Source organism: Ascaphus truei, unplaced genomic scaffold, assembly GCF_040206685.1.
Source record: "Ascaphus truei isolate aAscTru1 unplaced genomic scaffold, aAscTru1.hap1 HAP1_SCAFFOLD_1086, whole genome shotgun sequence".
Classification (NCBI taxonomy): Eukaryota; Metazoa; Chordata; class Amphibia; order Anura; family Ascaphidae; genus Ascaphus; species Ascaphus truei.
Window position 1 is genome coordinate 53829 of NW_027453952.1, and position 63843 is coordinate 117671.

The window sequence follows — 63843 nt, forward strand, 5'->3', positions numbered from 1 at the left end:
ATCGCACTGTAACCGCTGTTCTGCTGGTTTATCGCACTGTAACCCGCTGTTCTGCTGGTTTATCGCACTGTAACCCGCTGTTCTGCAGGTTTATCGCACTGTAACCGCTGTTCTGCTGGTTTATCGCACTGTAACCCGCTGTTCTGCTGGTTTATCGCACTGTAACCGCTGTTCTGCTGGTTTATCGCACTGTAACCGCTGTTCTGCTGGTTTATCGCACTGTAACCGCTGTTCTGCTGGTTTATCGCACTGTAACCCGCTGTTCTGCAGGTTTATCGCACTGTAACCGCTGTTCTGCTGGTTTATCGCACTGTAACCCGCTGTTCTGCTGGTTTATCGCACTGTAACCCGCTGTTCTGCTGGTTTATCGCACTGTAACCCGCTGTTCTGCAGGTTTATCGCACTGTAACCCGCTGTTCTGCTGGTTTATCGCACTGTAACCCGCTGTTCTGCTGGTTTATCGCACTGTAACCCGCTGTTCTGCTGGTTTATCGCACTGTAACCCGCTGTTCTGCAGGTTTATCGCACTGTAACCGCTGTTCTGCTGGTTTATTCGCACTGTAACCCGCTGTTCTGCAGGTTTATCGCACTGTAACCGCTGTTCTGCAGGTTTATCGCACTGTAACCCGCTGTTCTGCAGGTTTATCGCACTGTAACCCGCTGTTCTGCTGGTTTATCGCACTGTAACCCGCTGTTCTGCTGGTTTATCGCACTGTAACCCGCTGTTCTGCAGGTTTATCGCACTGTAACCCGCTGTTCTGCTGGTTTATCGCACTGTAACCCGCTGTTCTGCTGGTTTATCGCACTGTAACCCGCTGTTCTGCAGGTTTATCGCACTGTAACCCGCTGTTCTGCAGGTTTATCGCACTGTAACCGCTGTTCTGCTGGTTTATCGCACTGTAACCCGCTGTTCTGCTGGTTTATCGCACTGTAACCCGCTGTTCTGCTGGTTTATCGCACTGTAACCCGCTGTTCTGCAGGTTTATCGCACTGTAACCCGCTGTTCTGCAGGTTTATCGCACTGTAACCCGCTGTTCTGCTGGTTTATCGCACTGTAACCGCTGTTCTGCTGGTTTATCGCACTGTAACCGCTGTTCTGCTGGTTTATCGCACTGTAACCGCTGTTCTGCTGGTTTATCGCACTGTAACCCGCTGTTCTGCAGGTTTATCGCACTGTAACCGCTGTTCTGCTGGTTTATCGCACTGTAACCCGCTGTTCTGCTGGTTTATCGCACTGTAACCGCTGTTCTGCTGGTTTATCGCACTGTAACCGCTGTTCTGCTGGTTTATCGCACTGTAACCGCTGTTCTGCTGGTTTATCGCACTGTAACCCGCTGTTCTGCAGGTTTATCGCACTGTAACCGCTGTTCTGCTGGTTTATCGCACTGTAACCGCTGTTCTGCTGGTTTATCGCACTGTAACCCGCTGTTCTGCTGGTTTATCGCACTGTAACCGCTGTTCTGCTGGTTTATCGCACTGTAACCCGCTGTTCTGCAGGTTTATCGCACTGTAACCGCTGTTCTGCAGGTTTATCGCACTGTAACCGCTGTTCTGCTGGTTTATCGCACTGTAACCCGCTGTTCTGCTGGTTTATCGCACTGTAACCGCTGTTCTGCTGGTTTATCGCACTGTAACCGCTGTTCTGCAGGTTTATCGCACTGTAACCGCTGTTCTGCTGGTTTATCGCACTGTAACCCGCTGTTCTGCTGGTTTATCGCACTGTAACCCGCTGTTCTGCAGGTTTATCGCACTGTAACCGCTGTTCTGCAGGTTTATCGCACTGTAACCGCTGTTCTGCTGGTTTATCGCACTGTAACCGCTGTTCTGCGGGTTTATCGCACTGTAACCCGCTGTTCTGCTGGTTTATCGCACTGTAACCGCTGTTCTGCAGGTTTATCGCACTGTAACCCGCTGTTCTGCTGGTTTATCGCACTGTAACCGCTGTTCTGCTGGTTTATCGCACTGTAACCCGCTGTTCTGCTGGTTTATCGCACTGTAACCCGCTGTTCTGCTGGTTTATCGCACTGTAACCCGCTGTTCTGCTGGTTTGTCGCACTGTAACCCGCTGTTCTGCAGGTTTATCGCACTGTAACCGCTGTTCTGCTGGTTTATCGCACTGTAACCCGCTGTTCTGCTGGTTTATCGCACTGTAACCGCTGTTCTGCTGGTTTATCGCACTGTAACCGCTGTTCTGCTGGTTTATCGCACTGTAACCCGCTGTTCTGCAGGTTTATCGCACTGTAACCGCTGTTCTGCTGGTTTATCACACTGTAACCCGCTGTTCTGCTGGTTTATCGCACTGTAACCGCTGTTCTGCTGGTTTATCGCACTGTAACCCGCTGTTCTGCTGGTTTATCGCACTGTAACCGCTGTTCTGCTGGTTTATCGCACTGTAACCGCTGTTCTGCAGGTTTATCGCACTGTAACCCGCTGTTCTGCAGGTTTATCGCACTGTAACCCGCTGTTCTGCTGGTTTATCGCACTGTAACCGCTGTTCTGCTGGTTTATCGCACTGTAACCCGCTGTTCTGCTGGTTTATCGCACTGTAACCCGCTGTTCTGCTGGTTTATCGCACTGTAACCCGCTGTTCTGCTGGTTTATCGCACTGTAACCCGCTGTTCTGCTGGTTTATCGCACTGTAACCCGCTGTTCTGCTGGTTTATCGCACTGTAACCGCTGTTCTGCTGGTTTATCGCACTGTAACCCGCTGTTCTGCTGGTTTATCGCACTGTAACCGCTGTTCTGCAGGTTTATCGCACTGTAACCCGCTGTTCTGCTGGTTTATCGCACTGTAACCCGCTGTTCTGCTGGTTTATCGCACTGTAACCCGCTGTTCTGCTGGTTTATCGCACTGTAACCCGCTGTTCTGCTGGTTTATCGCACTGTAACCCGCTGTTCTGCTGGTTTATCGCACTGTAACCCGCTGTTCTGCTGGTTTATCGCACTGTAACCGCTGTTCTGCTGGTTTATCGCACTGTAACCCGCTGTTCTGCTGGTTTATCGCACTGTAACCGCTGTTCTGCTGGTTTATCGCACTGTAACCGCTGTTCTGCTGGTTTATCGCACTGTAACCGCTGTTCTGCAGGTTTATCGCACTGTAACCGCTGTTCTGCTGGTTTATCGCACTGTAACCGCTGTTCTGCGGGTTTATCGCACTGTAACCCGCTGTTCTGCTGGTTTATCGCACTGTAACCGCTGTTCTGCTGGTTTATCGCACTGTAACCCGCTGTTCTGCTGGTTTATCGCACTGTAACCGCTGTTCTGCTGGTTTATCGCACTGTAACCGCTGTTCTGCTGGTTTATCGCACTGTAACCCGCTGTTCTGCAGGTTTATCGCACTGTAACCGCTGTTCTGCAGGTTTATCGCACTGTAACCGCTGTTCTGCAGGTTTATCGCACTGTAACCGCTGTTCTGCTGGTTTATCGCACTGTAACCCGCTGTTCTGCTGGTTTATCGCACTGTAACCGCTGTTCTGCTGGTTTATCGCACTGTAACCGCTGTTCTGCTGGTTTATCGCACTGTAACCGCTGTTCTGCTGGTTTATCGCACTGTAACCCGCTGTTCTGCTGGTTTATCGCACTGTAACCGCTGTTCTGCTGGTTTATCGCACTGTAACCCGCTGTTCTGCTGGTTTATCGCACTGTAACCCGCTGTTCTGCTGGTTTATCGCACTGTAACCCGCTGTTCTGCTGGTTTATCGCACTGTAACCCGCTGTTCTGCAGGTTTATCGCACTGTAACCGCTGTTCTGCAGGTTTATCGCACTGTAACCCGCTGTTCTGCTGGTTTATCGCACTGTAACCGCTGTTCTGCTGGTTTATCGCACTGTAACCCGCTGTTCTGCTGGTTTATCGCACTGTAACCCGCTGTTCTGCTGGTTTATCGCACTGTAACCCGCTGTTCTGCTGGTTTATCGCACTGTAACCCGCTGTTCTGCTGGTTTATCGCACTGTAACCGCTGTTCTGCTGGTTTATCGCACTGTAACCGCTGTTCTGCTGGTTTATCGCACTGTAACCGCTGTTCTGCTGGTTTATCGCACTGTAACCGCTGTTCTGCTGGTTTATCGCACTGTAACCCGCTGTTCTGCTGGTTTATCGCACTGTAACCGCTGTTCTGCTGGTTTATCGCACTGTAACCGCTGTTCTGCTGGTTTATCGCACTGTAACCGCTGTTCTGCTGGTTTATCGCACTGTAACCGCTGTTCTGCTGGTTTATCGCACTGTAACCCGCTGTTCTGCAGGTTTATCGCACTGTAACCCGCTGTTCTGCAGGTTTATCGCACTGTAACCCGCTGTTCTGCAGGTTTATCGCACTGTAACCCGCTGTTCTGCTGGTTTATCGCACTGTAACCCGCTGTTCTGCTGGTTTATCGCACTGTAACCGCTGTTCTGCTGGTTTATCGCACTGTAACCGCTGTTCTGCTGGTTTATCGCACTGTAACCCGCTGTTCTGCTGGTTTATCGCACTGTAACCGCTGTTCTGCTGGTTTTTCCCTCAGGTTCTGGGAATAAAAGTTGAGCCGAAGGTCAGTGAGGAGCGTCACAGCGCCCACAGTGCTCTGCTTACCCGCCCACAGCGCTCTGCTTACCCGCCCACAGCGTTCTGCTTACCCGCCCACAGCGCTCTGCTTACCCGCCCACAGCGTTCTGCTTACCAGCCCACAGCGCTCTGCTTACCCACCCACAGCGCTCTGCTTACCCGCCCACAGCGTTCTGCTTACCCACCCACAGTGCTCTGCTTACCCGCCCACAGCGCTCTGCTTACCCGCCCACAGCGTTCTGCTTACCCGCCCACAGCGCTCTGCTTACCCTCCCACAGCGTTCTGCTTACCCGCCCACAGCGTTCTGCTTACCCGCCGATAGCGTTCTGCTTACCCGCCCACAGCGCTCTGCTTACCCACCCACAGTGCTCTGCTTCTCTGCTGCTCATCTGGTACTAACCCTACCTCTGTATTGTGCAGACGTGCGGGTTATAAAGGGATATACTAACCCTACCTCTGTATTGTGCAGACGTGCGGGTTATAAAGGGATATACTAACCCTACCTCTGTATTGTGCAGACGTGCGGGTTATAAAGGGATATACTAACCCTACCTCTGTATTGTGCAGACGTGCGGGTTATAAAGGGATATACTAACCCTACCTCTGTTGGAATTCACAATGCGCATTAAGGAAAATTCAGGTGACTGTCTGACCACTGAAGTGGGAGGAATACATTGTATTAACCCTTTAAGACTCGGGGGTACGACTTTGCCTGCGGTCCGTACCCGTATTTACTGGTCCGAGTCCGCACGATGTAATATGGGGTTTCTAACGCTACGTGCGCGGGGCGTTACTAACCCCTAATACTCTGCGTGCTGCCACTAACCCCACGTCTGTGACACGCTGCGTGGGACATTACTAACCCCTAATACTCTCTGCGTGCTGCCACTAACCCCACGTCTGTGACACGCTGCGTGGGGCGTTACTAACCCCTAATACTCTGCGTGCTGCCACTAACCCCACGTCTGTGACACGCTGCGTGGGGCGTTACTAACCCCTAATACTCTCTGCGTGCTGCCACTAACCCCACGTCTGTGACACGCTGCGTGGGACATTACTAACCCCTAATACTCTGCGTGCTGCCACTAACCCCACGTCTGTGACACGCTGCGCGGGGCGTTACTAACCCCTAATACTCTCTGCGTGCTGCCACTAACCCCACGTCTGTGACACGCTGCGTGGGGCATTACTAACCCCTAATACTCTGCGTGCTGCCACTAACCCCACGTCTGTGACACGCTGCGTGGGTCATTACTAACCCCTAATACTCTGCGTGCTGCCACTAACCCCACGTCTGTGACACGCTGCGTGGTGCATTACTAACCCCTAATACTCTGCGTGCTGCCACTAACCCCACGTCTGTGACACGCTGCGTGGGGCATTACTAACCCCTAATACTCTGCGTGCTGCCACTAACCACACGTCTGTGACACGCTGCGTGGGGCATTACTAACCCCTAATACTCTCTGCGTGCTGCCACTAACCCCACGTCTGTGACACGCTGCGTGGGACATTACTAACCCCTAATACTCTCTGCGTGCTGCCACTAACCCCACGTCTGTGACACGCTGCGTGGGTCATTACTAACCCCTAATACTCTCTGTGTGCTGCCACTAACCCCACGTCTGTGACACGCTGCGTGGGGCGTTACTAACCCCTAATACTCTGCGTGCTGCCACTAACCCCACGTCTGTGACACGCTGCGCGGGGCATTACTAACCCCTAATACTCTCTGCGTGCTGCCACTAACCCCACGTCTGTGACACGCTGCGTGGGGCATTACTAACCCCTAATACTCTGCGTGCTGCCACTAACCCCACGTCTGTGACACGCTGCGTGGGGCGTTACTAACCCCTAATACTCTGCGTGCTGCCACTAACCCCACGTCTGTGACACGCTGCGTGGGGCATTACTAACCCCTAATACTCTCTGCGTGCTGCCACTAACCCCACGTCTGTGACACGCTGCGTGGGACGTTACTTACCCCTAATACTCTGCGTGCTGCCACTAACCCCACGTCTGTGACACGCTGCGTGGGGCATTACTAACCCCTAATACTCTGCGTGCTGCCACTAACCCCACGTCTGTGACACGCTGCGTGGGGCATTACTAACCCCTAATACTCTGTGTGCTGCCACTAACCCCACGTCTGTGACACGCTGTGTGGGGCATTACTAACCCCTAATACTCTGCGTGCTGCCACTAACCCCACGTCTGTGACACGCTGCGTGGGGCATTACTAACCCCTAATACTCTGCGTGCTGCCACTAACCCCACGTCTGTGACACGCTGCGTGGGGCATTACTAACCCCTAATACTCTGCGTGCTGCCACTAACCCCACGTCTGTGACACGCTGCGTGGGGCATTACTAACCCCTAATACTCTGCGTGCTGCCACTAACCCCACGTCTGTGACACGCTGCGTGGGGTGTTACTAACCCCTAATACTCTCTGCGTGCTGCCACTAACCCCACGTCTGTGACACGCTGCGTGGGGCATTACTAACCCCTAATACTCTGCGTTCTGCCACTAACCCCACGTCTGTGACACGCTGCGTGGGGCGTTACTAACCCCTAATACTCTCTGCGTGCTGCCACTAACCCCACGTCTGTGACACGCTGCGTGGGGCGTTACTAACCCCTAATACTCTCTGCGTGCTGCCACTAACCCCACGTCTGTGACACGCTGCGTGGGGCGTTACTAACCCCTAATACTCTGCGTGCTGCCACTAACCCCACGTCTGTGACACGCTGCGTGGGGCATTACTAACCCCTAATACTCTCTGCGTGCTGCCACTAACCCCACGTCTGTGACACGCTGCGTGGGACGTTACTAACCCCTAATACTCTGCGTGCTGCCACTAACCCCACGTCTGTGACACGCTGCGTGGGGCGTTACTAACCCCTAATACTCTCTGCGTGCTGCCACTAACCCCACGTCTGTGACACGCTGCGTGGGGCATTACTAACCCCTAATACTCTCTGCGTGCTGCCACTAACCCCACGTCTGTGACACGCTGCGTGGGGCGTTACTAACCCCTAATACTCTCTGCGTGCTGCCACTAACCCCACGTCTGTGACACGCTGCGTGGGGCATTACTAACCCCTAATACTCTCTGCGTGCTGCCACTAACCCCACGTCTGTGACACGCTGCGTGGGGCGTTACTAACCCCTAATACTCTCTGCGTGCTGCCACTAACCCCACGTCTGTGACACGCTGCGTGGGGCATTACTAACCCCTAATACTCTCTGCGTGCTGCCACTAACCCCACGTCTGTGACACACTGCGTGGGGCGTTACTAACCCCTAATACTCTCTGCGTGCTGCCACTAACCCCACGTCTGTGACACGCTGCGTGGGGCATTACTAACCCATAATACTCTCTGCGTGCTGCCACTAACCCCACGTCTGTGACACGCTGCGTGGGACATTACTAACCCCTAATACTCTCTGCGTGCTGCCACTAACCCCACGTCTGTGACACGCTGCGTGGGGCATTACTAACCCCTAATACTCTGCGTGCTGCCACTAACCCCACGTCTGTGACACGCTGCGTGGGGCGTTACTAACCCCTAATACTCTCTGCGTGCTGCCACTAACCCCACGTCTGTGACACGCTGCGTGGGGCGTTACTAACCCCTAATACTCTGCGTGCTGCCACTAACCCCACGTCTGTGACACGCTGCGTGGGGCATTACTAACCCCTAATACTCTGCGTGCTGCCACTAACCCCACGTCTGTGACACGCTGCGTGGGGCGTTACTAACCCCTAATACTCTGCGTGCTGCCACTAACCCCACGTCTGTGACACGCTGCGTGGGGCGTTACTAACCCCTAATACTCTCTGCGTGCTGCCACTAACCCCACGTCTGTGACACGCTGCGTGGGGCATTACTAACCCCTAATACTCTGCGTGCTGCCACTAACCCCACGTCTGTGACACGCTGCGTGGGGCGTTACTAACCCCTAATACTCTCTGCGTGCTGCCACTAACCCCACGTCTGTGACACGCTGCGTGGGGCATTACTAACCCCTAATACTCTCTGTGTGCTGCCACTAATCCCACGTCTGTGACACGCAACGTGGGGCATTACTAACCCCTAATACTCTCTGCGTGCTGCCACTAACCCCACGTCTGTGACACGCAACGTGGGGCATTACTAACCCCTAATACTCTCTGCGTGCTGCCACTAACCCCACGTCTGTGACACGCTGCGTGGGGCGTTACTAACCCCTAATACTCTCTGCGTGCTGCCACTAATCCCACGTCTGTGACACGCTGCGTGGGGCGTTACTAACCCCTAATACTCTGCGTGCTGCCACTAATCCCACGTCTGTGACACGCTGCGTGGGACATTACTAACCCCTAATACTCTCTGCGTGCTGCCACTAACCCCGCGGCTATCTGCTGCTGTGACACGTCTGTGACACGCTGCGTGAGACCCAGCACGTGGTACGTACAGAAGACTTGGACCCGGGGGGGAAACTCTGATCCTCCCCCATTCACGTGGCTGCAGAACATGTGGTTAGTGGATGCTGACGCGGGGGTTTATCGGGGTTCCGGGGGCGAGGGGGTATATATAATAATGGTCCCATAACGCCATTTTGCGGATTGAAACGGCGCGTTATCCCGGCGACGCCCACCAAGTGCGGCGGCACTTCCTGTGCGTGGGAAGCGCTGAGAAACTCACACGTGGAATGCGATTCAGCGACTCCCAGGTCAGACCGGTACTGGTCCTCGTGCTATTCAGCGGCTCCCAGGTCGGACCGGTACCGGTCCTCGTGCGATTCAGCGACTCTCTCCCAGGTCGGACTGGTACCGGTCCTCGTGCGATTCAGCGACTCTCTCCCAGGTCGGACCGGTACCGGTCCTCGTGCGATTCAGCGACTCCCAGGTCGGACCGGTACCGGTCCTCGTGCGAATCAGCGACTCTCTCCCAGGTCGGACCGGTACCGGTCCTCGTGCGATTCAGCGACTCTCTCCCAGGTCGGACCGGTACCGTTCCTCGTGCGATTCAGCGACTCTCTCCCAGGTCGGACCGGTACCGGTCCTCGTGCGATTCAGCGACTCTCTCCCAGGTCGGACCGGTACCGGTCCTCGTGCGATTCAGCGACTCTCTCCCAGGTCGGACCGGTACCGGTCCTCGTGCGATTTAGCGTCGCTCTCCCAGGTCGGACCGGTACCGGTCCTTGTGCAATTTAGCGACTCTCTCCCAGGTCCGACCGGTACCGGTCCTCGTGCGATTCAGCGGCTCTCTCCCAGGTCGATATGTGTGATATCCGGGCCGTGTTATATTGGTGGTGTGATATCCAGGCCGTGTTATATAGGTGGTGTGATATCCAGGCCGTGTTATATAGGGTGTGTGATATCCAGGCCGTGTTATATAGGGGGTGTGATATATAGGGTGTGTGATATCGGGGCCCTGTTATATAGGGTGTGTGATATCCATGCTGTGTTATATAGGGTGTGTGATCCTTGAAAAAGCGCCATAGTAGGCGTGAAACGCGTGGGAGAGTTTGTGCTGCCTGTTCTTTGTTTGTTATGTCGTCCGATATAATCGCATTTTAACCTCTTTGCTGGTGAGTTCCGACCTTTTTTCCTGGAGCGGATGGACAACCGATCCTTCCCCTTCTCTGCTGTGTTATATAGGGGGTGTGATACCCGGGCCGTGTTATATAGGGGGTGTGATATCCGGGCCGAGTTATATAGGGGGTGTGATATCCGGGCTGTGTTATATAGGGTGTGTGATATCCGGGCCGTGTTATATAGGGTGTGTGATATCCGGGCTGTGTTATATAGGAGGTGTGTGATATCCGGGCCGTGTTATATAGGGTGTGTGATATCCGGGCCGTGTTATATAGGGTGTGTGATATCTGGGCCGTGTTATATAGGGTGTGTGATATCCGGGCTGTGTTATATAAGAGGTGTGTGATATCCGGGCCGTGTTATATAGGGTGTGTGATATCCGGGCCGTGTTATATAGGGGGTGTGATATCTGGGCCGTGTTATATAGGGTGTGTGATATCCGGGCTGTGTTATATAGGGGGTGTGATATCCGGGCCGTGTTGTATAGGGTGTGTGATATTTGGGCCGAGTTATTTAGGGGGTGTGATATCCGGGCTGTGTTATATAGGGGGTGTGATATCCGAGCCGTGTTATATAGGGGGTGTGATGTCCGGGCTTCTGATGTTGTGATACGGAGACTGTGATTCCCTAGACTCACCACTAGGGGGCAGGAGAGATCCTCAAGGGCCGCGTTCCAGGAATGGTGTTAGGTTCTATGGAAGACATCCCAAGCCCCAAATCCCCCCCCCCCCCCACCTGGGGAAGGAGAGATTGGGGGGGACGGGGGGGGAGTCTGCCCTGGGGGACCCAACTAAGACACGTAATGCGGGAGAGTTGGCCCTGAAACCTCTGGGTTTGACACAGGAGAAGAGGGGAAAGCTCAGCCAGGAGACGCCTGCCAAGGCTGCTCGGGGGGAGGGGGGGAGAAGTGTGTAAGACCAGCAGCGGAGGGCCGCGGTGAGGACATGATGTGCCCTTACATCATCCCCCCCCCCCCCGGCTCAATCATCTCTCTCCATACAGTGGGCCTGGGGGTCTCTGTGAGTGACTGCCCCCCCATCTCTGTGAGTGACTGCCCCCCCATCTCTGTTTGTGACTGCCCCCCATCTCTGTGAGTGACTGCCCCCCATCTCTGTGAGTGACTGCCCCCCATCTCTGTGAGTGACTGCCCCCCCATCTCTGTGAGTGACTGCCCCCCATCTCTGTGAGTGACTGCCCCCCCATCTCTGTGAGTGACTGCCCCCCCATCTCTGTGAGTGACTGCCCCCCATCTCTGTGAGTGACTGCCCCCCCATCTCTGTGAGTGACTGCCCCCCCATCTCTGTGAGTGACTGCCCCCCATCTCTGTGAGTGACTGCCCCCCATCTCTGTGAGTGACTGCCCCCCATCTCTGTGAGTGACTGCCCCCCCATCTCTGTGAGTGACTGCCCCCCATCTCTGTGAGTGACTGCCCCCCATCTCCCATCGTAGTGAGTACAGTAACAGACAGTCACACAGCGGCTGGGGGCGCTGTCGCGGTGTGTGTTGGGAGTATATTAGTAGTGAGTACAGTAACAGACAGGCTCGGGGTCACACAGCAGCTGGGGGCGCTGTCGCGGTGTGTGTTGGGGGTATATTAGTAGTGAGTACAGTAACAGACAGGCTCGGGGTCACACAGCAGCTGGGGGCGCTGTCGCGGTGTGTGTTGGGGGTATATTAGTACTGAGTACAGTAACAGACAGGCTCGGGGTCACACAGCAGCTGGGGGCGCTGTCGCGGTGTGTGTTGGGGGTATATTAGTAGTGAGTACAGTAACAGACAGGCTCGGGGTCACACAGCGGCTGGGGGCGCTGTCGCGGTGTGTGTTGGGGGTATATTAGTAGTGAGTACAGTAACAGACAGGCTCGGGGTCACACAGCAGCTGGGGGCGCTGTCGCGGTGTGTGTTGGGGGTATATTAGTAGTGAGTACAGTAACAGACAGGCTCGGGGTCACACAGCAGCTGGGGGCGCTGTCGCGGTGTGTGTTGGGGGTATATTAGTAGTGAGTACAGTAACAGACAGGCTCGGGGTCACACAGCAGCTGGGGGCGCTGTCGCGGTGTGTGTTGGGGGTATATTAGTAGTGAGTACAGTAACAGACAGGCTCGGGGTCACACAGCGGCTGGGGGCGCTGTCGCGGTGTGTGTTGGGGGTATATTAGTAGTGAGTACAGTAACAGACAGGCTCGGGGTCACACAGCAGCTGGGGGCGCTGTCGCGGTGTGTGTTGGGGGTATATTAGTAGTGAGTACAGTAACAGACAGGCTCGGGGTCACACAGCAGCTGGGGGCGCTGTCGCGGTGTGTGTTGGGGGTATATTAGTAGTGAGTACAGTAACAGACAGGCTCGGGGTCACACAGCGGCTGGGGGCGCTGTCGCGGTGTGTGTTGGGGGTATATTAGTAGTGAGTACAGTAACAGACAGGCTCGGGGTCACACAGCAGCTGGGGGCGCTGTCGCGGTGTGTGTTGGGGGTATATTAGTAGTGAGTACAGTAACAGACAGGCTCGGGGTCACACAGCAGCTGGGGGCGCTGTCGCGGTGTGTGTTGGGGGTATATTAGTAGTGAGTACAGTAACAGACAGGCTCGGGGTCACACAGCAGCTGGGGGCGCTGTCGCGGTGTGTGTTGGGGGTATATTAGTAGTGAGTACAGTAACAGACAGGCTCGGGGTCACACAGCGGCTGGGGGCGCTGTCGCGGTGTGTGTTGGGGGTATATTAGTAGTGAGTACAGTAACAGACAGGCTCGGGGTCACACAGCGGCTGGGGGCGCTGTCGCGGTGTGTGTTGGGGGTATATTAGTAGTGAGTACAGTAACAGACAGGCTCGGGGTCACACAGCAGCTGGGGGCGCTGTCGCGGTGTGTGTTGGGGGTATATTAGTAGTGAGTACAGTAACAGACAGGCTCGGGGTCACACAGCGGCTGGGGGCGCTGTCGCGGTGTGTGTTGGGAGTATATTAGTAGTGAGTACAGTAACAGACAGGCTCGGGGTCACACAGCAGCTGGGGGCGCTGTCGCGGTGTGTGTTGGGGGTATATTAGTAGTGAGTACAGTAACAGACAGGCTCGGGGTCACACAGCAGCTGGGGGCGCTGTCGCGGTGTGTGTTGGGGGTATATTAGTACTGAGTACAGTAACAGACAGGCTCGGGGTCACACAGCAGCTGGGGGCGCTGTCGCGGTGTGTGTTGGGGGTATATTAGTAGTGAGTACAGTAACAGACAGGCTCGGGGTCACACAGCGGCTGGGGGCGCTGTCGCGGTGTGTGTTGGGGGTATATTAGTAGTGAGTACAGTAACAGACAGGCTCGGGGTCACACAGCAGCTGGGGGCGCTGTCGCGGTGTGTGTTGGGGGTATATTAGTAGTGAGTACAGTAACAGACAGGCTCGGGGTCACACAGCAGCTGGGGGCGCTGTCGCGGTGTGTGTTGGGGGTATATTAGTAGTGAGTACAGTAACAGACAGGCTCGGGGTCACACAGCAGCTGGGGGCGCTGTCGCGGTGTGTGTTGGGGGTATATTAGTAGTGAGTACAGTAACAGACAGGCTCGGGGTCACACAGCGGCTGGGGGCGCTGTCGCGGTGTGTGTTGGGGGTATATTAGTAGTGAGTACAGTAACAGACAGGCTCGGGGTCACACAGCAGCTGGGGGCGCTGTCGCGGTGTGTGTTGGGGGTATATTAGTAGTGAGTACAGTAACAGACAGGCTCGGGGTCACACAGCAGCTGGGGGCGCTGTCGCGGTGTGTGTTGGGGGTATATTAGTAGTGAGTACAGTAACAGACAGGCTCGGGGTCACACAGCAGCTGGGGGCGCTGTCGCGGTGTGTGTTGGGGGTATATTAGTAGTGAGTACAGTAACAGACAGGCTCGGGGTCACACAGCGGCTGGGGGCGCTGTCGCGGTGTGTGTTGGGGGTATATTAGTAGTGAGTACAGTAACAGACAGGCTCGGGGTCACACAGCGGCTGGGGGCGCTGTCGCGGTGTGTGTTGGGGGTATATTAGTAGTGAGTACAGTAACAGACAGGCTCGGGGTCACACAGCAGCTGGGGGCGCTGTCGCGGTGTGTGTTGGGGGTATATTAGTAGTGAGTACAGTAACAGACAGGCTCGGGGTCACACAGCAGCTGGGGGCGCTGTCGCGGTGTGTGTTGGGGGTATATTAGTAGTGAGTACAGTAACAGACAGGCTCGGGGTCACACAGCGGCTGGGGGCGCTGTCGCGGTGTGTGTTGGGGGTATATTAGTAGTGAGTACAGTAACAGACAGGCTCGGGGTCACACAGCAGCTGGGGGCGCTGTCGCGGTGTGTGTTGGGGGTATATTAGTAGTGAGTACAGTAACAGACAGGCTCGGGGTCACACAGCAGCTGGGGGCGCTGTCGCGGTGTGTGTTGGGGGTATATTAGTAGTGAGTACAGTAACAGACAGGCTCGGGGTCACACAGCAGCTGGGGGCGCTGTCGCGGTGTGTGTTGGGGGTATATTAGTAGTGAGTACAGTAACAGACAGGCTCGGGGTCACACAGCGGCTGGGGGCGCTGTCGCGGTGTGTGTTGGGGGTATATTAGTAGTGAGTACAGTAACAGACAGGCTCGGGGTCACACAGCGGCTGGGGGCGCTGTCGCGGTGTGTGTTGGGGGTATATTAGTAGTGAGTACAGTAACAGACAGGCTCGGGGTCACACAGCAGCTGGGGGCGCTGTCGCGGTGTGTGTTGGGGGTATATTAGTAGTGAGTACAGTAACAGACAGGCTCGGGGTCACACAGCAGCTGGGGGCGCTGTCGCGGTGTGTGTTGGGGGTATATTAGTAGTGAGTACAGTAACAGACAGGCTCGGGGTCACACAGCGGCTGGGGGCGCTGTCGCGGTGTGTGTTGGGGGTATATTAGTACTGAGTACAGTAACAGACAGGCTCGGGGTCACACAGCAGCTGGGGGCGCTGTCGCGATGTGTGTTGGGGGTATATTAGTAGTGAGTACAGTAACAGACAGGCTCGGGGTCACACAGCAGCTGGGGGCGCTGTCGCGGTGTGTGTTGGGAGTATATTAGTAGTGAGTACAGTAACAGACAGGCTCGGGGTCACACAGCAGCTGGGGGCGCTGTCGCGGTGTGTGTTGGGGGTATATTAGTAGTGAGTACAGTAACAGACAGGCTCGGGGTCACACAGCGGCTGGGGGCGCTGTCGCGGTGTGTGTTGGGGGTATATTAGTAGTGAGTACAGTAACAGACAGGCTCGGGGTCACACAGCAGCTGGGGGCGCTGTCGCGGTGTGTGTTGGGGGTATATTAGTAGTGAGTACAGTAACAGACAGGCTCGGGGTCACACAGCAGCTGGGGGCGCTGTCGCGGTGTGTGTTGGGGGTATATTAGTAGTGAGTACAGTAACAGACAGGCTCGGGGTCACACAGCAGCTGGGGGCGCTGTCGCGGTGTGTGTTGGGGGTATATTAGTAGTGAGTACAGTAACAGACAGGCTCGGGGTCACACAGCGGCTGGGGGCGCTGTCGCGGTGTGTGTTGGGAGTATATTAGTAGTGAGTACAGTAACAGACAGGCTCGGGGTCACACAGCAGCTGGGGGCGCTGTCGCGGTGTGTGTTGGGGGTATATTAGTACTGAGTACAGTAACACACAGGCTCGGGGTCACACAGCAGCTGGGGGCGCTGTCGCGGTGTGTGTTGGGGGTATATTAGTAGTGAGTACAGTAACAGACAGGCTCGGGGTCACACAGCGGCTGGGGGCGCTGTCGCGGTGTGTGTTGGGGGTATATTAGTAGTGAGTACAGTAACAGACAGGCTCGGGGTCACACAGCGGCTGGGGGCGCTGTCGCGGTGTGTGTTGGGGTATATTAGTAGTGAGTACAGTAACACAGGCTCGGGGTCACACAGCGGCTGGGGGCGCTGTCGCGGTGTGTGTTGGGGGTATATTAGTAGTGAGTACAGTAACAGACAGGCTCGGGGTCACACAGCAGCTGGGGGCGCTGTCGCGGTGTGTGTTGGGAGTATATTAGTAGTGAGTACAGTAACAGACAGGCTCGGGGTCACACAGCAGCTGGGGGCGCTGTCGCGGTGTGTGTTGGGGGTATATTAGTAGTGAGTACAGTAACAGACAGGCTCGGGGTCACACAGCAGTTGGGGGCGCTGTCGCGGTGTGTGTTGGGGGTATATTAGTAGTGAGTACAGTAACAGACAGGCTCGGGGTCACACAGCGGCTGGGGGCGCTGTCGCGGTGTGTGTTGGGGGTATATTAGTAGTGAGTACAGTAACAGACAGGCTCGGGGTCACACAGCAGCTGGGGGCGCTGTCGCGGTGTGTGTTGGGAGTATATTAGTAGTGAGTACAGTAACAGACAGGCTCGGGGTCACACAGCAGCTGGGGGCGCTGTCGCGGTGTGTGTTGGGGTATATTAGTAGTGAGTACAGTAACACAGGCTCGGGGTCACACAGCGGCTGGGGGCGCTGTCGCGGTGTGTGTTGGGAGTATATTAGTAGTGAGTACAGTAACAGACAGGCTCGGGGTCACACAGCAGCTGGGGGCGCTGTCGCGGTGTGTGTTGGGGGTATATTAGTTGTGAGTACAGTAACAGACAGGCTCGGGGTCACACAGCGGCTGGGGGCGCTGTCGCGGTGTGTGTTGGGAGTATATTAGTAGTGAGTACAGTAACAGACAGGCTCGGGGTCACACAGCAGCTGGGGGCGCTGTCGCGGTGTGTGTTGGGGGTATATTAGTAGTGAGTACAGTAACAGACAGGCTCGGGGTCACACAGCAGCTGGGGGCGCTGTCGCGGTGTGTGTTGGGGGTATATTAGTAGTGAGTACAGTAACACAGGCTCGGGGTCACACAGCAGCTGGGGGCGCTGTCGCGGTGTGTGTTGGGGTATATTAGTAGTGAGTACAGTAACAGACAGGCTCGGGGTCACACAGCAGCTGGGGGCGCTGTCGCGGTGTGTGTTGGGGTATATTAGTAGTGAGTACAGTAACAGACAGGCTCGGGGTCACACAGCAGCTGGGGGCGCTGTCGCGGTGTGTGTTGGGGTATATTAGTAGTGAGTACAGTAACAGACAGGCTCGGGGTCACACAGCAGCTGGGGGCGCTGTCGCGGTGTGTGTTGGGGGTATATTAGTAGTGAGTACAGTAACAGACAGGCTCGGGGTCACACAGCAGCTGGGGGCGCTGTCGCGGTGTGTGTTGGGGTATATTAGTAGTGAGTACAGTAACAGACAGGCTCGGGGTCACACAGCAGCTGGGGGCGCTGTCGCGGTGTGTGTTGGGGGTATATTAGTAGTGAGTACAGTAACACAGGCTCGGGGTCACACAGCAGCTGGGGGCGCTGTCGCGGTGTGTGTTGGGGGTATATTAGTAGTGAGTACAGTAACAGACAGGCTCTGGGTCACACAGCAGCTGGGGGCGCTGTCGCGGTGTGTGTTGGGAGTATATTAGTAGTGAGTACAGTAACAGACAGGCTCGGGGTCACACAGCAGCTGGGGGCGCTGTCGCGGTGTGTGTTGGGGGTATATTAGTAGTGAGTACAGTAACAGACAGGCTCGGGGTCACACAGCAGCTGGGGGCGCTGTCGCGGTGTGTGTTGGGGGTATATTAGTAGTGAGTACAGTAACAGACAGGCTCTGGGGTCACACAGCAGCTGGGGGCGCTGTCGCGGTGTGTGTTGGGGGTATATTAGTAGTGAGTACAGTAACAGACAGGCTCGGGGTCACACAGCAGCTGGGGGCGCTGTCGCGGTGTGTGTTGGGGGTATATTAGTAGTGAGTACAGTAACACAGGCTCGGGGTCACACAGCAGCTGGGGGCGCTGTCGCGGTGTGTGTTGGGGGTATATTAGTAGTGAGTACAGTAACAGACAGGCTCTGGGTCACACAGCAGCTGGGGGCGCTGTCGCGGTGTGTGTTGGGAGTATATTAGTAGTGAGTACAGTAACAGACAGGCTCGGGGTCACACAGCGGCTGGGGGCGCTGTCGCGGTGTGTGTTGGGGGTATATTAGTAGTGAGTACAGTAACAGACAGGCTCGGGGTCACACAGCAGCTGGGGGCGCTGTCGCGGTGTGTGTTGGGGGTATATTAGTAGTGAGTACAGTAACACAGGCTCGGGGTCACACAGCAGCTGGGGGCGCTGTCGCGGTGTGTGTTGGGGGTATATTAGTAGTGAGTACAGTAACAGACAGGCTCGGGGTCACACAGCAGCTGGGGGCGCTGTCGCGGTGTGTGTTGGGGGTATATTAGTAGTGAGTACAGTAACAGACAGGCTCGGGGTCACACAGCAGCTGGGGGCGCTGTCGCGGTGTGTGTTGGGGGTATATTAGTAGTGAGTACAGTAACAGACAGGCTCGGGGTCACACAGCAGCTGGGGGCGCTGTCGCGGTGTGTGTTGGGGGTATATTAGTAGTGAGTACAGTAACAGACAGGCTCGGGGTCACACAGCAGCTGGGGGCGCTGTCGCGGTGTGTGCTGGGAGTATATTAGTAGTGAGTACAGTAACAGACAGGCTCGGGGTCACACAGCGGCTGGGGGCGCTGTCGCGGTGTGTGTTGGGGGTATATTAGTAGTGAGTACAGTAACAGACAGGCTCGGGGTCACACAGCAGCTGGGGGCGCTGTCGCGGTGTGTGTTGGGAGTATATTAGTAGTGAGTACAGTAACAGACAGGCTCGGGGTCACACAGCGGCTGGGGGCGCTGTCGCGGTGTGTGTTGGGGGTATATTAGTAGTGAGTACAGTAACAGACAGGCTCGGGGTCACACAGCAGCTGGGGGCGCTGTCGCGGTGTGTGTTGGGGGTATATTAGTAGTGAGTACAGTAACAGACAGGCTCGGGGTCACACAGCAGCTGGGGGCGCTGTCGCGGTGTGTGTTGGGAGTATATTAGTAGTGAGTACAGTAACAGACAGGCTCGGGGTCACACAGCGGCTGGGGGCGCTGTCGCGGTGTGTGTTGGGGGTATATTAGTAGTGAGTACAGTAACACAGGCTCGGGGTCACACAGCGGCTGGGGGCGCTGTCGCGGTGTGTGTTGGGGGTATATTAGTAGTGAGTACAGTAACAGACAGGCTCGGGGTCACACAGCAGCTGGGGGCGCTGTCGCGGTGTGTGTTGGGGGTATATTAGTAGTGAGTACAGTAACAGACAGGCTCGGGATCACACAGCAGCTGGGGGCGCTGTCGCGGTGTGTGTTGGGGGTATATTAGTAGTGAGTACAGTAACAGACAGGCTCGGGGTCACACAGCGGCTGGGGGCGCTGTCGCGGTGTGTGTTGGGGGTATATTAGTAGTGAGTACAGTAACAGACAGGCTCGGGGTCACACAGCAGCTGGGGGCGCTGTCGCGGTGTGTGTTGGGGGTATATTAGTAGTGAGTACAGTAACACAGGCTCGGGGTCACACAGCAGCTGGGGGCGCTGTCGCGGTGTGTGTTGGGGGTATATTAGTAGTGAGTACAGTAACAGACAGGCTCGGGGTCACACAGCAGCTGGGGGCGCTGTCGCGGTGTGTGTTGGGGGTATATTAGTAGTGAGTACAGTAACAGACAGGCTCGGGGTCACACAGCAGCTGGGGGCGCTGTCGCGGTGTGTGTTGGGGGTATATTAGTAGTGAGTACAGTAACAGACAGGCTCGGGGTCACACAGCAGCTGGGGGCGCTGTCGCGGTGTGTGTTGGGGGTATATTAGTAGTGAGTACAGTAACAGACAGGCTCGGGGTCACACAGCAGCTGGGGGCGCTGTCGCGGTGTGTGCTGGGAGTATATTAGTAGTGAGTACAGTAACAGACAGGCTCGGGGTCACACAGCGGCTGGGGGCGCTGTCGCGGTGTGTGTTGGGGGTATATTAGTAGTGAGTACAGTAACAGACAGGCTCGGGGTCACACAGCAGCTGGGGGCGCTGTCGCGGTGTGTGTTGGGAGTATATTAGTAGTGAGTACAGTAACAGACAGGCTCGGGGTCACACAGCGGCTGGGGGCGCTGTCGCGGTGTTTGTTGGGGGTATATTAGTAGTGAGTACAGTAACAGACAGGCTCGGGGTCACACAGCAGCTGGGGGCGCTGTCGCGGTGTGTGTTGGGGGTATATTAGTAGTGAGTACAGTAACAGACAGGCTCGGGGTCACACAGCAGCTGGGGGCGCTGTCGCGGTGTGTGTTGGGAGTATATTAGTAGTGAGTACAGTAACAGACAGGCTCGGGGTCACACAGCGGCTGGGGGCGCTGTCGCGGTGTGTGTTGGGGGTATATTAGTAGTGAGTACAGTAACAGACAGGCTCGGGGTCACACAGCGGCTGGGGGCGCTGTCGCGGTGTGTGTTGGGGGTATATTAGTAGTGAGTACAGTAACAGACAGGCTCGGGGTCACACAGCAGCTGGGGGCGCTGTCGCGGTGTGTGTTGGGGGTATATTAGTAGTGAGTACAGTAACAGACAGGCTCGGGATCACACAGCAGCTGGGGGCGCTGTCGCGGTGTGTGTTGGGGGTATATTAGTAGTGAGTACAGTAACAGACAGGCTCGGGGTCACACAGCGGCTGGGGGCGCTGTCGCGGTGTGTGTTGGGGGTATATTAGTAGTGAGTACAGTAACAGACAGGCTCGGGGTCACACAGCAGCTGGGGGCGCTGTCGCGGTGTGTGTTGGGGGTATATTAGTACTGAGTACAGTAACAGACGCCTGATCGGAAGCATTTCACTTCCTTGTGCTCCGGATGATTTCCGTTGGATGGATTCTTTGTCTGCAGCAATCCCCCCCCCCCCGCCTCCCCCCTCCCCCGTCTCCCGCCCTCCCCCCCCCCGCCCCCGCCTCCCGCTCCCCCCCCCCCCGGGACCCCTCACTCCCACGCAGAGCGGCGGGAGCGCACATTACACAGGGCAGACACGTGTGTAACACGCTGCAAGACTCACACCCCTTCCCTGCCAGAGCGCTCACCGACACACTGCAAAGTGTGTGTACGTGTGCACATGCAAAACAATGCGTTTGTGTACACGCAATGCAGTGTATATGTTTACACACACGTACACGCAAAGCAGTGTATATGTATACACACACGTACACGCAAAGCAGTGTATATGTATACACACACGTACACGCAAAGCAGTGTATATGTATACACACACGTACACGCAAAGCAGTGTATATGTATACACACACGTACACGCAAAGCAGTGTATATGTATACACACACGTACACGCAAAGCAGTGTATATGTATAGACACACGTACACGCAAAGCAGTGTATATGTATACACACACGTACACGCAAAGCAGTGTATATGTATACACACACGTACACGCAAAGCAGTGTATATGTATACACACACGTACACGCAAAGCAGTGTATATGTATACACACACGTACACGCAAAGCAGTGTATATGTATACACACACGTACACGCAAAGCAGTGTATATGTATACACACACGTACACGCAAAGCAGTGTATATGTATACACACACGTACACGCAAAGCAGTGTATATGTATACACACACGTACACGGAAAGCAGTGTATATGTATACACACACGTACACGGAAGCAGTGCATACATCTTTACATATATGCATTGATTTGCATGTACGTGAGTATACATACACAGTGCTTTGCATGTAAAGATGTATGCACTGATTTGCATGTACATGTGAGTATACATACACACTGCTTTGCATGTAAAGATGTATGCACTGATTTGCATGTACGTGAGTATACATACACACTGCTTTGCATGTAAAGATGTATGCACTGATTTGCATGTACGTGTGAGTATACATACACACTGCTTTGCATGTAAAGATGTATGCACTGATTTACATGTACGTGTGAGTATACATACACACTGCTTTGCATGTAAAGATGTATGCACTGATTTACATGTACGTGTGAGTATACATACACACTGCTTTGCATGTACGTGAGTATACATACACACTGCTTTGCATGTAAAGATGTATGCACTGATTTACATGTACGTGTGAGTATACATACACACTGCTTTGCATGTAAAGATGTATGCACTGATTTGCATGTACGTGAGTATACATACACACTGCTTTGCATGTAAAGATGTATGCACTGATTTGCATGTACGTGTGAGTATACATACACACTGCTTTGCATGTAAAGATGTATGCACTGATTTGCATGTACGTGTGAGTATACATACACACTGCTTTGCATGTAAAGATGTATGCACTGATTTGCATGTACGTGTGAGTATACATACACAGTGCTTTGCATGTAAAGATGTATGCACTGATTTGCATGTACGTGAGTATACATACACACTGCTTTGCATGTAAAGATGTATGCACTGATTTGCACGTACGTGTGAGTATACATACACAGTGCTTTGCATGTAAAGATGTATGCACTGATTTGCATGTACGTGTGAGTATACATACACACTGCTTTGCATGTAAAGATGTATGCACTGATTTGCATGTACGTGTGAGTATACATACACACTGCTTTGCATGTAAAGATGTATGCACTGATTTGCACGTACGTGTGAGTATACATACACACTGCTTTGCATGTAAAGATGTATGCACTGATTTGCACGTACGTGTGAGTATACATACACAGTGCTTTGCATGTAAAGATGTATGCACTGATTTGCATGTACGTGTGAGTATACATACACACTGCTTTGCATGTAAAGATGTATGCACTGATTTGCATGTACGTGTGAGTATACATACACAGTGCTTTGCATGTAAAGATGTATGCACTGATTTGCATGTACGTGTGAGTATACATACACAGTGCTTTTCATGTAAAGATGTATGCACTGATTTGCATGTACGTGTGAGTATACATACACACTGCTTTGCATGTAAAGATGTATGCACTGATTTGCATGTACGTGTGAGTATACATACACACTGCTTTGCATGTAAAGATGTATGCACTGATTTGCATGTACGTGAGTATACATACACACTGCTTTGCATGTAAAGATGTATGCACTGATTTACATGTACGTGTGAGTATACATACACACTGCTTTGCATGTAAAGATGTATGCACTGATTTGCATGTACGTGTGAGTATACATACACAGTGCTTTGCATGTAAAGATGTATGCACTGATTTGCATGTACGTGTGAGTATACATACACACTGCTTTGTATCTTTACATACAAAGCAGTGTGTGTCAGTCTCTGTCGTTGTTTGGTATATCATTCTGTTCGTCATTTGCATCTCACTGTACCCCCATTATACCAGCGTGAGGGTGCGTGCGTGGGTGTGAGGGCGCGTGTGTGTGAGCGTGCGTGGGTGTGAGGGTGCGTGCGTGGGTGTGAGGGCGCGTGTGTGTGAGCGTGCGTGGGTGTGAGGGTGCGTGCGTGGGTGTGAGGGCGCGTGTGTGTGAGCGTGCGTGGGTGTGAGGGTGCGTGCGTGGGTGTGAGGGCGCGTGTGTGTGAGCGTGCGTGGGTGTGAGGGTGCGTGCGTGGGTGTGAGGGCGCGTGTGTGTGAGCGTGCGTGGGTGTGAGGGTGCGTGCGTGGGTGTGAGGGCGCGTGTGTGTGAGCGTGCGTGGGTGCGTGCGTGGGTGTGAGGGCGCGTGTGTGTGAGCGTGCGTGGGTGTGAGGGTGCGTGCGTGGGTGTGAGGGCGCGTGTGTGTGAGCGTGCGTGGGTGTGAGCGTGCGTGGGTGTGAGGGCGCGTGTGTGTGAGCGTGCGTGGGTGTGAGGGTGCGTGCGTGGGTGTGAGGGCGCGTGTGTGTGAGGGTGCGTGCGTGGGTGTGAGGGCGCGTGCGTGGGTGTGAGGGCGCGTGTGTGTGAGGGTGCGTGCGTGGGTGTGAGGGCACGTGTGTGTGAGCGTGCGTGGGTGTGAGGGCGCGCGCGTGCGTGGGTGTGAGGGCGCGTGCGTGGGTGTGAGGGCGCGTGCGTGGGTGTGAGGGCGCGTGTGTGTGAGGGTGCGTGCGTGGGTGTGAGGGCACGTGCGTGGGTGTGAGGGCGCGCGCGTGCGTGGGTGTGAGGGCACGTGTGTGTGTGTGAGGGCGCGCAGGTGCATGCGTGTGTGTAAGGGCGCGTGCGTGGGTGTGAGGGCGCGCGGGTGCATGCGTGTGTGTGAGGGCGCGCGGGTGCGTGCGTGGGTGTGAGGGCGCGTGTGTGTGTGAGGGCGCGCAGGTGCATGCGTGTGTGTGAGGGCGCGTGCGTGGGTGTGAGGGCGCGCGGGTGCATGCGTGTGTGTGAGGGCGCGCGGGTGCGTGCGTGGGTGTGAGGGCGCGCAGGTGCATGCGTGTGTGTGAGGGCGCGCGGGAGCGTGCGTGTGTGCGTGTGTGTGTGAGGGTGCGTGTGTGCGTGTGTGCGTGTGTGTGAGGGCGCGCGGGTGCGTGCGTGTGGGTGTGAGGGCACGCGGGAGCGTGGGTGTGAGGGAGCGTGTGAGGGTGCGTGCGTGTGTGTGTGTGTGAGGGTGCGTGTGTGTGCGCGCGTGCGTGTGTGTGTGTGTGAGGGCGCGCTGGTGCGTGTGTGGGTGCGCGGTTGCGTGTGTGTGTGTGCGTGTGTGTGAGGGCGCGCGGGTGCGTGTGTGTGCGTGTGTGTGTGTGTGTGTGTGTGTGTGTGAGGGCGCGCGGGTGTGTGTGTGCGTGTGTGTGTGGGCGCGCGGGAGCGTGTGTGTGTGTGAGGGCGCGCGGGTGCGTGTGTGTGAGGGCGCGCGTGTGTGTGAGGGCGCGCGTGTGTGAGAGCGCGCGTGTGTGTGAGGGCGCACGTGTGTGTGAGGGCGCGCGTGTGTGTGAGGGCGCGCGGGTGCGTGCGTGGGTGCGCGTGTGTGTGTGTGTGTGTGTGTGTGTGTGTGTGAGGGCGCGTGTGTGTGTGTGTGAGGGCGCGGGTGTGAGTGAGGGTGCGCGGGAGCGTGTGTGTGTGTGAGGGCGCGCGGGTGCGTGTGGGTGTGAGGGCGCGCTGTTGCGTGCGCGTGTGTGTGTGTGTGTGTGTGTGTGTGTGTGTGGGCGCGCGAGTGCGCGTGTGTGAGGGCGTGAGGGCGTGTGTGTGTGTGTGTGTGTGTGTGTGTGTGAGGGCGCGGGTGTGTGTGTGTGAGGGCGCGCGGGTACGTGTGTGTGTGAGGGCGCGCGGGTGCGTGGGTGGGTGTGTGTGTGTGTGTGTGTGTGTGTGTGGGCGCGGGTGTGTGGGTGTGAGGGCGCGCGGGTGCGTGCGTGTGGGTGAGGGTGCGCGGGAGCGTGTGTGTGTGTGTGAGGGCGCGCGGGTGCGTGTGGGTGTGAGGGCGCGCTGTTGCGTGTGTGTGTGTGTGTGTGTGTGGGCGCGGGTGTGTGTGTGTGTGAGGGCGCGCGGGTACGTGTGTGTGTGAGGGCGCGCGGGTGCGTGGGTGAGGGTGCGCGGGAGCATGTGTGTGTGTGTGTGAGGGCGCGCGCGTGCGTGGGTGTGAGGGCGCGCGGGTGCGTGGGTGTGAGGGCGCGCGGGTGCGTGCGTGTGGGTGAGGGTGCGCGGGAGCATGTGTGTGTGAGGGCGCGCGGGTGCGGGGGCGCGCGGGTGCGTGGGTGTGAGGGTGTGAGGGCGTGCGGGTGCGTGCGTGGGTGTGAGGGCGCGCAGGTGCGTGTGTGTGTGTGTGTGCGTGTGTGTGAGGGTGCGTGTGTGTGAGGGCGCGCGGGTGCGTGCGTGGGTGTGAGGGCGTGCGGGTGCGTGCGTGGGTGTGAGGGTGCGTGTGTGTGTGTGTGCGTGTGTGTGAGGGTGCGTGCGTGGGTGTGAGGGCGCGCGTGTGTGTGTGTGTGCGTGTGTGTGCGTGTGTGTGTGTGAGGGCGCGTGTGTGTGTGTGTGTGTGTGTGTGTGTGTGTGTGTGAGGGCGCGTGTGTGTGTGTGTGAGGGCGCGGGTGTGTGGGTGTGAGTGAGGGTGCGCGGGAGCGTGTGTGTGTGTGAGGGCGCGCGGGTGCGTGTGGGTGTGAGGGCGCGCTGTTGCGTGCGCGTGTGTGTGTGTGTGTGTGTGTGTGTGTGTGGGCGCGCGAGTGCGCGTGTGTGAGGGCGTGAGGGCGTGTGTGTGTGTGTGTGTGTGTGTGTGTGTGAGGGCGCGGGTGTGTGTGTGTGAGGGCGCGCGGGTACGTGTGTGTGTGAGGGCGCGCGGGTGCGTGGGTGGGTGTGTGTGTGTGTGTGTGTGTGTGTGTGTGGGCGCGGGTGTGTGGGTGTGAGGGCGCGCGGGTGCGTGCGTGTGGGTGAGGGTGCGCGGGAGCGTGTGTGTGTGTGTGAGGGCGCGCGGGTGCGTGTGGGTGTGAGGGCGCGCTGTTGCGTGTGTGTGTGTGTGTGTGTGTGGGCGCGGGTGTGTGTGTGTGTGAGGGCGCGCGGGTACGTGTGTGTGTGAGGGCGCGCGGGTGCGTGGGTGAGGGTGCGCGGGAGCATGTGTGTGTGTGTGTGAGGGCGCGCGCGTGCGTGGGTGTGAGGGCGCGCGGGTGCGTGGGTGTGAGGGCGCGCGGGTGCGTGCGTGTGGGTGAGGGTGCGCGGGAGCATGTGTGTGTGAGGGCGCGCGGGTGCGGGGGCGCGCGGGTGCGTGGGTGTGAGGGTGTGAGGGCGTGCGGGTGCGTGCGTGGGTGTGAGGGCGCGCAGGTGCGTGTGTGTGTGTGTGTGCGTGTGTGTGAGGGTGCGTGTGTGCGTGTGTGCGTGTGTGAGGGCGCGCGGGTGCGTGCGTGGGTGTGAGGGCGTGCGGGTGCGTGCGTGGGTGTGAGGGTGCGTGTGTGTGTGTGTGCGTGTGTGTGAGGGTGCGTGCGTGGGTGTGAGGGCGCGCGTGTGTGTGTGTGTGCGTGTGTGTGCGTGTGTGTGCGTGTGTGTGTGTGCGTGTGTGCGTGTGTGAGGGCGCGCGGGTGCGTGCGTGGGTGTGAGGGCGTGCGGGTGCGTGCGTGGGTGTGAGGGCGCGCGGGTGCGTGCGTGTGTGTGTGCGTGTGTGTGAGGGTGCGTGCGTGGGTGTGAGGGCGCGCGGGTGCGTGCGTGGGTGTGTGGGCGCGCGGGAGCGTGCGTGGGTGTGTGGGCGCGCGGGTGCGTGCGTGGGTGTGAGGGCGCGCGTGGGTGTGAGGGCGCGCGGGTGCGTGCGTGGGTGTGAGGGCGTGGGTGTGAGGGCGTGCGGGTGCGTGCGTGGGTGTGAGGGCGCGCGGGTGCGTGCGTGGGTGTGAGGGCGCGCGGGTGCGTGCGTGGGTGTGAGGGCGCGCGGGTGTGAGGGCGCGCGGGTGCGTGCGTGGGTGTGAGGGCGCGCGGGTGCGTGCGTGGGTGTGAGGGCGCGCGGGTGCGTGCGTGGGTGTGAGGGCGCGCGGGTGCGTGCGTGGATGTGAGGGCGCGCGGGTGCGTGCGTGGGTGTGAGGGCGCGCGGGTGTGTGTGAGGGTGTGAGGGCGCGCGGGTGCGTGCGTGGGTGTGAGGGCGCGCGGGTGCGTGCGTGGGTGTGAGGGCGTGCGGGTGCGTGCGTGGGTGTGTGGGCGCGTGGGTGTGAGGGCGTGCGGGTGCGTGCGTGGGTGTGAGGGCGCGCGGGTGCGTGCGTGGGTGGGTGCGCGCGTGGGTGTGAGGGCGTGCGGGTGTGAGGGCGCGCGGGTGCGTGCGTGTGTTATAGGAGCAGCGGGCGGGGTGAGAATGACCGCGTCTCCCACATGGGCCTCATAGAAACATCGGGGCTTAGTCTGGGAGCCCCAAAACAGCCCGCGCTCTGCTGAAAAACCCGTTTATGTCCCACTTTGGGGCTTCTACTGTAGAATAAATCTGCGATTATGGTCCCTGCGCGTCTGCGTGCGAACGCGCGCGCCACCGCCGCAGCGATACGGGAACCGTGCTGCAGGAGATTGTAGGCGTGTTGCGGGTGCGTGGTGGACGCCTCCCGAAGCTGGTTCGCCCTCGTTGGCTGATCCGGCTCACGTGCGCTGACGTCACGCGGCAGCCTCCTGAAATCGGAGATTTTCTTGCGTGCTGAGAGCGCTGCCGCTTCAGCGCGCTACCTTACCGGCAGCTGTGCAGACACCTTTTTTATTTGGTTACAACAAAAAACAAACAAAGATGCCCAAAGCTACTTCCAATGTGACAACAACACACAGTGCAGGACCTATATATTCTCTTAAAGGGTCATTTAGTTCAACCCTTTGGCCAAAGCGTCTTAAGCCGGCTGCCTCTTCCAAGGCTGACCGTAGCAGGGTCTAACCCGCCCACTGCGGGATATACATACAGTGGTGTGAAAAAGAAAGTGCACCCTCTCCGAATTCCCTGGTGTTACATATCGGGGAATAATAACAATCATCTGTTCCTTAGCAGGTCTTAAAATGAGGTAAATACAACCTCAGGTCAACAACAACACGTGACATATTACACCGTGTGTGTGTGTGTGTGTGTGTGTGTGTGTGTGTGTGTGTGTATGACATATTACACCGTGTGTGTGTGTGTGTGTGTGTGTGTGTGTGTGTGTGTGTGTGTACACATGACATATTACACAGTGTCATGATTTATTTAACAAAAATAAAGCCAAAATGGAGAAGCTGTGTGTGAAAAACTAAGTACACCTTATGATTCAATAGCTTGTAGAACCACCTTTAGCAGCAATAACTTGAAGTAATCGTTTTCTGTATGACTTTATCAGTCTCTCACATCGTTGTGGAGGAATTTTGGCCCACTCTTCTTTACAACGTTGCTTCAGTTCATTGAGGTTTGCGGGCATTTGTTTATGCACAGCTCTCTTAAGGTCCAGCCACAGCATTTCAATCGGGTTGAGGTCTGGACTTTGACTGGGCCATTGCAACACCTTGATTCTTTTTCAGCCATTCTGTTGTAGATTTGCTGGTGTGCTTGGGATCATTGTCCTGTTGCATGACCCAATTTTGGCCAAGCTTTAGCTGTCGGACAGATGGCCTCACATTTGACTCTAGAATACTTTGGTATACAGAAGAGTTCATGGTCGATTCAATGACTGCAAGGTTCCCAGGTCCTGTGGCTGCATAACAAGCCCAAATCATCACCCCTCCACCACCGTGCTTGACAGTTGGTATGAGTTGTTTGTGCTGATATGCTGTGTTTGGTTTTCGCCAAACGTGGCGCTGTGCATTATGGCCAAACATCTCCATTTTGGTCTCGTCTGTCCAAAGGACATTGTTCCAGAAGTCTTGTAGTTTGTTCAGATGCAACTTTGCAAACCTAAGCCGTGCTGCCATATTCTTTTTAGAGAGAAGAGGCTTTCTCCTGGCAACCCTTCCAAACAAACCGTACTTGTGCAGTCTTTTTCTAATTGTACTGTTATTAACTTTAACATGTAACATGCTAACTGAGGCCTGTAGAGTCTGAGATGTAACTCTTGGGTATTTTGCAATTTCTCTGAGCATTCCTCGGTCTGACCTTGGGGTGAATTTGCTGGGACGTCCACTCCTGGGGAGATTGGCAACTGTCTTGAATGTTTTCCACTTTTGAATAATCTCTCTCACGGTAGAATGATGGACTTTAAATTGTTTGGAAATGGCCTTGTAACCCTTCCCAGATTGATGGGCAGCAACAATTGCTTCTCTAAGATCATTGCTGATGTCTTTCCTCCTTGGCATTGTGTTAACACACACCTGAATGCTCCAGACCAGCAAACTGCTAAAACTTCGGCTTTTATAGAGATGGTCACACTTGCTGATGATCAATTTATCAAAGGCATTTGATTAGCAGCACCTGTCTGCTACTTAGCATCTTAATTCCTATGGAAGCAGTAAGGGTGTACTTAGTTTTTCACACATAGCTTCTCCATTTTGGCTTTATTTTTGTTAAATAAATCATGACTGTGTAATATGTCATGTGTACACACACACACACACACACACACACACACACACACACACACACACACACACACACACACACACACACACACACACACACACACACACACACACACACACACACACACACACACACACACACACAGTGTAATATGTCGTGTTGTTGTTCATCTGAGGTTGTATTTACCTAATTTTTAGACCTGCTAAGGAACAGATGATTGTTATTATTCCCTGATATGTAACACCAGGGAATTCAGAGAGGGTGTACTTTCTTTTTCACACAACTGTGTATATATATGTATATGTGTGTATGTATATGTGTGTGTGTATATATATATATGTATAATGTGGTAGTGTTTGGGGTTTCTCAGAGCTTGTTGGGTATCTGTGTGTTTAACTATGTGCAGCTGGTCTCAGCTGTTTTTGGGAGCTTAGTGCCCCCCCCAAGGTTTAAGCTCGCCCCTCCCCCCAAGGTTTAAGCTCGCCCCTCCCCCCCAAGGTTTAAGCTCGCCCCTTCCCCCAAGGTTTAAGCTCGCCCCTCCCCCCCAAGGTTTAAACTCGCCCCTCCCCCCCAAGGTTTAAGCTCGCCCCTCCCCCCCAAGGTTTAAGCTCGCCCCTCCCCACTTTCCAGGTTGGCAGGTCAGTTCCCTTTTTTATTTGGACTAGCAATTGAGCTCACCTAATACTGCCGACTCCTTTACTCCGCCCTATCGCAGCTGGACTAGCACGGCTAGGTCTACTTACTGTCTTATTTAGCACGGTCGTGTGTCGCGTCTCCTACTCTATTCTCCTCAACCGCCCCTGCTGTGAGGCTATGCCATGAAGTACTACTTCACCAATGTCCCCCGCGTCTGCCAGCCTCCATCTTCATAGCAATGGCGTCTCGTTCCAGCGCTTCTCGTTCTACGACGTATGCCCATTTCCCTTCCTACTTGGGAATCAAGGTCAGATAATAGATTTCCGATATCTTCTCTTTCCTTCACCGGTGCTCCATGGTCGAGTCAGGACCTGACCATGTACACGTACAATATACTTTCATAAGATGAACTGCTACTCATCCATGGACCTAATTATATGTTCTCGCCTGCGCTCTCTTGCTCTTTCTAGAAGTTGGGAGGTGACCATACTCATATGTTGCATGTTCTCGATGTAACGTTCTGCGCTCTCTTCCGTCTCTTTCTCAGGACCTGACTCTGAAGCTGTGCCTTATTAGAAGCATCTCCATGATCGGTCTGGCCATCTGTAACAGTTCCCAGGCCGGATTCTTTGTCTTCTCCCGTAAGGCAGAGCTTATCTCCCAGCTCATGGTGAGTGAGGGGAAGGAGCGGGGAGCAGAGGATACCAGATGTATGGAGAGACTTCCTAATGTGTGTTATGTCTGGGTCCATGACAAATGGTGGTGTGTCTGGGTCCGTTGATAAATGGTGGCGTTTCTGGGTCCGTTGATGGTGGCGTTTCTGGGTCCGTTGATGGTGGCGTGTCTGGGTCCATTGACAAATGTTGACGTGTCTGGTTCCGTTGGTAAATGGGGGCGTGTCTGGCTTCCTTGACGAATGGTGGCGTGTCGGGGTCCCCTGACGAATGGTGGCGTGTCGGGGTCCCCTGACGAATGGTGGCGTGTCGGGGTCCCCGGACAAATGGTGGCGTGTCGGGGTCCCCGGACAAATGGTGGCGTGTCGGGGTCCCCTGACGAATGGTGGTGTGTCGGGGTCCCCTGACGAATGGTGGCATGTCGGGGTCCCCTGACGAATGGGGGCGTGTCGGGGTCCCCTGACGAATGGGGGCGTGTCGGGGTCCCCTGACGAATGGTGGCGTGTCGGGGTCCCCTGACGAATGGCGGCATGTCGGGGTCCCCTGACGAATGGTGGCGTGTCGGGGTCCCCTGACGAATGGTGGCGTGTCGGGGTCCCCTGACGAATGGTGGCGTGTCGGGGTCCCCTGACGAATGGTGGCGTGTCGGGGTCCCCTGACGAGTGGTGGCGTGTCGGGGTCCCCGGACGAATGGTGGCGTGTCGGGGTCCCCTGACGAATGGTGGCGTGTCGGGGTCCCCTGACGAATGGTGGCGTGCCGGGGTCCCTGACGAATGGTGGCGTGTCGGGGTCCCCTGACGAATGGTGGCGTGTCGGGGTCCCCTGACGAATGGTGGCATGTCGGGGTCCCCTGACGAATGGTGGCGTGTTGGGGTCCCCTGACGAACGGTGGCGTGTCGGGGACCCCTGACGAACGGTGGCGTGTCGGGGTCCCCGGACGAATGGGGGCGTGTCGGGGTCCCCGGACGAATGGTGGCATGTCGGGGTCCCCTGATGAATGGGGGCGTGTCGGGGTCCCCGGACGAAAGGTGGCGTGTCGGGGTCCCCTGACGAAAGGTGGCGTGTCGGGGTCCCCTGACGAATGGTGGCGTGTCGGGGTCCCCTGACGAGTGGTGGCGTGTCGGGGTCCCCTGACGAACGGTGGCGTGTCTGGGCCCCTGACGAATGGTGACGTCTCCGGGCCCCTGACGAATGGGGGCGTGTCGGGGTCCCCGGACGAATGGGGGCGTGTCGGGGTCCCCTAACGAATGGGGGCGTGTCGGGGTTCCCTGACGAATGGTGGCGTGTCGGGGTCCCCTGACGAATGGTGGCGTGTCGGGGTCCCCTGACGAATGGTGGCGTGTCGGGGTCCCCGGACGAATGGTGGCGTGTCGGGGTCCCCGTACGAATGGTGGCGTGTCGGGGTCCCCTGACGAATGGTGGCGTGTCGGGGTCCCCTGACGAATGGGGGCGTGTCGGGGTCCCCTGACGAATGGTGGCGTGTCGGGGCCCCTGACGAATGGTGGCGTGTCGGGGCCCCTGACGAATGGTGGTGTGTCGGGGTCCCCGGACGAATGGTGGCGTGCGGGGTCCCCGGACGAATGGGGGCGTGTCGGGGTCCCCTGACGAATGGTGGCGTGTCGGGGTCCCCGGACGAATGGTGGCGTGTCGGGGTCCCCTGACGAATGGTGGCGTGTCGGGGTCCCCTGACGAATGGGGGCGTGTCGGGGTCCCCTGACGAATGGTGGGGTGTCGGGGCCCCTGACGAATGGTGGCGTGTCGGGGTCCCCTGACGAATGGTGGCGTGTCGGGGTCCCCTGACGAATGGTGGCGTGTCGGGGTCCCCGGACGAATGGTGGCGTGTCGGGGTCCCCTGACGAATGAGGGCGTGTCGGGGTCCCCTGACGAATGGTGGCGTGTTGGGGTCCCCGGACGAATGGTGGCGTGTCGGGGTCCCCTGACGAATGGTGGCGTGTCGGGGTCCCCTGACGAATGGTGGCGTGTCGGGGTCCCCGGACGAATGGTGGCGTGTCGGGGTCCCCGGACGAATGGTGGTGTGTCGGGGTCCCCGGACGAATGGTGGCGTGTCGGGGTCCCCGGACGAATGGTGGCGTGTCGGGGTCCCCTGACGAATGGTGGCGTGTCGGGGTCCCCTGACGAATGGTGGCGTGTCGGGGTCCCCGGACGAATGGGGGCGTGTCGGGGTCCCCTGACGAATGGTGGCGTGTCGGGGTCCCCGGACGAACGGTGGCGTGTCGGGGTCCCCTGACGAATGGTGGTGTGTCGGGGTCCCCTGACGAATGGTGGTGTGTCGGGGTCCCCTGACGAATGGGGGCGTGTCGTGGTCCCCTGACAAATGGTGGCGTGTCGGGGTCCCCTGACGAATGGTGGCGTGTCGAGGTCCCCTGACGAATGGTGGCGTGTCGGGGTCCCCTGACGAATGGTGGCGTGTCGGGGTCCCCTGACGAATGGTGGCGTGTCGGGGTCCCCTGACGAATGGTGGCGTGTCGGGGTCCCCTGACGAATGGTGGCGTGTCGGGGTCCCCTGACGAATGGTGGCGTCTGGCTCTGTTGTTAAATGGGTCTGACAGACGGACTCACATTGTCACATTCATGGGATTTTCGAGGCTTTGGAGATGACTTGCATTATATACACACGTATACACATGTACACACATGTACACACATACTACATGTATAATACAGGGCCTGTATGTGCTTGGAAGAAGCCATATGTCATTATTATACATTCTTAGCACTCTGTCCTTTGTTTGACAGGAATTCATAAAGTCTGAGCCGGGGGAAGGCTTGAGGTCCCCCCTGCGTCACAGGGCCTTGGTCGCCTGCACTTACCTTGTGTATCCTCTGACACGGCGATGTGACCCCAGTGAGGTCTTGTTCCTTCTCATTGGAACTCCAGCAATTAGCATTGGCAATCAGGCACTAAAGGGGTTAAGGGGGGTCCTGCCAAGTCAGCCATGAGGTAATGGGCACATTGGGGGGTTCGAGGCAGAGCATACAGTGCATTGTTCCTTAACATTCCTTCAGAAAACTGGAGCCCCCCCTTAGTGATGCCAATAAGTCTGATCTGATCAATACCTGTCTGTCCAGCGTCTTCACGCTCCCACCAATCAGCACTGGGATCCCGGGCGAGCTACACAAAGAGGTATACCTGGAACGTGCCGGGTTATAGACTCCACTGTCTCTACATTGTATCCTGTTCTAGATCATGATGTTCTCACTGTTCCTGTATCTCTGCTCTTGTTCTAGATTCTTACCTCTTCCACGGTTCCTGTATCTCTGCTGTTCTCGATTCTGACCTCTGTCTGCGTGTTCTAGACTAGACACTCGATAACCCTGTCTGCTTGTTCTAGACTAGACACTCGATAACCCTGTCTGCTTGTTCTAGACTAGACACTCGATAACCCTGTCTGCTTGTTCTAGACCCTGTACCAGGACACCGTTGATGCTCTGAAGGAGCTACTGAAAAGCCTTTTGCTCTGGAACCTGACCCCGCAGGGTCTGCAGGAAATGTTCCAGGTGAGAGTCGCGGGAGGAGGGCACAGAACTGGGGAGGCACCACGGGGCCCCTAGCTCACACTTTGCTGAATTTACGCCTGCAGGTCCTTGGGCCCTGGATCAAATCCCCCAAGGAGTGTGAGCGTGAGCGGGCGGTGGATGCGAGTGCGGCCCTGCTGGAATTCTATATGCAAAAACTCAATGTCAATGTAAGTGAAGACACACATACTATATAGGGTTCTGACCCGTCCTCCCCCTCCCACTGGGGTTCTGACCCGTCCTCCCCCTCCCACTGGGGTTCTGACCCGTCCTCCCCCTCCCACTGTGGTTCTGACCCCCCCCTCCCACTGGGGTTCTGACCCCCCCCCCCCTGACCTATCCTCCCCTTCCCGCCGGGGTTCTGACCCGTCCTCCCCCCTCCCACTGGGGTTCTGACCCGTCCTCCCCCCTCCCACTGGGGTTCTGACCCGTCCTCCCCCTCCCACTGGGGTTCTGACCCATCCTCCCCCCTCCCACTGGGGTTCTGACCCGTCCTCCCCCTCCCGCTGGGGTTCTTACCCGTCCTCCCCTTCCCGCCGGGGTTCTGACCCGTCCTCTCCCCTTCTACTGGGGTTCTGAACCCCCCTCCCACTGTGGTTCTGACTCCCCCCTCTCCCACTGTGGTTCTGACCCGTCCTCCCCTTCCCGCTGGGGTTCTGACCCGTCCTCTCCCCTCCCACTGGGGTTCTCACCCCCCCCTCCCACTGGGGTTCTGACCCCCCCCCCCCCCTCCGACTGTGGTTCTGACCCGTTCTCCCCTTCCCGCTGGGGTTCTGACCCGTCCTCCCCTTCCCGCTGGGGTTCTGACCCGTCCTCTCCCCTCCCACTGGGGTTCTCACCCCCCCTCCCACTGGGGTTCTGACCCCCCCCCCTCCGACTGTGGTTCTGACCCGTTCTCCCCTTCCCGCTGGGGTTCTGACCCGTCCTCTCCCCTCCCACTGGGGTTCTGACCCGTCCTCCCCCTCCCACTGGGGTTCTGACCCCCCCCCTCCCACTGTGGTTCTGACCCGTCCTCCCCTTCCCGCTGGGGGTTTTGACCCGTCCTCTCCTTCCCGCTGGGGGTTCTGACCCGGCCTCCCCCCTCCCGCTGGGGTTCTGACCCGGCCTCCCCCCTCCCGCTGGGGGTTCTGACCCGGCCTCCCCCCTCCCGCTGGGGTTCTGACCCGGCCTCCCCCCTCCCGCTGGGGTTCTAACCCGGCCTCCCCCCTCCCGCTGGGGTTCTGACCCGGCCTCACCCCTCCCGCTGGGGTTCTGACCCGGCCTCCCCCCTCCCGCTGGGGTTCTGACCCGGCCTCCCCCCTCCCGCTGGGGTTCTGACCCGGCCTCCCCCCTCCCGCTGGGGTTCTGACCCGGCCTCCCCCCTCCCGCTGGGGTTCTGATCCTGCCTCCCCCCTCCCGCTGGGGTTCTGACCCGTCCTCTCCCCTTCCACTGGGGTTCTGCCCCCCCCCTCCCACTGTGGTTCTGAACCCCCCCCTCCCACTGTGGTTCTGACCCCCCCCTCCCACTGTGGTTCTGACCCCCCCCTCCCACTGTGGTTCTGACCTGTCCTCCCCTTCTCGCCGGGGTTCTGACCCGTCCTCTCCCCTTCTACTGGGGTTCTGAACCCCCCTCCCACTGTGGTTCTGACTCCCCCCCCTCCCACTGTGGTTCTGACCCGTCCTCCCCTTCCCGCTGGGGTTCTGACCCGTCCTCTCCCCTCCCACTGGGGTACTCACCCCCCCCCCTCCCACTGGGGTTCTGACCCCCCCCCTCCGACTGTGGTTCTGACCCGTTCTCCCCTTCCCGCTGGGGTTCTGACCCGTCCTCCCCTTCCCGCTGGGGTTCTGACCCGTCCTCTCCCCTCCCACTGGGGTTCTGACCCGTCCTCTCCCCTCCCACTGGGGTTCTGACCCGTCCTCCCCCTCCCACTGGGGTTCTGACCCCCCCCTCCCACTGTGGTTCTGACCCCCCCCTCCCACTGTGGTTCTGACCCGTCCTCCCCTTCCCGCTGGGGTTCTGACCCGGCCTCCCCCCTCCCGCTGGGGTTCTGACCCGTCCTCCCCTTCCCGCTGGGGTTCTGACCCGGCCTCCCCCCTCCCGCTGGGGTTCTGACCCGGCCTCCCCCCTCCCGCTGGGGTTCTGACCCGGCCTCCCGCTGGGGTTCTGACCCGGCCTCCCGCTGGGGTTCTGACCCGGCCTCCCCAGCCCTTGCTCCCCCCACTGGTGATTGTGGAAGGCGGCCCCTGAATGACCCCTAGTAACCCATTGCTTCGTTGGCAGTTCTGTGAGAGCCCCGCACACGGACCCGCCCCCTGCGCCCCTGCGGTGGGTATTATCTCCGTGCTCTGTGTGGGTGGCGCTGGGAGAGGGCGCTTCAGGGGTCTCTGTGCTGTGTGCTTTTGGGGTGACGGGAGAGAGCACCATTTCAGGGGGTCCTCTCGCCGGGGAGATAACGTGAGGCAGCAACGGTTATACCAGCATGTACCTACGGGACAGTCCCTGCCAGGGGCGAGGGGTACTACTGGCAGTGACAGGGTTAAGGGGTCAGTCCCTGCCAGGGGCGAGGGGTACTACTGGCAGTGACAGGGTTAAGGGGTCAGTCCCTGCCAGGGGCGAGGGGTACTACTGGCAGTGACAGGGTTAAGGGGTCAGTCCCTGCCAGGGGCGAGGGGTACTACTGGCAGTGACAGGGTTAAGGGGTCAGTCCCTGCCAGGGGAGAGGGGTAGTACTGGCAGTGACAGGGTTAAGGGGTCAGTCCCTGCCAGGGGCGAGGGGTACTACTGGCAGTGACAGGGTTAAGGGGTCAGTCCCTGCCAGGGGCGAGGGGTACTACTGGCAGTGACAGGGTTAAGGGGTCAGTCCCTGCCAGGGGCGAGGGGTAGTACTGGCAGTGACAGGGTTAAGGGGTCAGTCCCTGCTAGGGGCGAGGGGTAGTACTGGCAGTGACAGGGTTAAGGGGTCAGTCCCTGCCAGGGGCGAGGGGTACTACTGGCAGTGACAGGGTTAAGGGGTCAGTCCCTGCCAGGGGCGAGGGGTAGTACTGGCAGTGACAGGGTTAAGGGGTCAGTCCCTGCTAGGGGCGAGGGGTAGTACTGGCAGTGACAGGGTTAAGGGGTCAGTCCCTGCCAGGGGCGAGGGGTACTACTGGCAGTGACAGGGTTAAGGGGTCAGTCCCTGCCAGGGGCGAGGGGTAGTACTGGCAGTGACAGGGTTAAGGGGTCAGTCCCTGCTAGGGGCGAGGGGTAGTACTGGCAGTGACGGGGTTAAGGGGTCAGTCCCTGCCAGGGGCGAGGGGTACTACTGGCAGTGACGGGGTTAAGGGGTCAGTCCCTGCCAGGGGCGAGGGGTACTACTGGCAGTGACAGGGTTAAGGGGTCAGTCCCTGCCAGGGGCGAGGGGTAGTACTGGCAGTGACAGGGTTAAGGGGTCAGTCCCTGCCAGGGGCGACATGTACTACTGGCAGTGACAGGGTTAAGGGGTCAGTCCCTGCCAGGGGCGACATGTACTACTGGCAGTGACAGGGTTAAGGGGTCAGTCCCTCCTAGGGGCAAAGTGTACTAATGGCAGTGACATGGTTAAGGGGTCAGTCCCTCCTAGGGGCAATGTGTACTAATATCAGTGACAGGGTTAAGGGGTCAGTCCCTCCTAGGGGCAAAGTGTACTAATGGCAGTGACAGGGTTAAGGGGTCAGTCTCCCCTAGGGGCAAAGTGTACTAATGGCAGTGACATGGTTAAGTGGTCAGTCTCTCCTAGGGGAAAAGTGTACTAATGGCAGTGACATGGTTAAGGGGTCAGTCCCTCCTAGGGGCAAAGTGTACTAATGGCAGTGACATGGTTAAGGGGTCAGTCCCTCCTAAGGACAAAGTGTACTAATGGCAGTGACAGGGTTAAGGGGTCAGTCCCCCCTAGGGGCAAAGTGTACTAATGGCAGTGACATGGTTAAGGGGTTTGTCCCTCCTAAGGGCAAAATGTACTAATGGCAGTGACAGGGTTAAGGGGTCTGTCCCTCCTAGGGGCAAAGTGTACTAATGGCAGTGACATGGTTAAGGGGTCAGTCCCTCCTAGGGGCAAAATGTACTAATGGCAGTGACAGGGTTAAGGGGTCAGTCCCTGCCAGGGCCAAAGTCTACTACTGGCAGTGACAGGGTTAAGGGGTCGGTCCCTGCCAGGGGCGAGGTGTACATATAGTCCTTGTGCCCGGTCACTGTGTGTGTATGACCAGTCTCCTGTACGTACAGTCCTTGTGCCCGGTCACTGTGTGTATGACCAGTCCCTCTGTACGTACAGTCCTTGTGCCCGGTCACTGTGTGTATGACCAGTCCCCCTGTACGTATAGTCCTTGTGCCCGGTCACTGTGTGTATGACCAGTCCCTCTGTACGTACAGTCCTTGTGCCCGGTCACTGTGTGTATGACCAGTCCCCCTGTACGTATAGTCCTTGTGCCCGGTCACTATGTGTGTATGACCAGTCTCCTGTACGTATAGTCCTTGTGCCCGGTCACTGTGTGTATGACCAGTCCCCTGTACGTACAGTCCTTGTGCCCGGTCACTGTGTGTGTATGACCAGTCCCCTGTACGTACAGTCCTTGTGCCCGGTCACTGTGTGTATGACCAGTCCCCTGTACGTACAGTCCTTGTGCCCGGTCACTGTGTGTGTATGACCAGTCTCCTGTACGTACAGTCCTTGTGCCCGGTCACTGTGTGTGTATGACCAGTCCCCTGTACGTATAGTCCTTGTGCCCGGTCACTGTGTGTATGACCAGTCCCCTGTACGTACAGTCCTTGTGCCCGGTCACTGTGTGTGTATGACCAGTCCCCTGTACGTATAGTCCTTGTGCCCGGTCACTGTGTGTATGACCAGTCTCCTGTACGTATAGTCCTTGTGCCCGGTCACTGTGTGTATGACCAGTCCCCCTGTACGTATAGTCCTTGTGCCCGGTCACTGTGTGTATGACCAGTCCCCCTGTACGTATAGTCCTTGTGCCCGGTCACTGTGTGTATGACCAGTCCCCCTGTACGTATAGTCCTTACGCCCGGTCACTGTGTGTATGACCAGTCTCCTGCACGTACAGTCCTTGTGCCCGGTCACTGTGTGTATGACCAGTCCCCCTGTACGTATAGTCCTTGTGCCCGGTCACTGTGTGTATGACCAGTCCCCCTGTACGTATAGTCCTTACGCCCGGTCACTGTGTGTATGACCAGTCCCCCTGTACGTATAGTCCTTACGCCCGGTCACTGTGTGTATGACCAGTCCCTCTGTACGTATAGTCCTTGTGCCCGGTCACTGTGTATGACCAGTCTCCTGTACGTATAGTCCTTACGCCCGGTCACTGTGTGTATGACCAGTCTCCTGTACGTATAGTCCTTGTGCCCGGTCACTGTGTGTATGACCAGTCTCCTGTACGTACAGTCCTTGTGCCCGGTCACTGTGTGTATGACCAGTCTCCTGTACGTTTAGTCCTTGTGCCCGGTCACTGTGTGTATGACCAGTCTCCTGTACGTATAGTCCTTACGCCCGGTCACTGTGTGTATGACCAGTCCCTCTGTACGTATAGTCCTTGTGCCCGGTCACTGTGTGTATGACCAGTCCCCTGTACGTACAGTCCTTGTGCCCGGTCACTGTGTGTATGACCAGTCTCCTGCACGTACAGTCCTTGTGCCCGGTCACTGTGTGTATGACCAGTCCCCCTGTACGTATAGTCCTTACGCCCGGTCACTGTGTGTATGACCAGTCCCTCTGTACGTATAGTCCTTGTGCCCGGTCACTGTGTGTATAACCAGTCTCCTGTACGTATAGTCCTTACGCCCGGTCACTGTGTGTATGACCAGTCTACTGTATCTATAGTCCTTGTGCCCGGTCACTGTGTGTGTGTATGACCAGTCCCCTGCACGTACAGTCCTTGTGCCCGGTCACTATGTGTGTATGACCAGTCTCCTGTACATATAGTCCTTCTGCCCGGTCACTGTATGTGTGTATGACCAGTCCCCCTGTACGTATAGTCCTTACGCCGGTCACTGTGTGTATGACCAGTCTCCTGTACGTATAGTCCTTGTGCCCGGTCACTGTGTGTATATCCAGTCTCCTGTACGAATAGTCCTTGTGCCCGGTCACTGTGTGTATATCCAGTCTCCTGCACGTACAGTCCTTGTGCCCGGTTCTATGTGTGTATATCCAGTCTCCTGTACGTATTGTCCTTACGCCCGGTCACTGTGTGTACAGTAGAGGCAACTCTTATTCGGGGCAATTCCCCAAAAAAAACAGGAAACACCCAGGTACATGCTGGGTACATGCCTTAAACTTTCCTTAAACTAGCCCCAACAATTCTGCGTTGATTAATGGCCTATCAGATTAACAGCGGGGGTCCCTGGCAGTCCCATTCAAACTGAATAGGACTGCCAGGGATCCCTGCTGTGTTAATCCTATGGGTCGTTAGTCAATGCAGAAATGCCTTAAACATGCCTCAAACTAGCCCAGAACATACCCAGCACACACCCAGCTCATACCCAGCACACACCCAGCACACACCCAGCACACACCCAGCTCATACCCAGCACATACCCAGCACACACCCAGCACACACCCAGCACACACCCAGCACGTACACAGCACACACCCAGCGCACACCCAGATCATACCCAGCACACACCCAGCACACACCCAGCACACACCCAGATCATACCCAGCACACACCCAGCACACACCCAGCACACACCCAGCACACACCCAGCACACACCCAGCACACACCCAGATCATACCCAGCACACACCCAGCACGTACACAGCACACACCCAGCGCACACCCAGATCATACCCAGCACACACCCAGCACACACCCAGCACACACCCAGATCATACCCAGCACGTACACAGCACGTACACAGCACGTACACAGCACACACCCAGCACATACCCAGCACACACCCAGATCATACCCAGCACACACCCAGCACACACCCAGCACACACCCAGATCATACCCAGCACGTACACAGCGCACACCCAGCACACACCCAGCACACACCCAGCACACACCCAGCACACACCCAGCACATACCCTGAATGTAACCCGGCTAGTTTACGGCAAATGTTAGAATAAACGTTGCCTCTACTGTAAGTCCACGCTCAGGAAGGTTTTGTACCTGGAACCGGGCGCAGATAGTGGAGAGATGTGTGGGGTATGGGGTCACGACAGACGGTCGTTCCAAGAGTCAGTTGGAGGAGGATTTAGAAGAATATGAGGGCAGGATGGCCCCGCCAGCAGACAGTACACAGCCCGGAGTGCAGGAGGTCCCTCCAGCTCCGGGGCTGCAAGGACAGCGGGAGGATGTCAGTGACCGCCTGGAAGAGGGTGGCGTTGTGCCAGGGGGTGCAGATGGATCAGTCGCTGCGGCGACCGGACTGGCTACCTCTGGACTCATTGCACTCCTCACCGCCTGGGGAGAAGGGCTTAGCTATGAACAGCGACTCGAGCTCCTCTCGACAGCGCTTGGAAGGCCCCCTCACTCCCACCTTGTCAGCGGGGAACAGGACGTTCCCAGAGTAACTGCTGTGGAAGCAGCAGAGCCAGCAAATGAATATGTAACCAGCAGAGCCTTGGTGAGCAACGCAGCAGTCCCCAGAGAGGCAGCCATTCCGGCTAGGGGGGACCAGTCTGCACCTCAGCGGACTCCCAAACATACAGTGGGCAGCGACACGCCCTATACTGGGGAGTTCAAGCTTGAGAGACGGTGCTATCATTGCCACAAGGTGGGCCACATCCGGCCACATTGCCCGGACCGTGAGCGGTCTGGGGGACCCCATCAGGGGCAACGTTCACAAGCTGCAGGGCCAGTAACCCAGATTGGGCTGGCCCACACAGAGGAACAGAGCACAGCCAGGGAGCCACAACTAAGAGGGATGTCCCAGGCAGATGCTGCTTTTGTCACCTCAGAGCCAGCAGCAGTGAGCAGAGGATGTCCAAGTGCAAAAGTCGAGATGCAGCCTGCTGATGTCCTGAGCAGGCACTCACGGAGGGTTACCTTTGGTGACCGGCAAGCAGGGAGCTTGCCAGATTTGGGTGCTGCTGTTATTCTGGTGCAGCCAGAAGATTTGCTCCCGGGCACCGGGGTGCAAAGAACCCATCATTTTGGATAGGGGTGCTAATCATGGCATGAGGGAGGTAGGGGTTTTGTCCAGGGAAACTGCTGAGGTGCGCCTTACCAATAACCTGGAGCCTGTGATCTGTGTGGTTGCTGCGGAATTGCCTGCTGTTGCGGCGATTCCTAAGAACCTGTCATCAGGAATCACAGCAGAATCAACCTCTGTCCCCCTGCATTTGGGACCAACGGTTCCAGTGGCCTCTGCGGAGACCAGACAGGTAAGCCAGACTACTGAGTCGCGACCAGTGACTGACTTACTGTTCCCTTTACCTGTCCCTGTTACCCCTGACTTAGAGACTAAGGGTGGGGGGTTAGAATTAGGGACAGCAGATCGGGATGCGGTGAAAGCTGACCCCAGCTTAGAAGGTATGGGACTGCGGGCATCCGAGTCCTGGGAAAGCGGGGGGTCAGACCACAGGCTGTGGCACCGCGGGCTCTGGGGTAGGGAGCCAGGTTCTACCGGGTTAGCCAGGGGCTGGACAGGTAGAAGACGGTTAGTGGGACCCAGGGAGGGTAGGCAGCAAGTGTTGCAGGTAGCCTTCCCCAGTTCACTAGTGGGGCATCAGGGGGTCACTCACATGAGAACCCAGCTGTTGCAGCCTTACTTCTGGCCGGAGGCAGCAGGGGCAGTGGCAGACTTTGGCCACCCCTGGGACGCCTGCCAGCCAGAGGGTAAAGCGGGTGATTATGTGCAGATGCTCCTGAACCTGTTACCAGGAATGGGGAACATGTTTCAGGAAGTAGCTCAGGCAGTGCCAGGCCTCTTAGGTAGGATAGGGTTTCCTATGGGGTCCTAGTTGAGCTAAGGGCCCTGGGAGGTAGGCAGGCAGGGGCAGAAGCCTGGGCTAGGGTAGAGCAGCCTAGGGTCCTGTTCTCAGACAAGCTGGGCAGGGCACATAGTACAAATGAGCCTGTGCTCCCAGGGGATCTGCATCCTCTGCATAAGAATACCTATGGAGTATCAGCAGAGGTGGCAGACAGTGTAGAGAGGAAGGCAAAGGGGGAGTCAGTCTTCAGCCTTCAGAATGGCCTCTGAGTTTGTCAGGGTGCCATTCAGGATGAGGAATGCTCTGGCTACCTCCCACCGCCTGGTCAGGAGGGCACTAGAGAGAGTGCAGAGGTGACATAAAGGGAGAGGGTAGTTGGCTTCAGGCAGATCTGTGGTTTGTATCCAGGACAGGTAGCAGCAGTGCTAGCCCGGGTTAGGGAGACAGGGACGACCAAAGTCTATCACATCAATATGCTCAAGGAGGACATAGCTCTGCCAGATCTCCTAGGGGAGGCTAGGCAGGGAGGTACCAGAGAGCAGGTGGAGATAGGGGCTCAGCTGAGTGTCAGGCAGAGAGCAGATGCCAGGGCTATGCTAGCGCAGTATAGGGCTCTGTTCACAGACAAGCCAGGGAGGACACACATCACTGAGCACCCAGTGCTTACAGGGGATCTGAGACCTCTGCATAAGCACGCTTATAGAGTGTCAGCAGAGGTGAAGGGCAGTATAGAGAGGGAGGTGGAGGAGATGCTGGCCCTAGGGGTAATTGTACCATCCCAGAGCCCTTGGGCTTGTCCGGTAGTCCTAGTGCCTAAGAAGGATGGGACCACCCGGTTCTGTGTGGACTACCGGCAGCTCAATGCAGGGACGGTTTCAGATGCCTACCCCATGCCCCGCATGGATGAGTTGCTGGATGAACTCGCGGGGGCAAGGTATCTGACCACCATGGATCTCAGTAAAGGGTACTGGCTGATCCCTTTGACCCAGGAGGCTAGGGAGAAGTCGGCTTTCATCACCCCAAGTGGCCTCTATGAGTTCTTAGTGATGCCATTTGGGATGAAGAATACACTGGCTACCTACCAACGCCTGGTCAATCGTTTGCTAGAGGGCATGCAAGGGGTTGCAAGGGCTTATCTGGATGATATTGCTGTGTTCAGTAACTCCTGGGAATCACACTTACTTCATGTAGCTGCGGTGCTAGCCAGGATTAGGGAGGCAGGTCTCACCTTAAAACCCACCAAGTGCTTAGTAGGGATGGCTGAAGTCTTATACCTAGGGCATAGGGTGGGTGGAGGGCACCTCAAGCCAGAACCAGCTAAGGTAGAGGCAGGAGTGCAGTGGCCCACTCCCAAAACCAAGAAGCAGGTCATGGCGTTTCTAGGCACTGCAGGCTACTCCAGGAAGTTTGTTCCCCAGTATAGTGCCATTGCAAAACCCCTGACTGACTTGACCCAGAAGCGACTGTCTGTGCTGGTAGTCTGGTCTCCAGCCTGGGAAAAAGCATTTCAGGCTTTGAAGACTGCACCCATCCTTGCCGCTCCAGATTATTCCAACAAGTTTCTGGTGCCGACAGATGCCTCAGACGTTGGCATTGGTGCTGTGCTCAGCCAGGTGGGGGAGGAGGTCAGGCAACCTCCAATGATGTTTCTTGGCCGCAAGCGGCTGCCCAGAGAAGGGGCATATGCCACTATTGAGAAGGAGTGTCTGGCCATAGTATGGGCGCTAAAGAAGCTACAGCCATCTCTGTATGGCTGAACCTTCACTGTTATCACTGACCATAACCCCCTAAGTTGGTTGCAGAGGGTGTCGGGAGAGAATGCCAAGCTCCTGCGCTGGAGCCTGGCCTTGCAAGAATGTGACTTCACCATTCAGCACAAGAAAGGCAGTGAGCATGGGAACGCTGATGGCCTCTCCCGGCAGGACAATCCCCAAGACCTAATGACTTCAAAAACCCTCAGGTCAGCCCAACCACCAGAGGAGGTGGCCAGGGCAAACCTTGGGCTTTGAGTGGGGGAGGTGTGGTGAAAATGGGGCTAATAAGCGCATTAATAAAGGCAGTGGGCTCGGCTGGTTACCCCTGTTTCATATTGGGGATGAAGGGGTTGATGTTATATGCTGTTCCCCTTTTAAGTCTGCTAATTTAGGAACGGAGTGAGCCAGCACCCTGATTGTTGGTGTGCAGCCTCAGTGTAACCCTCCAAGAACACATATATTGAGGATATGGCTTTGTCATAGGGGAAACATGTATTTTTGATGGAATATTCCATATATATTTAGGCACTGTACCGTGTATGAGTCTCACTAGATGTGCTAAAAACTGAGCTCTGTCTGTGTTTTATGTTATGTCTCTGGTTTTAATGCAATTGCCAGCTCAGTAGCACTCTTCTGACACTCATATGCTTATATATATGTTGTGGGTATTTTGGGGGTTTAATTGGAGCTTGTTAGGTGTCCAGTATGTTTTACAATTCTTGTCCAGCTAGTCATAGCTGATTGGAGGTTGGCAACCTCCTACTTAATTTAAGCTCACCCCCTCCCACATTTAAATGGTTATGGGCTCACTCCATAGCATCTTCCACTCAGGGGAACTTGCCTGCTTGCAGTTTGGCTGTGACATCTCTAATACAGAGTGCTTTTCCTGGTAATGTACAGGTTAATAAAAGCTTCAGCCAGACAGAACTTTGGCTTGCAGTTTGGCTGAGACATCTCTAATACAGAGTGCTTTTCCTGGTAATGTACAGGTTAATAAAAGCTTCAGTCAGACAGAACTTTACAGCTAATATTGACAGATTTACTATAAATCATTCTTCCTGTTATTAAACAGGTTATTAAGAATTTATATTAGCGTTAGGGACCCCTGATATGTGGTCTGCCTTGGCGTTGGCTCAGGGGCTTACAACAATTTTGGCCAAAAATGTCAAACTAAAAGACCATTTACTTATTAGTTATTCCATATATATTTAGGCACTGTACCGTGTATGAGTCTCACTAGATGTGCTAAAAACTGAGCTCTGTCTGTGTTTTATGTTATGTCTCTGGTTTTAAGGTTCTGATAGGAGGAAGATAATTCCTTGCCAATGGGATGAGGCTAATGTAACACTTCAGAGGCCCTTGTCCTTAAAAAGGCCTGTACCCCTCATTCCTGTGTTGTTGCTGTTGTTACCTGATTTCTTCAAGCATTTAAATCCCAGAAAACCAGAAAGGACTTTGCACATTCACAGAAGGATTGGACTGGCTATTTATTTGGCAATTTGCAAAAGGACTACATTTTAAAAGACAATCTCCTGGTGCTTTGCACCTTTCTGGACATTATCCTCTGTTTCTCTACCCGTGAGTGTAATTATTAAGTTATTCTGCAGTTGTCGTGTGTTTGCCTATCAAAGGAATAAATCTCAGTTTATTTTGCTCAACCTGTTCTGCTCAATCAGGATCCACGAAATATAAATGTATTATTAAGCGCGTCTCCCGTCACAAGCGTTTAAAACTGGTGGCAGCTGGTGAGATACTGATTGAGCCTATATTCCAGTTTCCTGTGGGGTTCTGTAATATAGTGAGGACCTTGTAGATTGCAAGCTCCTCAGACAAGTGGCAACTTACACACACTTCCAAAGAAGCACGAGATAATTCACTGGTCTCTGGACCTATACCCCAGTGGCACCATACAGAAGAGGCAACTCTTATTCGAACAAAAACCAGTGGCAATTCCCCAAAAACCCAGGAAACACCCAGGTACATTCTGAATACATGCCTTAAACTTTCCTTAAACTAGCCCCAGCATTTCTGCGTTGGTTAATGGCCTATCAGATTAACAGCGGGGGTCCCTGGCAGTCCCATTCAAACTGAATTGTACTGCCAGGGATCCCTGCTGTGTTAATCCTATGGGTCGTTAGTCAATGCAGAAATGCCTTAAACGTGCCTCAAACTAGCCCAGAACATACCCAGCACTCACCCAGCGCACACCCAGCGCACACCCAGCGCACACCCAGCGCACACCCAGCACACACCCAGCACACACCCAGCACACACCCAGCGCATACCCAGCACACACCCAGCACACACCCAGCACACACCCAGCACACACCCAGCACGTACACAGCACACACCCAGCGCACACCCAGCGCACACCCAGCACACACCCAGCACACACCCAGCACACACCCAGCACACACCCAGCACACACCCAGCACACACCCAGCACACACCCAGCACACACCCAGCACACACCCAGCACACACCCAGCACATACCCTGAATGTAACCCGGCTAGTTTACGGCAAATGTTAGAATAAACGTTGCCTCTACTGTAAGTCCACGCTCAGGAAGGTTTTGTACCTGGAACCGGGCGCAGATAGTGGAGAGATGTGTGGGGTACGGGGTCACGACAGACGGTCGTTCCAAGAGTCAGTTGGAGGAGGATTTAGAAGAATATGAGGGCAGGATGGCCCCGCCAGCAGACAGTACTCAGCCCGGAGTGCAGGAGGTCCTTCCAGCTCCGGGGCTGCAAGGACAGCGGGAGGATGTCAGTGACCGCCTGGAAGAGGGTGGCGTGGTGCCAGGGGGTGCAGATGGATCAGTCGCTGCGGCGACCGGACTTGCTACCTCTGGACTCATTGCACTCCTCACCGCCTGGGGAGAAGGGCTTAGCTATGAACAGCGACTCGAGCTCCTGTCGACAGCGCTTGGAAGGCCCCCTCACTCCCACCTTGTCAGCGGGGAACAGGACGTTCCCAGAGTAACTGCTGTGGAAGCAGCAGAGCCAGCAAATGAAGATGTAACCAGCAGAGCCTTGGTGAGCAACGCAGCAGTCCCCAGAGAGGCAGCCATTCCGACTAGGGGGGACCAGTCTGCACCTCAGCGGACTCCCAAACATACAGTGGGCAGCGACACGCCCTATACTGGGGAGTTCAAGCTTGAGAGACGGTGCTATCATTGCCACAAGGTGGGCCACATCCGGCCACATTGCCCGGACCGTGAGCGGTCTGGGGGACCCCATCAGGGGCAACGTTCACAAGCTGCAGGGCCAGTAACCCAGATTGGGCTGGCCCACACAGAGGAACAGAGCACAGCCATGGAGCCACAACTAAGAGGGATGTCCCAGGCAGATGCTGCTTTTGTCACCTCAGAGCCAGCAGCAGTGAGCAGAGGATGTCCAAGTGCAAAAGTCGAGATGCAGCCTGCTGATGTCCTGAGCAGGCACTCACGGAGGGTTACCTTTGGTGACCGGCAAGCAGGGAGCTTGCCAGATTTGGGTGCTGCTGTTATTCTGGTGCAGCCAGAAGATTTGCTCCCGGGCACCGGGGTGCAAAGAACCCATCATTTTGGATAGGGGTGCTAATCATGGCATGAGGGAGGTAGGGGTTTTGTCCAGGGAAACTGCTGAGGTGCGCCTTACCAATAACCTGGAGCCTGTGATCTGTGTGGTTGCTGCGGAATTGCCTGCTGTTGCGGCGATTCCTAAGAACCTGTCATCAGGAATCACAGCAGAATCAACCTCTGTCCCCCTGCATTTGGGACCAACGGTTCCAGTGGCCTCTGCGGAGACCAGACAGGTAAGCCAGACTACTGAGTCGCGACCAGTGACTGACTTACTGTTCCCTTTACCTGTCCCTGTTACCCCTGACTTAGAGACTAAGGGTGGGGGGTTAGAATTAGGGACAGCAGATCGGGATGCGGTGAAAGCTGATCCCAGCTTAGAAGGTATGGGACTGCGGGCATCCGAGTCCTGGGAAAGCGGGGGGTCAGACCACAGGCTGTGGCACCGCGGGCTCTGGGGTAGGGAGCCAGGTTCTACCGGGTTAGCCAGGGGCTGGACAGGTAGAAGACGGTTAGTGGGACCCAGGGAGGGTAGGCAGCAAGTGTTGCAGGTAGCCTTCCCCAGTTCACTAGTGGGGCATCAGGGGGTCACTCACATGAGAACCCAGCTGTTGCAGCCTTACTTCTGGCCGGAGGCAGCAGGGGCAGTGGCAGACTTTGGCCACCCCTGGGACGCCTGCCAGCCAGAGGGTAAAGCGGGTGATTATGTGCAGATGCTCCTGAACCTGTTACCAGGAATGGGGAACATGTTTCAGGAAGTAGCTCAGGCAGTGCCAGGCCTCTTAGGTAGGATAGGGTTTCCTATGGGGTCCTAGTTGAGCTAAGGGCCCTGGGAGGTAGGCAGGCAGGGGCAGAAGCCTGGGCTAGGGTAGAGCAGCCTAGGGTCCTGTTCTCAGACAAGCTGGGCAGGGCACATAGTACAAATGAGCCTGTGCTCCCAGGGGATCTGCATCCTCTGCATAAGAATACCTATGGAGTATCAGCAGAGGTGGCAGACAGTGTAGAGAGGAAGGCAAAGGGGGAGTCAGTCTTCAGCCTTCAGAATGGCCTCTGTGAGTTTTTCAGGGTGCCATTCAGGATGAGGAATGCTCTGGCTACCTCCCACCGCCTGGTCAGGAGGGCACTAGAGAGAGTGCAGAGGTGACATACAGGGAGAGGGTAGTTGGCTTCAGGCAGATCTGTGGTTTGTATCCAGGACAGGTAGCAGCAGTGCTAGCCCGGGTTAGGGAGACAGGGACGACCAAAGTCTATCACATCAATATGCTCAAGGAGGACATAGCTCTGCCAGATCTCCTAGGGGAGGCTAGGCAGGGAGGTACCAGAGAGCAGGTGGAGATAGGGGCTCAGCTGAGTGTCAGGCAGAGAGCAGATGCCAGGGCTATGCTAGCGCAGTATAGGGCTCTGTTCACAGACAAGCCAGGGAGGACACACATCACTGAGCACCCAGTGCTTACAGGGGATCTGAGACCTCTGCATAAGCACGCTTATAGAGTGTCAGCAGAGGTGAAGGGCAGTATAGAGAGGGAGGTGGAGGAGATGCTGGCCCTAGGGGTAATTGTACCATCCCAGAGCCCTTGGGCTTGTCCGGTAGTCCTAGTGCCTAAGAAGGATGGGACCACCCGGTTCTGTGTGGACTACCGGCAGCTCAATGCAGGGACGGTTTCAGATGCCTACCCCATGCCCCGCATGGATGAGTTGCTGGATGAACTCGCGGGGGCAAGGTATCTGACCACCATGGATCTCAGTAAAGGGTACTGGCTGATCCCTTTGACCCAGGAGGCTAGGGAAAAGTCGGCTTTCATCACCCCAAGTGGCCTCTATGAGTTCTTAGTGATGCCATTTGGGATGAAGAATACACTGGCTACCTACCAACGCCTGGTCAATCGTTTGCTAGAGGGCATGCAAGGGGTTGCAAGGGCTTATCTGGATGATATTGCTGTGTTCAGTAACTCCTGGGAATCACACTTACTTCATGTAGCTGCGGTGCTAGCCAGGATTAGGGAGGCAGGTCTCACCTTAAAACCCACCAAGTGCTTAGTAGGGATGGCTGAAGTCTTATACCTAGGGCATAGGGTGGGTGGAGGGCACCTCAAGCCAGAACCAGCTAAGGTAGAGGCAGGAGTGCAGTGTCCCACTCCCAAAACCAAGAAGCAGGTCATGGCGTTTCTAGGCACTGCAGGCTACTCCAGGAAGTTTGTTCCCCAGTATAGTGCCATTGCAAAACCCCTGACTGACTTGACCCAGAAGCGACAGTCTGTGCTGGTAGTCTGGTCTCCAGCCTGGGAAAAAGCATTTCAGGCTTTGAAGACTGCACCCATCCTTGCCGCTCCAGATTATTCCAACAAGTTTCTGGTGCCGACAGATGCCTCAGACGTTGGCATTGGTGCTGTGCTCAGCCAGGTGGGGGAGGAGGTCAGGCAACCTCCAATGATGTTTCTTGGCCGCAAGCGGCTGCCCAGAGAAGGGGCATATGCCACTATTGAGAAGGAGTGTCTGGCCATAGTATGGGCGCTAAAGAAGCTACAGCCATCTCTGTATGGCTGAACCTTCACTGTTATCACTGACCATAACCCCCTAAGTTGGTTGCAGAGGGTGTCGGGAGAGAATGCCAAGCTCCTGCGCTGGAGCCTGGCCTTGCAAGAATGTGACTTCACCATTCAGCACAAGAAAGGCAGTGAGCATGGGAACGCTGATGGCCTCTCCCGGCAGGACAATCCCCAAGACCTAATGACTTCAAAAACCCTCAGGTCAGCCCAACCACCAGAGGAGGTGGCCAGGGCAAACCTTGGGCTTTGAGTGGGGGAGGTGTGGTGAAAATGGGGCTAATAAGCGCATTAATAAAGGCAGTGGGCTCGGCTGGTTACCCCTGTTTCATATTGGGGATGAAGGGGTTGATGTTATATGCTGTTCCCCTTTTAAGTCTGCTAATTTAGGAACGGAGTGAGCCAGCACCCTGATTGTTGGTGTGCAGCCTCAGTGTAACCCTCCAAGAACACATATATTGAGGATATGGCTTTGTCATAGGGGAAACATGTATTTTTGATGGGGTGCCTTTCTGTTGCAGTTTTATATGTGCCGGCAGGATGCTATTGTTTCTGCCTGCCTTTGTAATGCATTAAGGAACAAATGTTATGCATATATGAGCCCCCTGTTGGGATGAAAGACCCCAGATTCGTAAAGTGTCACTTAATCAGGATGTTTTTGAGTAGCAGGTCCTGTTACTCATCCTAGATATTTCACACCTTGGGACCAAACTCCAGACATTGTGTCCCCAGAAATGAGTGGCCCCTTTTTACTTAGCAGTGCTACCAAGCTGCTTACTGAGCATGCTCAGAGTTACCTGAGCTGGCTGTAGGATTTGCCCATGTGACCTGGCAGGTTCTGATAGGAGGAAGATAATTCCTTGCCAATGGGATGAGGCTAATGTAACACTTCAGAGGCCCTTGTCCTTAAAAAGGCCTGTACCCCTCATTCCTGTGTTGTTGTTGTTCCTTTGTTGTTGCTGTTGTTACCTGATTTCTTCAAGCATTTAAATCCCAGAAAACCAGAAAGGACTTTGCACATTCACAGAAGGATTGGACTGGCTATTTATTTGGCAATTTGCAAAAGGACTACATTTTAAAAGACAATCTTCTGGTGCTTTGCACCTTTCTGGACATTATCCTCTGTTTCTCTACCCGTGAGTGTAATTATTAAGTTATTCTGCAGTTGTCGTGTGTTTGCCTATCAAAGGAATAAATCTCAGTTTATTTTGCTCAACCTGTTCTGCTCAATCAGGATCCACGAAATATAAATGTGTTATTAAGCGTGTCTCCCGTCACAAGCGTTTAAAACTGGTGGCAGCTGGTGAGATACTGATTGAGCCTATATTCCAGTTTCCTGTGGGGTTCTGTAATATAGTGAGGACCTTGTAGATTGCAAGCTCCTCAGACAAGTGGCAACTTACACACACTTCCAAAGAAGCACGAGATAATTCACTGGTCTCTGGACCTATACCCCAGTGGCACCATACAGAAGAGGCAACTCTTATTCGAACAAAAACCAGTGGCAATTCCCCAAAAAACCCAGGAAACACCCAGGTACATGCTGGGTACATGCCTTAAACTTTCCTTAAACTAGCCCCAGCATTTCTGCGTTGGTTAATGGCCTATCAGATTAACAGCGGGGGTCCCTGGCAGTCCCATTCAAACTGAATTGTACTGCCAGGGATCCCTGCTGTGTTAATCCTATGGGTCGTTAGTCAATGCAGAAATGCCTTAAACGTGCCTCAAACTAGCCCAGAACATACCCAGCACACACCCAGCGCACACCCAGCGCACACCCAGCGCACACCCAGCGCATACCCAGCACACACCCAGCACACACCCAGAATGTAACCCGGCTAGTTTACGGCAAATGTTAGAATAAACGTTGCCTCTACTGTATGTCCAGTCTCCTGTACGTATAGTCCTTACGCCCGGTCACTGTGTGTATGTCCAGTCTCCTGCACGTACAGTCCTTGTGCCCGGTCACTATGTATGTATATCCAATCTCTTGTACATACAGTCCTTACGCCCGGTCACTGTGTGTATGACCAGTCTCCTGTACGTACAGTTCTTACGCCCGGTCACTGTGTGTATATCCAGTCTCCTGCACGTACAGTCCTTGTGCCCGGTCACTGTGTGTATGACCAGTCCCCCTGTACGTATAGTCCTTACGCCCGGTCACTGTGTGTATGACCAGTCCCTCTGTACGTACAGTCCTTGTGCCCGGTCACTGTGTGTGTATGACCAGTCACTGTGTGTATGACCAGTCTCCTGTACGTATAGTCCTTGTGCCCGGTCACTGTGTGTATGACCAGTCTCCTGTACATATAGTCCTTACGCCCGGTCACTGTGTGTATGACCAGTCCCCTGTACGTATAGTCCTTGTGCCCGGTCACTGTGTGTATGACCAGTCTCCTGTACATATAGTCCTTGTGCCCGGTCACTGTGTGTATGACCAGTCTCCTGTACGTACAGTCCTTGTGCCCGGTCACTGTGTGTATGACCAGTCTCCTGCACGTACAGTCCTTGTGCCCGGTCACTGTGTGTATGACCAGTCTCCTGTACGTACAGTCCCTGTGCCCGGTCACTGTGTGTGACCAGTCTCCTGTACGTATAGTCCTTGTGCCCAGTCACTGTATGTGTGTTTATCCAGTCTCCTGTACGTACAGTCCTTGTGCCCGGTCACTGTGTGTGTGTATGACCAGTCTCCTGTACGTATAGTCCTTGTTCCCGGTCACTGTGTGTATGACCAGTCTCCTGTACGTATAGTCCTTGCGCCCGGTCACTGTGTGTATGACCAGTCTTTTGTACGTACAGTCCTTGTGCCCGGTCACTGTGTGTATATCCAGTCCCCTGTATGTATAGTCCTTGTGCCCGGTCACTGTATGTGTGTATATCCAGTCTCCTGTACGTACAGTCCTTGTGCCCGGTCACTATGTGTGTGTGTATATCCAGTCTCCTGCACGTACAGTCCTTGTGCCTGGTCACTATGTGTGTGTGTGTGTGTGTGTATATCCAGTCTCCTGCACGTACAGTCCTTGTGCCCGGTCACTATGTGTGTATGACCAGTCCCCTGTACGTACAGTCCTTGTGCCCGGTCACTATGTATGTATGACCAGTCTCCTGTACATACAGTCCTTACGCCCGGTCACTGTATGTGTGTATATCCAGTCTCCTGTACGTACAGTCCTTGTGCCCGGTCACTGTGTGTATGACCAGTCTCCTGTACGTATAGTCCTTGTGCCCGGTCACTGTATGTGTGTTTATCCAGTCCCCTGTACGTACAGTCCTTGTGCCCGGTCACTGTGTGTATGACCAGTCCCCCTGTACGTATGGTCCTTACACCTGGTCACTGTGTGTATGACCAGTCCCCTGTACGTATAGTCCTTACGCCCGGTCACTTTGTGTATGACCAGTCCCCCTGTACGTATAGTCCTTACGCCCGGTCACTGTGTGTATGACCAGTCCCCCTGTACCTATAGTCCTTACGCCCGGTCACTGTGTGTATGTCCAGTCTCCTGTACGAATAGTCCTTGTGCCCGGTCACTGTATGTGTGTATGACCAGTCCCTTGTACGTACAGTCCTTGTGCCCGGTCACTGTGTGTATGACCAGTCTCCTGTACATATAGTCCTTGTGCCCGGTCACTGTGTGTATGTATGACCAGTCTCCTGTACGTACAGTTCTTGTGCCAGGTCACTGTGTATGTATGACCAGTCTCCTGTACGTATAGTCATTGTGCCCGGTCACTGTATGTGTGTATATCCAGTCTCCTGTACGTGCAGTCCTTGTGCCCGGTCACTTTGTGTATGACCAGTCCCCCTGTACGTATAGTCCTTACGCCTGGTCACTGTGTGTATATCCAGTCTCCTGTACGTACAGTCCTTGTGCCCGGTCACTGTGTGTGTGTATGACCAGTCCCTTGTACGTACAGTCCTTTTGCCCGGTCACAGTGTGTATGACCAGTCCCCCTGTACGTATAGTCCTTGTGCCCGGTCACTGTATGTGTGTATATCCTGTCTCCTGTACGTACAGTCCTTGTGCCCGGTCACAGTGTGTATGACCAGTCCCCTGTACGTATAGTCCTTGTGCCCGGTCACTGTGTGTATGACCAGTCTTTTGTACGTACAGTCCTTGTGCCCGGTCACTGTGTGTATATCCAGTCCCCTGTACATATAGTCCTTGTGCCCGGTCACTGTATGTGTATATATCCAGTCCCCTGTACATATAGTCCTTGTGCCCGGTCACTGTATGTGTATATATCCAGTCTCCTGTACGTACAGTCCTTGTGCCCGGTCACTGTGTGTATGACCAGTCTTTTGTACGTACAGTCCTTGTGCCCGGTCACTGTGTGTATGACCAGTGTCCTGTACATATAGTCCTTGTGCCCGGTCACTGTATGTGTATATATCCAGTCTCCTGTACGTACAGTCCTTGTGCCCGGTCACTGTGTGTATGACCAGTCTTTTGTACGTACAGTCCTTGTGCCCGGTCACTGTGTGTATGACCAGTGTCCTGTACGTATAGTCCTTGTGCCCGGTCACTATGTATGTATGACCAGTCCCTTGCACGTACAGTCCTTGTGCCCGGTCACTGTGTGTATGACCAGTCCCCCTGTACCTATAGTCCTTACGCCCGGTCACTGTGTGTATGACCAGTCCCCCTGTACCTATAGTCCTTACGCCCGGTCACAGTGTGTATGACCAGTTCCCCTGTACGTATAGTCCTTGAGCCCGGTCACTGTATGTGTGTATATCCAGTCTCCTGTACGTACAGTCCTTGTGCCCGGTCACAGTGTGTATGACCAGTCCCCCTGTACGTATTGTCCTTGTGCCCGGTCACTGTGTGTGTATGACCAGTCTCCTGTACGTATAGTCCTTGTGCCCGGTCACTGTATGTGTGTATGACCAGTCTCCGGTACGTATAGTCCTTGTGCCCGGTCACTGTGTGTATGACCAGTCTCCTGTACGTATAGTCCTTGTGCCCGGTCACTGTGTGTATGACCAGTCTCCTGTACGTAAAGTCCTTACGCCCGGTCACTGTGTGCATGACCAGTCTCCTGCACGTATAGTCCTTGCGCCCGGTCACTGTGTGTGTGTATGACCAGTCTCTTGCACGTATAGTCCTTGCGCCCGGTCACTGTGTGTGTGTATGACCAGTCTCCTGCACGTACAGTCCTTGCGCCCGGTCACTGTGTGTATGACCAGTCTCCTGCACGTACAGTCCTTGCGCCCGGTCACTGTGTGTGTGTATGACCAGTCTCCTGCACGTATAGTCCTTACGCCCGGTCACTGTATGTGTGTATGACCAGTCTCCTGCACGTACAGTCCTTGCGCCCGGTCACTGTGTGTGTGTATGACCAGTCCCCCTGTACGTATAGTCCTTACGCCCGGTCACTGTGTGTATGACCAGTCTCCTGCACGTACAGTCCTTGCGCCCGGTCACTGTGTGTGTGTATGACCAGTCTCCTGCACGTATAGTCCTTGCGCCCGGTCACTGTGTGTGTGTATGACCAGTCTCCTGCACGTATAGTCCTTGCGCCCGGTCACTGTGTGTGTGTATGACCAGTCTCCTGCACGTATAGTCCTTGCGCCCGGTCACTGTATGTCTCTTTCTCCGGCAGACGGTGGTCCCATTTTATAACCTGGGGCTTTTGATCGGGAGACTGTCCCTTCGTTGCTCAGACTCCCTCGCTTCCATCCGCCAGCGCACTGTGGACTGTATCTACTACCTACTGTACATCCAGCTGCGATATGAGGGTGTGTGAGTATGAGTTGTGTGTGAGTGCTCACTCCCCCTCACTGCTCTTTAACCCCTCCTCGCCCTCTCCCCCTCTCCCCCTCAGGTTTCGCTCCCGATCATAAAGACGAGCTCGTGGAGAAGTTACCGACCTTCAAAAGCGGCCTCCAGACCCCAGACTCCAGCGTCCTCTTCCACACCTGCTTTAATATCGCCATGGTGAGTGCGAGAGCGCCCTGGACGCCCCGCGGGCGAGATCGTGACTGGGAGTGTCTGAGCACAGCCTCTTCCGTGTGGGGCGTCGGTCTCGCACGTCCGACACCGCGCGTCTCCCGTACCCGCGCCGGTCTACTGGTATTTCCCATTGCACTGCAGCCAGTGATGCTGTAATCCCGTCCCCCCGTTACTCTGGGATTATATCCCATATCCACGGGTCCTTAGCAATCCCCTCTCCTCCGTCCCTGCGACGTTCCTACGGGGCGCCCTTCCCTCCGTCCCTGCCACGTTCCTACGGGGCGCCCTTCCCTCCGTCCCTGCCACGTTCCTACGGGGCGCCCTTCTCTCCGTCCCTGCCACGTTCCTACGGGACGCCCTTCCCTCCGTCTCTGCGACGTTCCTACGGGGCGCCCTTCCCTCCGTCCCTGCCACGTTCCTACGGGGCGCCCTTCCCTCCGTCCCTGCCACGTTCCTACGGGGCGCCCTTCTCTCCGTCCCTGCCACGTTCCTACGGGACGCCCTTCCCTCCGTCCCTGCCACGTTCCTACGGGACGCCCTTCCCTCCGTCTCTGGGACGTTCCTACGGGGCGCCCTTCCCTCCGTCTCTGCGACGTTCCTACGGGACGCCCTTCCCTCCGTCCCTGCCACGTTCCTACGGGACGCCCTTCCCTCCGTCTCTGGGACGTTCCTACGGGGCGCCCTTCCCTCCGTCTCTGCGACGTTCCTACGGGGCGCCCTTCCCTCCGTCCCTGCCACGTACCTACGGGACGCCCTTCCCTCCGTCTCTGCGACGTTCCTACGGGGCGCCCTTCCCTCCGTCTCTGCGACGTTCCTACGGGACGCCCTTCCCTCCGTCCCTGCGACGTTCCTACGGGACGCCCTTCCCTCCGTCTCTCTGCGACGTTCCTACGGGGCGCCCTTCCCTCCGTCTCTGCGGCGTTCCTACGGGACGCCCTTCCCTCCGTCCCTGCGACGTTCCTACGGGGCGCCCTTCCCTCCGTCTCTGCGACGTTCCTACGGAGCGCCCTTCCCTCCGTCCCTGCGACGTTCCTACGGAGCGCCCTTCCCTCCGTCCCTGCCACGTTCCTACGGGACGCCCTTCCCTCCGTCTCTCTGCGACGTTCCTACGGGGCGCCCTTCCCTCCGTCCCTGCGACGTTCCTACGGGGCGCCCTTCCCTCCGTCCCTGCGACGTTCCTACGGGGCGCCCTTCCCTCCGTCTCTGCGGCGTTCCTACGGGACGCCCTTCCCTCCGTCCCTGCGACGTTCCTACGGGGCGCCCTTCCCTCCGTCCCTGCGACGTTCCTACGGGACGCCCTTCCCTCCGTCCCTGCGACGTTCCTACGGGACGCCCTTCCCTCCGTCCCTGCGACGTTCCTACGGGGCGCCCTTCCCCCCGTCCCTGCGACGTTCCTACGGGGCGCCCTTCCCTCCATCCCTGCGACGTTCCTACGGGACGCCCTTCCCTCCGTCTCTGCCACGTTCCTACGGGGCGCCCTTCCCTCCGTCCCTGCGACGTTCCTACGGGGCGCCCTTCCCTCCGTCCCTGCGACGTTCCTACGGGGCGCCCTTCCCTCCGTCCCTGCGACGTTCCTACGGGGCGCCCTTCCCTCCGTCCCTGCCACGTTCCTACGGGGCGCCCTTCCCTCCGTCCCTGCGACGTTCCTACGGGACGCCCTTCCCTCCGTCCCTGCGACGTTCCTACGGGCGCCCTTCCCTCCGTCCCTGCGACGTTCCTACGGGACGCCCTTCCCTCTGTCCCTGCGACGTTCCTACGGGCGCCCTTCCCTCCGTCCCTGCGACGTTCCTACGGGGCGCCCTTCCCTCCGTCCCTGCGACGTCCCTACGGGGCGCCCTTCCCTCCGTCCCTGCGACGTTCCTACGGGGCGCCCTTCCCTCCGTCCCTGCGACGTTCCTACGGGGCGCCCTTCCCTCCGTCCCTGCGACGTTCCTACGGGGCGCCCTTCCCTCCGTCTCTGCGACGTTCCTACGGGGCGCCCTTCCCTCCGTCTCTGCGACGTTCCTACTGGGCGCCCTTCCCTCCGTCTCTGCGACGTTCCTACGGGGCGCCCTTCCCTCCGTCTCTCTGCGACGTTCCTACGGGACGCCCTTCCCTCCGTCCCTGCGACGTTCCTACGGGACGCCCTTCCCTCCGTCCCTGCGACGTTCCTACGGGGCGCCCTTCCCTCCGTCTCTGCGACGTTCCTACGGGACGCCCTTCTCTCCGTCTCTGCGACGTTCCTACGGGACGCCCTTCCCTCCGTCTCTGCCACGTTCCTACGGGGCGCCCTTCCCTCCGTCCCTGCGACGTTCCTACGGGGCGCCCTTCCCTCCGTCTCTGCCACGTACCTACGGGGCGCCCTTCCCTCCGTCCCTGCGACGTTCCTACGGGACGCCCTTCCCTCCGTCCCTGCGACGTTCCTACGGGGCGCCCTTCCCTCCGTCCCTGCGACGTTCCTACGGGACGCCCTTCCCTCCGTCCCTGCCACGTTCCTACGGGACGCCCTTCCCTCCGTCCCTGCGACGTTCCTACGGGGCGCCCTTCCCTCCGTCCCTGCGACGTTCCTACGGGGCGCCCTTCCCTCCGTCCCTGCGACGGTCCTACGGGGCGCCCTTCCCCCCGTCCCTGCGACGTTCCTACGGGGCGCCCTTCCCTCCGTCCCTGCGACGTTCCTACGGGCGCCCTTCCCTCCGTCCCTGCCACGTTCCTACGGGACGCCCTTCCCTCCGTCCCTGCGACGTTCCTACGGGGCGCCCTTCCCTCCGTCCCTGCGACGTTCCTACGGGGCGCCCTTCCCTCCGTCCCTGCGACGTTCCTACGGGACGCCCTTCCCTCCGTCCCTGCGACGTTCCTACGGGGCGCCCTTCCCTCCGTCCCTGCGACGTTCCTACGGGGCGCCCTTCCCTCCGTCCATGCGACGTTCCTACGGGACGCCCTTCCCTCCGTCCCTGCCACGTTCCTACGGGACGCCCTTCCCTCCGTCCCTGCGACGTTCCTACGGGGCGCCCTTCCCTCCGTCCCTGCGACGTTCCTACGGGGCGCCCTTCCCTCCGTCCCTGCGACGTTCCTACGGGGCGCCCTTCCCTCCGTCCCTGCGACGTTCCTACGGGCGCCCTTCCCTCCGTCCCTGCGACGTTCCTACGGGGCGCCCTTCCCTCCGTCCATGCGACGTTCCTACGGGGCGCCCTTCCCTCCGTCCCTGCCACGTTCCTACGGGACGCCCTTCCCTCCGTCCCTGCGACGTTCCTACGGGCGCCCTTCCCTCCGTCCCTGCGACGTTCCTACGGGGCGCCCTTCCCCCCGTCCCTGCGACGTTCCTACGGGGCGCCCTTCCCTCCGTCCTGCGACGTTCCTACGGGGCGCCCTTCCCTCCGTCCCTGCGACGTTCCTACGGGGCGCCCTTCCCTCCGTCTCTGCGACGTTCCTACGGGGCGCCCTTCCCTCCGTTCCCCTGCGACGTTCCTACGGGACGCCCTTCCCTCCGTCCCTGCGACGTTCCTACGGGGCGCCCTTCCCTCCGTCCCTGCGACGTTCCTACGGGGCGCCCTTCCCTCCGTCCCTGCGACGTTCCTACGGGGCGCCCTTCCCTCCGTCTCTGCGACGTTCCTACGGGGCGCCCTTCCCTCCGTCCCTGCGACGTTCCTACGGGACGCCCTTCCTCCGTCCCTGCGACGTTCCTACGGGGCGCCCTTCCCTCCGTCCCTGCGACGTTCCTACGGGCGCCCTTCCCTCCGTCCCTGCGACGTTCCTACGGGGCGCCCTTCCCTCCGTCTCTGCGACGTTCCTACGGGGCGCCCTTCCTCCGTCCCTGCGACGTTCCTACGGGGCGCCCTTCCCTCCGTCCCTGCCACGTTCCTACGGGGCGCCCTTCCCTCCGTCCCTGCGACGTTCCTACGGGGCGCCCTTCCCTCCGTCCCTGCGACGTTCCTACGGGACGCCCTTCCCCTCCGTCCCTGCGACGTTCCTACGGGGCGCCCTTCCCTCCGTCCCTGCGACGTTCCTACGGGACGCCCTTCCCTCTGTCCCTGCGACGTTCCTACGGGGCGCCCTTCCCTCCGTCTCTCTGCGACGTTCCTACGGGGCGCCCTCTCCTCCGTCTCTGCGACGTTCCTACGGGACGCCCTTCCCTCCGTCCCTGCGACGTTCCTACGGGGCGCCCTTCCCTCCGTCCCTGCGACGTTCCTACGGGACGCCCTTCCCTCCGTCTCTCTGCGACGTTCCTACGGGACGCCCTTCCCTCCGTCTCTGCGACGTTCCTACGGGACGCCCTTCCCTCCGTCCCTCGCGACGTTCCTGACGCGGGGCGCCCTTCCCTCCGTCTCTGCGACGTTCCTACGGGACGCCCTTCCCTCCGTCTCTGCGACGTTCCTACGGGGCGCCCTTCCCTCCATCTCTGCGACGTTCCTACGGGGCGCCCTTCCCTCCGTCCCTGCGACGTTCCTACAGGGCGCCCTTCCCTCCGTCCCTGCGACGTTCCTACGGGACGCCCTTCCCTCCGTCCCTGCCACGTTCCTACGGGGCGCCCTTCCCTCCGTCCCTGCGACGTTCCTACGGGACGCCCTTCCCTCCGTCCCTGCGACGTTCCTACGGGACGCCCTTCCCTCCGTCCCTGCGACGTTCCTACGGGACGCCCTTCCCTCCGTCCCTGCGACGTTCCTACGGGGCGCCCTTCCCTCCGTCCCTGCGACGTTCCTACGGGGTGCCCTTCCCCCCGTCCCTGCGACGTTCCTACGGGGCGCCCTTCCTCCGTCCCTGCGACGTTCCTACGGGGCGCCCTTCCCTCCGTCCCTGCGACGTTCCTACGGGGCGCCCTTCCATCCGTCTCTGCGACGTTCCTACGGGGCGCCCTTCCCTCCGTCCCTGCGACGTTCCTACGGGGCGCCCTTCCCTCCGTCCCTGCCACGTTCCTACGGGGCGCCCTTCCCTCCGTCCCTGCGACGTTCCTACGGGGCGCCCTTCCCTCCGTCCCTGCGACGTTCCTACGGGGCGCCCTTCCCTCCGTCTCTCTGCGACGTTCCTACGGGGCGCCCTTCCCTCCGTCCCTGCGACGTTCCTACGGGACGCCCTTCCCTCCGTCCCTGCCACGTTCCTACGGGACGCCCTTTCCCTCCGTCCCTGCCACGTTCCTACGGGGCGCCCTTCCCTCCGTCCCTGCGACGTTCCTACGGGCGCCCTTCCCTCCGTCCCTGCGACGTTCCTACGGGACGCCCTTCCCTCCGTCTCTGCGACGTTCCTACGGGGCGCCCTTCCCTCCGTCCCTGCGACGTTCCTACGGGGCGCCCTTCCCTCCGTCCCTGCGACGTTCCTACGGGACGCCCTTCCCTCCGTCCCTGCCACGTTCCTACGGGACGCCCTTCCCACCGTCCCTGCGACGTTCCTACGGGGCGCCCTTCCCTCCGTCCCTGCGACGTTCCTACGGGGCGCCCTTCCCTCCGTCCCTGCGACGTTCCTACGGGGCGCCCTTCCCTCCGTCTCTGCGACGTTCCTACGGGACGCCCTTCCCTCCGTCTCTGCGACGTTCCTACGGGACGCCCTTCCCTCCGTCCCTGCGACGTTCCTACGGGACGCCCTTCCCTCCGTCCCTGCGACGTTCCTACGGGGCGCCCTTCCCTCCGTCCCTGCGACGTTCCTACGGGGCGCCCTTCCCTCCGTCCCTGCGACGTTCCTACGGGACGCCCTTCCCTCCGTCCCTGCGACGTTCCTACGGGGCGCCCTTCCCTCCGTCTCTCTGCGACGTTCCTACGGGGCGCCCTTCCCTCCGTCTCTGCGACCTTCCTACGGGGCGCCCTTCCCTCCGTCTCTCTGCGACGTTCCTACGGGGCGCCCTTCCCTCCGTCCCTGCGACGTTCCTACGGGACGCCCTTCCCTCCGTCCCTGCGACGTTCCTACGGGGCGCCCTTCCCTCCGTCTCTCTGCGACGTTCCTACGGGGCGCCCTTCCCTCCGTCCCTGCGACCTTCCTACGGGGCGCCCTTCCCTCCGTCCCTGCGACGTTCCTACGGGGCGCCCTTCCCTCCGTCTCTGCCACGTTCCTACGGGGCGCCCTTCCCTCCGTCCCTGCGACGTTCCTACGGGGCGCCCTTCCCTCCGTCTCTGCGACGTTCCTACGGGGCGCCCTTCCCTCCGTCCCTGCGACGTTCCTACGGGGCGCCCTTCCCTCCGTCCCTGCGACGTTCCTACGGGGCGCCCTTCCCTCCGTCCCTGCCACGTTCCTACGGGGCGCCCTTCCCTCCGTCCCTGCGACGTTCCTACGGGACGCCCTTCCCTCCGTCCCTGCCACGTTCCTACGGGACGCCCTTCCCTCCGTCCCTGCGACGTTCCTACGGGACGCCCTTCCCTCCGTCCCTGCGACGTTCCTACGGGGCGCCCTTCCCTCCGTCTCTGCGACGTTCCTACGGGACGCCCTTCCCTCCGTCCCTGCCACGTTCCTACGGGACGCCCTTCCCTCCGTCCCTGCCACGTTCCTACGGGACGCCCTTCCCTCCGTCTCTGCGACGTTCCTACGGGGCGC

The 63843-nt window shown here is 57.3% G+C and overlaps 1 protein-coding gene across 1 annotated transcript; it reads left to right on the forward strand.

The window, feature by feature from the left end:
* The first annotated feature begins 4502 nt into the window (after nucleotides 1-4502).
* Nucleotides 4503-57507, forward strand: LOC142475184 (maestro heat-like repeat-containing protein family member 1). Its single transcript, XM_075581159.1, has 9 exons — nucleotides 4503-4526; nucleotides 30992-31114; nucleotides 33876-33955; nucleotides 34146-34263; nucleotides 34542-34637; nucleotides 34721-34825; nucleotides 36916-36960; nucleotides 57002-57137; nucleotides 57224-57507. The coding sequence occupies exons 2-9, from the start codon at nucleotides 31031-31033 to the stop codon at nucleotides 57505-57507; spliced, it is 948 nt and encodes a 315-aa protein (XP_075437274.1). The 5' UTR covers nucleotides 4503-4526; nucleotides 30992-31030.
* The last annotated feature ends 6336 nt before the right edge of the window (nucleotides 57508-63843 follow it).

Bases quoted from the DNA above. Each gene is read 5' to 3' on its own strand.
- LOC142475184 (XM_075581159.1), top strand. From the start codon at position 31,031: ATGATCGGTCTGGCCATCTGTAACAGTTCCCAGGCCGGATTCTTTGTC. The intron at 31,115-33,875 runs GTGAGTGAGGGG...TTTGTTTGACAG, and splicing joins AGCTTATCTCCCAGCTCATG to GAATTCATAAAGTCTGAGCC. The intron at 57,138-57,223 runs GTGTGTGAGTAT...TCTCCCCCTCAG, and splicing joins CATCCAGCTGCGATATGAGG to GTTTCGCTCCCGATCATAAA.